This window comes from Zootoca vivipara, chromosome 4, assembly GCF_965207765.1.
Source record: "Zootoca vivipara chromosome 4, rZooViv2.hap1.1, whole genome shotgun sequence".
Taxonomy (NCBI): Eukaryota; Metazoa; Chordata; class Lepidosauria; order Squamata; family Lacertidae; genus Zootoca; species Zootoca vivipara.
The window spans coordinates 95,770,162-95,841,033 of NC_142587.1; the positions used below are offsets into that span (position 1 = coordinate 95,770,162).

At 47.2% G+C, this 70,872-nt stretch overlaps 2 protein-coding genes across 9 annotated transcripts in view; one reads left to right on the top strand and one right to left on the bottom strand.

Annotated features, from left to right (window-relative positions):
- Window positions 1-21,231: 21,231 nt before the first annotated feature.
- On the bottom strand, window positions 21,232-59,910 carry EMSY (EMSY transcriptional repressor, BRCA2 interacting). 8 transcript variants are annotated; one of them, XM_088668452.1, is made up of 24 exons: window positions 59,779-59,886; window positions 57,225-57,330; window positions 53,116-53,224; window positions 52,333-52,432; window positions 50,533-50,607; window positions 48,708-48,889; window positions 47,702-47,854; window positions 46,926-47,185; window positions 45,611-45,905; window positions 44,019-44,318; window positions 43,327-43,476; window positions 40,078-40,251; window positions 38,848-38,883; window positions 37,792-37,928; window positions 37,255-37,428; window positions 36,318-36,516; window positions 35,119-35,283; window positions 34,178-34,333; window positions 32,015-32,074; window positions 30,539-30,685; window positions 29,690-29,844; window positions 28,012-28,599; window positions 24,837-25,322; window positions 21,375-23,030 (listed from the first exon to the last, which is right to left on the bottom strand). In XM_088668452.1, the coding sequence occupies exons 3-24, from the start codon at window positions 53,183-53,185 to the stop codon at window positions 22,839-22,841; spliced, it is 4,254 nt and encodes a 1,417-aa protein (XP_088524578.1). In that variant the 5' UTR covers window positions 53,186-53,224; window positions 57,225-57,330; window positions 59,779-59,886; the 3' UTR covers window positions 21,375-22,838. The 8 variants fall into 8 exon arrangements, 7 of the variants coding, with proteins under 7 accessions (XP_060129907.2, XP_088524578.1, XP_034971103.3 ...); XR_015949738.1 differs by lacking the exon at window positions 57,225-57,330 and adding an exon at window positions 25,831-25,928 and having other exon boundaries at window positions 21,418-23,030; window positions 59,779-59,910; XM_035115212.3 differs by lacking the exon at window positions 57,225-57,330 and having other exon boundaries at window positions 48,714-48,889; window positions 59,779-59,910.
- A 9,829-nt stretch (window positions 59,911-69,739) lies between these two features.
- Window positions 69,740-70,872, top strand: part of THAP12 (THAP domain containing 12) — an 18,170-nt gene continuing 17,037 nt past the window's right edge. Inside the window, exon 1 of the mRNA XM_035116238.3 lies at window positions 69,740-69,942. Within this exon, the coding sequence (XP_034972129.2) occupies window positions 69,854-69,942 (89 nt within the window). The 5' untranslated portion in view covers window positions 69,740-69,853. The remainder of the gene's footprint in view (window positions 69,943-70,872) is intronic.

Below are 70,872 nucleotides of genomic sequence, written 5' to 3' on the forward strand. Positions count from 1 at the left end.
ACAAATTTTCGGTTTACGAACACCTGGTTGATTCTGTTTCAGTGTATCTGAAGAAGTGTGCATACACACGAAAGCTCATACCAAAATAAAAACTTAGTTGGTCTTTAAGGTGCTACTGAAGGATTTTTTTTATTTTGCTTCGACTCAGACCAACACGGCTACCTACCTGTAACTTCCAAATGGCGTAACTCTGGCAAAATAAATGAAGCCACTTTTTAACTGGAGAGCTTGCCAGGACCTCCCAGCAGGAATTATCTCTACAGGTCGGTGTTCCAGCTCTTCTCCATCAGAACCACCTCTAGGTCACCTGCGATGTTGTGTGCTGGGGGGCGGGGAAGGGAAGAACGGCTAGACGAACCCACTAGAAAAAGGAGGAGCTGTTTGCAACACAAACAGAGAGAGAGAGTCCTATCTATCTCTGGTTATCTGAAGAGGAGCGATAAAGCTGTTTAAAGCTGGACATGGCTGCTGTGGTTTCGTAAGATGGAGAGTGTTTAACCAATCGGGGCCGTGTCTGATTCACTATCGCCCCGAAAGGAAAAAAGAGAAAATGAGGAAAGTGTGAGTCGCACGTGGACCTTGCGTGCGTGTGATGTGATTCTTTGGTCTTAACGTTATGTTAATCACAAATTCCGCAAAGTTTTATAAGGCTGTGAATCATGGCAAAATATCCCAAGCAGAGAAGTTCTCCACCCCCACCCCCACCCCTCAGAGAGTTATAACTCTCCAGATTCCTGGGGATTAAGATGCTCAGCTACAGAAAAATAACAGGATCCAGGCCTCTGTGGTGTTCACAAGTTTCGGACAGGGAGGCTGGGGATGAAGGCGTTTTTGGAAACCGGAATGCTCTGCTGTGTTTCCCTATGCAGAAGATTAGCCCAGTGGGGAGAAAGCTAGGCTGAATTTTCCATGACTTGCTACCTTTCTGTGCGCAGGGAGTTTTTGATATTATTATTATTTACAATTATATCCCACCTTTCCTCCAAGGAGCTCAAGGTGGTGCAGTACTTATTTCTTTTCCTCCTCCTCCTCCTCCTCCTCACAACTTTGGACCTGGTTGTACAGTTTGAGATCAGTGGTTGGCATCCATCTGTCTCGGGAGACAATGGAGGATGGGCCAGTCAAACAGTTTGCAGTGGCTGTAAGGACCGATACGGGAGAGACATGTTTTGTTGCAGCCGGGGCAGATGAAGGCGTCTGGTTGTGCTGTTGTAGGTACACCAGGCTGGGTTTTTTCCTCCTCCCAGCGGTCATCCCTCCTCTGATCACTGCTATGGACACAGAACTTGACTGCCCGTCTCTGCAGTTGTCTGCAAGGGATTATCACATGGCAGGGATAATGCTACCGGTGTTCAAATCATGCCTGAGATAAAGAAGTACATATGAGCAAGCTGAATGAATTTAAGAATTAATTAATTAAAGAATTAAGATTAATTCTGTGTCCAGGGCAGCTGTCTACCAGCTCCATCTGGTATGCAAGCTGAGACTCTACCTGCCTGCAGACTGTCTCCCCAGAGTGGTGCATGCTCTGGTTATCTCCTGCTTGGACTACTGCAATGCGCTCTACGTGGGGCCTCTGAAGGTGACCCGGAAACTACAACTAATCCAGAATGCGGCAGCTAGACTGGTGACTGGGAGCAGCTGCCGAGACCATATAACACCGGTCTTGAAAGACCTACATTGGCTCCCAGTACATTTCTGAGTACAATTCAAAGTGTTGGTGCTGACCTTTAAAGCCCTAAATGGCCTCGGTCCAGTATACCTGAAGGAGCGTCTCCACCCCCATCATCCAGCCCAGACACTGAGGTCTAGCTCCGAGGGCCTTCTGGCGGTTCCCTCACTGCGAGAAGCCAAGTTACAGGGAACCTTCTCAGTAGTGGTGCCTGCCCTGTGGAATGCCCTGCCCTCAGATGTCAAGGAAATAAACAACTATCTAACTTTTAGAAGACATCTGAAGGCAGCCCTGTTTAGGGAAGTTTTTAATGTTTGATGTTTTATCGTGTTTTTAATCATAGAATCATAGAGTTGGAAGAGACCACAAGGGCCATCCAGTCCAACTCCCTGCCAAGCAGGAAACACCATCAAAGCATTCTTGACATATGCCTGTCAAGCCTCCGCTTAAAGACCTCCAAAGGAGGAGACTCCACCACACTCCTTGGCAGCAAATTCCACTGTTGAACAGCTCTTACTGTCAGGAAGTCCTTCCTATTGTTTAGGTGGAATCTTATTTCTTGTAGCTGGAATCCATTGCTCCGTGTCTACTTCTCTGGAGCAGCAGAAAACAACCTTTCACCCTCCTCTATATGACATCCTTTTATATATTTGAACATGGCTATCATATCACCCCTTAACCTTCTCTTCTCTAGGCTAAACATACCCAGCTCCCTAAGCCGCTCCTCATAAGGCATCGTTTCCAGGCCTTTGACCATTTTGGTTGCCCTCTTCTGGACACGTTCCAGCTTGTCAGTATCCTTCTTGAACTGTGGTGCCCAGAACTGGACACAGTACTCCAAGTGAGGTCTGACCAGAGCGGATTACAGTGGTACTATTACTTCCCTTGATCTAGATGCTATATTAATATTCATATTAATGATTATTAAGATGCTATAGCATATTAATAATATGATATATTAATATTCTGTTGGGAGCTGCCCAGAGCGGCTGGGGAAACCGAGCCATATGGGTGGGGTATAAATGTTGTTGTTGTTGTTGTTGTTGTTGTTGTTGTTGTTGTTGTTGTTGTTGTTGTTGTTTTAAGAAGAACCTCCTGCTGGATCAAACCAGAGGCCCATCTGTTCCTGCATCCTGTTCTCACAGTTGTCAACCAGATTTTCATTTTGGGAAACCCTCAAACAGCATCTGACCCAGATGTCTCCCCATTTGGGATCCCCCAGCAATTGGCACTCAGAAGCATACTGAGTTAGAGGATAGCCTTCGTGGCTAATAACATTCTACAGCCTTGGATTTGTCTAATCCTTTTTTAGAGCAATCCAATATGGTGGCCTTCACCACTTCTTTTGGCAGTGAGTTCCACAGTCGAACTAGCTGCTGCGTTAAGAACTACTCACTTCCTCCTGTCCTCAATCTTCCAAGATTCGCCTTCATTGGGTCCTGGAATGATAAGAGAGGGAGCAAAAGCTTCGCTTTTCTCCACACCGGGTGTAACAATGGACACTTATCCCCAACATGTCTTATTTGTCAGCTATTGAGTCAGGAACAGAAAGGCAGACCTTTCGTTTGGCGCAGAAAGTTAGTCATTGTGGTCCAATCACAGTTGAACCGGCTTAACAGAGGGCACGGATCTGATTTATGAGACTAATAAATCTCATGAAAAGTATTGTCTCGCTGGCTGCACTTCTCAAAGAAACACACCGTTCGGAGAGCGAGATCTTTATCTGGTTTCGGAATTCTAGAAACTTATCCCTTTATCTTCTTTCCATTCTCCTTTTAATAACAGGGCTATTTAAAAGCTAAGTGAAGCAATCAGCTAGACCAGTTAATCATTGAGCGTCCGAAAGCAGCTTCACGGCACCAGGGAACTGTGGAAGAGGTGGCGGCGAGGAGGGCAAGGGGGGCTCTTGAAGCCAAACCCACTCCTTCAGACAGGACGGGTCTGCGAAACCATCCACTCGAGTTCCAATGTTCAGAGGGGAGCGACATCTCTAAAAGTATCCAAAACAGCAATTCCCACACCCAAAAGGGAAGGTTTGCCAGCAGGGCTTGGGGGAACCCTGAAGTTTGCAAAAGTGCACATGATCGAGTAGGTGGGGGAGCTTAAGTGGGAGAGACAAAAGAGCACACAAACACCAAAAACCACAGCTGGGGGAACCAGAAACCTCAGTGGGAGGGAGAATGGAATGGAGTATTCGGAGGAAGGGCATATCTGGCTGGCTGGCTAGAACGCTGGACAGAAGCAAGGCAAATTCCTTCCTTCCTTCCTCCCTCCCTTCCTCCCTTCCTTCTTTTTTTTCTTTTTCTTTCTTTCTTGAATTTTATTGAACTCTCCCCTTAATAAAAAAATATTACAGCTGTCTAAGATACAAAACAAGATAAAGAAAAGGAAAAGGGACAATAGAGATAAAGAGAGAGAAGAGAGAAAAGGAGAAGGGGAGGGGGACCGGGACCAAGAAAGCAGAAACAGAGAAACATTAGAAAAAACTACAAAAGATAGGCTTCTGAATTTCCATCAGCTGGTCACGTATCAGAAGAAACTATCATTATTTAAAACCATCGGTCAATACAAACAACTATCTATTCTGTTTTCTGTTAAACAACATTTCCTCTAAGTTGCAGGGTCTCATAGTCATATAGACATGGGCAGTCCCACCACACTCGCAGGAACACTTGGTGGGGACACATGACGGGGCCTTCTTGGTGGTGGCTGCTCCAGGGAAACTTTGGAACTCCCTCCCAGGAGAAGCCAGACTGGCTCCCTCCTTGCTGTTCTTCTGCCGGCAGGTGAAGACTTTCTTGTCCCAAGAGGCTTGTGGGAACTGGTTGCTTTTAATGGAAGGGCTGTTGCCCTGCTGTTTTTATTGTAGTGGTGTGTAATTTTTTTCTGGGGAGACGCAGGGGTATGCATACCCCCAAACATTTTGTGAATCTAAGTTTGGCCTCATTGAGGGGCAGTATTTCAATATGAGTAGGAAAATGAGGGTACCCCTAGACATTTTTAAAGAAAAAAAGCACTGTGTGTATGTTTTAAACACTACTCTCTCTCTCTCCACACACACACACACACACACACACACACACACATTTTATATACACATTATATATATATATATAAAAAATTCTATGAACATTTAATTGTTTTTAGTGATTGTTTTTTCTATAGTTCTGGCAATTCTTCTTTTATCTGTATGCCGCCTTGAGTCCCTCAAGAGGAAAAGGCAGGGCATAAAATCAATATACAACAGCTTAGCTAAAGGTAAAGGGACCCCTGACTGTTAAGTCCAGTCGCGAACAACTCTGGGGTTGCAGCATTCATCTCGCTTTACTGGCCAAGGGAGCTGGCGTTTGTCCGCAGACAGCTTCCGGGTCATGTGGCCAGCATGACTAAGCTGCTTCTGGTGAACCAGAGCAGCGCACGGAAACACCATTTACCTTCCCGCCAGAGTAGTACCTATTTATCTACTTGCACTGGCATACTTTCGAACTGCTAGGTTGGCAGGAGCTGGGACAGAGCAACGGGAGCTCACCCAAAGTATTGGAGCCTCAGCTTCAGGATCTGTCCTTCCAGTGAGCACTCAGGGCTGATTTCCTTCAGAGTACAGGTTTTGCCACTCTTTTGTTGACTATGAGGGCCACTCAATTTCTTCTACGGGATTCTTGCCCACAGTAGTAGATATGATAGTCATCCAAACCAGAGGTACTACTGTTTTTTTAAACTGCCCAGAGTGGCTGGGGAAACCCAGCCAGATGGGTGGGGTACAGTGGTACCTCGGTTTATGAACACAATTGGTTCCGGAAGTCTGTTCATAAACTGAAGCAAACTTTCCCATTGAAAGTAATGGAAAGTGGATTAATCTGTTCCAGACGGTCCACGGAGTACTTAAACGGAAGCATTCATAAACTGAAGTGAACTTTCCCATTGAAAGTAATGGAAAGTGGATTAATCCGTTTCAGACGGGTCCGCGGAGTACTCAACCTGAAGCATACTTAACCCGAAGCATGGGTGTAATTGGTTCCGGAAGTCTGTTCATAAACTGAAGTGTTCATAAACTGAAGCAAACTTTCCCATTGAAAGTTACAGGTAGGTAGCCGTGTTGGTCTGAGTCGAAGCAAAATAAAAAAAATTCATTCAGTAGCACCTTAAAGACCAACTAAGTTTTTATTTTGGTATGAGCTTTCGTGTGCATGCTTTCGTTTGCACACTTCTTCAGAAGTATCTGAAGAAGTGTGCATGCACACGAAAGCTCTTACCAAAATAAAAACTTAGTTGGTCTTTAAGGTGCTACTGAAGGAATTTTTTTTATTTCCCATTGAAAGTAATGGAAAGTGAATTAATCCGTTCCAGATGGGTCCGCGGCATTCGTAAACCAAAAATTCGTAAACCGAGGTGTTCATAAACCGAGGTTCCACTGTATAAGTAATAAAGTTGTTGTTGTTGTTGTTGTTGTTGTTGTTGTTGTTGTTGTTGTCCCTGAACCACCTTACCCTATCATCTAATGAAAAAGAACTGCCACCCCCTCAGACAGGATGTCGAGTAATATAGACCACACAAGTCTGTCCCGGTCCATTTGTGGAGAAGGAATCAGTTTCACAAGAAAAATAATAATGAGCCATCTCTCCATGAACTTATGAATTGCGAGTCATTCCAGTTTTGGGAAATTACGTGAAGTAGAGATCTGAGGCCTCTCTCATTATACCAGCAGGCTGGCGTTGTGGTTTCGGTGCTCTGTGTACATGCAATGGGGCCTGTGGCCGGTTGAGGGCAAGTACTCATGTCATTGGGGGGGGGGGGTGTTCAGTGATCCAAAAACAATGACAAATTGGTCCTTAGTGAGATGCTGTGGGTGCACAGCAAACCAGGACATCAGTTTGCAGGGAAATTTATGAGGGCTGTTGGTTAGCCGGGCCGCGTCTTTCGTTGCTCTGTGTCTCTGACACACAAGAGAAAGTGGTTTGAACTCGGAGACCTTTCTTGAAGAAGGAATTCCCTCTCCTCGTTGCGTCTGTCAGCTTCATCCTTTTGACCACTTCCCATATTGCACCTACTCAATCTTCCAATATGGGTGCTTCCCAATTACCGCTAATTGCCATAAGAGCTGCCGTGAATAAATGGATCATCGTGTCTCTATCCCCCGAGGAGACGTGGGTGGCGCTGTGGGTTAAACCACAGAGCCTAGGGTTTGCCGATCAGAAGGTCGGCAGTTTGAATCCCCGCGACGGGGTGAGCTCCCATTGCTCGGTCCCAGCTCCTGCCAACCTAGCAGTCCGAAAGCACGTCAAAGTGCAAGTAGATAAATAGGTACCGCTCCGGCGGGAAGGTAAACAGCGTTTCCGTGTGCTGCTCTGGTTTCGCCAGAAGCAGCTTTCTACTCATGTAAAAACACCAGGCAGGCCCCACAAATAACCCAGAGATGCATTTTAAATAAAAGCAGACATTCTACTCATGTAAAAACACGCTGATTCCCGGACCATCCGCGGGCTGGATTTAGAAGGCGATTGGGCTGGATCCGCCCCCCGAGCCTTAGTTTGCATACCCATGCTCCTAATCTCAAGGTTGTGGGTTCGAGTCCTGAGTTGGGCAAAAGATTCCAGCATTGCAGAGGGCTGGATTAGATGACCCTCGTGGTCCCTTCCAACTCTACAATTCTGGGACCTTGATGTGGCACAAGAGGTTAACTAGCAGGTAGAACAGCACAACAAATCCTGTAATACTCAGTTTTATCTGTTAGCGTGCTCCAAAAGATAAAAAGCCGGCCTTATCTTTCCCAAAAGCGATTAGCGCGGAGCCACGATTTTTCCAATTGCTGCTTATGTTTTTTTCTTGGAAGGAGAAACCCTGCTTTGCTTACAGGAATGCAAAAGCGAGTCCGAGGGATGATTTACAGGGTGCTTGAGAAGTGACCAGTGGTCTAACCCCTGAGCATTTTCCTTCTCGCCTTTAAGCCGGTCAGAATTCAAGGAATTCCAGCAGACACTCAGCTCCAAAGGTGTTGCTTGGAAAAATGAACAAGAGATTTATTGTCAGTTGCATCAAATCAAATCAACGCACCTCTCTGGGATACATTGGTATGTAATCGCAGGATTTTAAAAGCTGCAGTCCCGAACATCCATAACAGGATAACCAGGAAGATACCTCGGATGTCTGCTTTCCATGGAGTTTGATCATTATTCCACTTAGACCCATGCTACCTACACTGTTTAGCAGCGGCAGAAGTTCTCCCGTGTTTCAGAAAGGAGACATTACCAGCTTTTCCTAGTCCACAACTGAACCAAGGACCTTCCGGAGGCAAAGCAGATGCTAATGAAAATCATAGAATCATAGAGTTGGAAGAGACCACAAGGGTCATCCAGTCCAACTCCCTGCCAAGCAGGAAACACCATCAAAGCATTCCTGACATATGCCTGTCAAGCCTCTGCTTAAAGACCTCCAAAGAAGGAGACTCCACCACACTCCTTGGTAGCAAATTCCACTGCCGAACAGCTCTCACTGTCAGGAAGTTCTTCGTAATGTTTAGGTGGAATCTTCTTTCTTGAAGTTTGAATCCATTGCTCCGTGTCCGCTTCTCTGGAGCAGCAGAAAACAATCTTTCTCCCTCTTCCATATGACATCCTTTCATATATTTGAACATGGCTATCATATCACCCCTTAACCTTCTCTTCTCCAGGCTAAACATACCCAGCTCCCTAAGCTGTTCCTCATAAGGCATCGTTTCCAGGCCTTTGACCATTTTGGTTGCCCTCCTCTGGACACGTTCCAGTTTGTCAGTATCCTTCTTGAACTGTGGTGCCCAGAACTGGACACAGTACTCCAGGTGAGGTCTGACCAGAGCAGAATACAGTGGTACTATTACTTCCCTTGATCTAGATGCTATACTCCTATTGATGCAGCCCAGAATTGCATTGGCTTTTTTAGCTGCTGCATCACACTGCTGACTCATGTCAAGTTTGTGGTCTACTAAGACTCCTAGATCCTTTTCACATGTACTGCTCTCAAGCCAGGTGTCACCCATCCTGTATTTGTGCCTTTCATTTTTTCTGCCCAAGTGTAGTACCTTACATTTCTCCTTGTTAAAATACATCTTGTTTGCTTTGGCCCAGTTGTCTAATCTGTTAGACAACTGTCGACTCAGTGTGTGGAAGGCGAACTCCATGCGAGGGAAAATTGGAAAAACGGATTGAAAATAAAACTGCCAATATCTATAATGTAAATATACTGTATTTTCCCGTGTATAAGACGAGCTTTTTTGACCCAAAAATGAGGTTCAGAATTTAGGGTTGTCTTATACACGGGAAGTGCTGAGTGGGGGCGGGCGAATGGTTTTTTGGTGCGAGCCCGAGATTGTAAGCGGCAATTGTAAGCGACGCAAGAGGTTGTGTGCTGCGTTCTGGCGGGTGAGCGATTTTTGGCACTCCCCCCAAATAATCCCCCCCAAAGCTCAATCCTCCCTATTTTCTAAATTTTGAGCCCCCCTCAAAAAAAAATAGGGGTCGCCTTATAGATGGGGATGTCCTATAGACGGAAAAGTACGGCAAATCTATGGTGCGACCACACTTGGAATAAATTGTAGGGTTGTGATCACAGCACCTCAAAAGACACCGGGCCAGCCCACTCAATGAGACAAGGGGAGTCAGCTGCCTTGGGTAGCAGGATTTCCTGGAGCAGCAGATTCCAATGTTGAACTTCCTTCCCCCTCGTTCCTGGAGGGGAGTAGCTGCCATTTGGGAGATCACAGAACCATAGAGTTGGAAGGGACCCCTAGAGTCATCGGTCCAGTGTACCTGAAAGAGCGTCTCCACCCCCATCGTTCTGCCCAGACACTGAGGTCCAGCGCCAAGGGCCTTCTGGCGGTTCCCTCACTGCGAGAAGCAAAGCTACAGGGAACTAGTCAGAGGGCCTTCTCGGTAGTGGCACCCGCCCTGTGGAACACCCTCCCATCAGAGGTCAGAGAGATAAACAACTACCTGACATTTAGAAAATACCTAAAGGCAGCCCTGTTTAGGGAAGTTTTTAATCTGTGATATTTGATGTATTTTAATGTTTGTTGGAAGCCGCCCAGAGTGGCAGGGGAAGCCCAGCCAGATGGGCGGGGTATAAATAAATTATTATTATTACTTTTATTATTACTTAGTCCAACCCCCTGCAATGGAGGAATCTCAGCTAAAGTTGAAATTTCAGGAGGGGAGAATTGTGTTGCGCTCAGGTCCTGCTTGCAGGGTTCCTACAAGCACTGGGTTGGCTACTGTGAGAACAGGATGCTGGACTAGATGGGCCATTGGCCGGATCCTGCAGGCTCTTAAAGGGGTCACGACATCATCTAAGTCCCGTGAGTCTAACGGCATGAACCGGGCCTCCGTCCCAATGCAATGGCTGAGAACAGTTTAGTCCAGGCATAGGCAAACTCGGCCCTCCAGATGTTCCGGGACTATAACTCCCATCATCCCTAGCTAACAGGACCAGTGGATGATGGGAATTGTAGTCTCAAAACACATGGAGGGCAGAGTTTGCCTATGCCTGGTTTAGTCTACTGTTTGAGCTCGCTGGGGAGGTCAGTAACCAGGATCTGTGCAAGGCTTATGAAAGGCCAGGGGCCCAGGAAAAAGGATAAATGGATATTACGAAACCTTGCCAAAGAGAGAGCAGACTCTTGAAATGTTTTCCCAAGGCGGGCAAGTGAGCTTGTAGGAAACAAGCGCTAAGATCTCAGACGGCATCCCCACCTCATCGGAAAGGGAGACGTTGTTAAAGCAAACCACCGTTCGGCACAGATCCTTTCACTTTACAGAAAAGGCAGACCCCCCAGGGTGGGGAAGAGGCACTTCTCGACTGACAAAACTCGTTAGCGAGCAAGAAAGAGAGAGAGAGATGGAGCTCACATCCTGTGGGGGGCACATCTGGTTCTAGTAATGGAAAAAGATGGCACTCGGGAGCAGGACGCATGAGTCAGCAGACGACTCAGCGAGAAAGCAGGGGCAGGGAAAGGCTGCGGAGGGCTCAGAGAAAACGCAGTCACTCCAGCCAAAATGCGACTAAGAGGCAACATGATACAAGCTCATAAAACTCCTCCTCCTCTCTTGACGCTAGAACTCGTTGACCCTCTCATAAAGCTGAATGTTGCAAGATTCAGGTCAGATAAAGGAAAGTAATCCTTCACACAGAGCGCCGTTCATCTACGGAACTCACCGCCACAGGAGGCAGCGCCGGCCACCAACCTAGATGGCTTTGGAAGAATATGAGACAAATGCATGGAGGAGATAAGTGCGGGGGGGGGGGGGAGAGACGTTTATCTCTCCACTTTCTCCATGCCATGCAGAATTTTATAAACTTTTATCATGCCACAAAAACGTCCTGAACGCTGCAACCTTTCCTCATTGGGGAGTCGCTCCATCCTCTTCAACCAAACGTTGGTGGAGATGGGCCTTTAAAATTAGGTGAGATTCCAGCATCGCAGAGGGTTAAACTAGATGACCCTTGGGGGTCCCTTCCAACTCTACGATTCTAGATGCATCTTTGAGAATGTCATGTGAACAAAGATTTAAAACCACGGACTGCACAGTAAATAGGAGTGTGAACACAGCAGCAGTTAGTTAAAATGGAGAGGGCAGTGCAAGAACCAGGAGTTGTCTTTTTTTTTTAGTCTTCCTTCATGCATGAAGCCCATGAAATGAATCATTAGAACCGAAAAATGAAATTAACATCCCAGGCATGGAAGCCCAACAGGCTTGCATGTGCGTTAAGAGAAAAGTAAACACACACAGCCCTTTTGGAATTGCAAGATCTGAGAACAGCAAATGTCTCTCAAAATAAACACAGTCAGCCTGGGAAATGGGACATCAAAACAGGAATTCGGCTTCCCATCGCAATGCTTGTCGTCTGCTTTGAAGACAAGAAGCAAAGTTTATTTATTGGCTGTGGATAGGCTATTTCTGCAACCCTATTTTGGACATAATCCTTGAAGCAGGGGGCGGGGGGGCGGGGAGAAAAGCGGTTCAGTCTGCATTTAACAGAGAACCTGCTTCATTTGCACTCCCCAGAACGAGACACAAATTGAAACACAGCCACCCCTTGGAAATTGCACTCCTCTGAATTTTGCACAGCTAGTCATGTGTTCTGATATGCACAGGCTAGCTAGGGAAAGGCATGCAGCGAAACACACCTAAACCAGCAAAAATCATGTGCAAAAATTGTGCTAGGGAAACTTGCACACAAAAATGTATTTAAACAGGAGACATTCTCAATCCGGAGAAATGAACGCAAAAATGGGAAAATGCAAAACAGAGAGGAACCGAAATCGACAGATTCACCTGATCCTTAGCTTCAAGCCAAATGAGAAGCATGGCAGGAAGTTCTAGATAAGCAAGGCTCATTTTCAGGTGTCACAAGAAACCATGGTTTGCTGTAAAAAGAAGAATGTTTGATATTGAAAATAATGAATTTACCAGAGCCTAGGAAGGTGTCTAATGGATCAGACAACTGGTTCATTAAGCTCAGTACTGTCTACACTGATGGGCAGCAGCTTTCCATAGTTTCAGGCAGGGGGCACTGACAGGCCTAACTGGAGATGCAGGAATTGAACCTGCAACCTTCTGCATGCAAAGCAGGGGCTCTGCCACTGAGCTACAGCCCGCGAAAATGGCAAGAAAGTACTATGTGCTGGTACAGCGCCCCAAATTTAGTCACTTTACTGCTGCACGAAAACCGATTGCTTGCAAACTTATTATTTCTGGAACCAATTAACACGAAAATAGACCACAAACTTGACATGAGTCAACAGTGTGATGCAGCAGCTAAAAAAGCCAATGCAATTTTGGGCTGCATCAATAGGAGTATAGCATCTAGATCAAGTAATAGTACCACTGTATTCCGCTCTGGTCAGACCTCACCTGGAGTACTGTGTCCAGTTCTGGGCACCACAGTTCAAGAAGGATACTGACAAACTGGAACGTGTCCAGAAGAGGGCAACCAAAATGGTCAAAGGCCTGGAAATTATGCCTTTTGAGGAATGGGTTAGGGAGCTGGGTATGTTTAGCCTGGAGAAGAGAAGGTTAAGGGGTGATATGATAGCCATGTTCAAATATATAAAAGGATGGCATATAGAAGAGGGTGAAAGGTTGTTTTCTGCTGCTCCAGAGAAGCGGACACGGAGCAATGGATTCAAACTACAAGAAAGAAGATTCCACCTAAACATTAGGAAGAACTTCCTGACAGTAAGAGCTGTTCGGCAGTGGAATTTGCTACCAAGGAGTGTGGTGGAGTCTCCTTCTTTGGAGGTCTTTAAGCAGAGGCTTGACAGCCATATGTCAAGAATGCTTTGATCGTGGTTTCCTGCTTGGCAGGGGGTTGGACTGGATGGCCCTTGTGGTCTCTTCCAACTCTATGATTCTATGAAAATGAGCTCAAACAAAATATGGAAATTAACCATCAGGGAAATGGAATAAACTGTCGTGGGAATGAAGCCACAGTACATCCTACAAGCCTGAAATCTGCTTGCCCCTGGTCTACAGTGCACTGAATGACAGCAGCTCTCTGGGGCCTTTCCCAGTGCAGGACTGGGAACTCGGAGAAGGCAGGACTGGAACTCAGGACCCTCTGCATGCAAAGCAGATGTCTGCCTCTGGGCTAAAGTGGGGATGTAGACACATAAAAGTGTAGAATCATCACCAGTGGCAAGCCTACGCGCTTGTTGATAACCACACTCCTTCCTTTAGTTTGTTGTTGCCATGAGGTTAATTGGGTTGTCTTCGCTTTTAAAATCTCATCCAAGCCTTCGAGCTGCAGAGCCCATAAAAACAACCAAGCCTAAAAGATTGTTTAGACTCCATATAAATGCAAACCATTTGTTCCAGGCATGTGATTCTCCTGTTTGTTAACCAGGGTGAAGCAATTCCCCCCCCCCCCCCGCTCCATTCCTAATCTCTGTGTGCGCTGCAAGACCCGCAGTCTTTGCAAAAAAAGATGCGATTTTTAGCTAAGCTAATGGACATTAGTATACCTGCTAAGGTTTCTCCAAGAGCCCCCTATTAAGCGGACCAAAAAGCTTCCATTTCCCCAGAGATGGTTATTTTAAGGCTCTTTAAAAAAGAAGAAACATGGCTTAACATCACTTTTTCCAAACGGAACAGCCAATGCAAAAGTTCTCCCAGATGTGCAATTTTCACAAATAAGAAACGAAGTGCTGTTTTGACAACACTCTCCCCAAAGTGTTACAATCAACTTCAATATATATTCAAAATGCATGGGGAGGGGGGGGGAAGGAGTTTTCCAGGTATAAATGGGTATGTTTAGCCTGGAGAAGAGAAGGTTAAAGGGTGATATGATAGCCATGTTCAAATATATAAAAGGATGTCATATAGAGGAGGGAGAAAGGTTGTTTTCTGCTGCTCCAGAGAAGCGGACACGGAGCAATGGATTCAAGCTACAAGAAAGAAGATTCCACCTAAACATTAGGAAGAGCTTCCTGATAGTAAGAGCTGTTCGGCAGTGGAATTTGCTACCAAGGAGTGTGGTGGAGTCTCCTTCTTTGGAGGTCTTTAAGCAGAGGCTTGACAGGCATACGTCAAGAATGCTTTGATGGTGTTTCCTGCTTGGCAGGGGGTTGGACTGGATGGCCCTTGTGGTCTCTTCCAACTCTACGATTCTATGATTCTATGAAATGGATCAAAGTTACAAACATGAGAATGGGTTGCATGTTGTTGGCATCTGTCCGTCTTGAGAGACAATGGAGTGTGTCTCCAGGGGTGAAGTCAAACCATAGCATTGAAGCGACCTCCCCGGGGTGCAAGTCTGGATGTCATGGGTCTAACATGAGATTTGGAATGGGTGAACCTCTCAACTTCGGTTTCTCAGTTTCTCAACCATAAAGTTCAGTTCTCCACATTTCCACATCATTTTGTGTGCTTTTTAAAAATTTATGTCAAACCCCTCGCAGAAGTCCATCAGCGTTTAAGTGTGAATTTTTCCTAACATGTACATTTTTTGCAAACCATTTTTCCTAATGTATTTTCCACGTTACTTTCACCAACATATGCCTTTTAAAAAAGCACACCTCGTCCTAGAATATGCCGGTTCGTACATATCACCGGGTTGCAGAACCGGACTGCAAAATTTGAAGGATGCCTGTATTCTGTGTTCTACCCAAGTTTGCTTCAATTTTTGCAAGCCTCCTTGAGTTCAGATTCTGGGGAGAAGGCAGGGTATAAATAAACCAGGGTCGCCATACATTTCCAGGATTTCAAAGGCGGAACTGATGTCTGGGAGGGAATTTCCGAAAGGTGGCGCTGTGTCCTGGATCTTAGGCAGGTCAATCTAAAAAATAAAATAAAAATTCTGCCATTTTTGTAAAAAACAACAACAACTCAACAGCTCTCAAGTTTTCCTTTTTTAAAAAAACCTCAACCATTTTGGGGGGTTCCTTTAAAGAGCACAACAATTTCGGGGTCTTCCTAAAAAAAAAAAAAGTAAAAGAACTTTTGGGCTGTCCTGGCTTTTATTTTTTGAAATATGGAAAAATAGGAAGAGGAGGAGGAAGATCTCAAGTTCTGTATCATTTGGGGAAATGTGAATGAGGCAGGCTCACTTCTAAACCAGGGCCTTCTCAACACTGGCCCCGACCTGGTGGAACACTGTCTCCTGAGACCAGGGCCCTGTGGGACCCGATTTCTTTCCGCAGGGCCTGTAAGACAAGACAAGAGTTGTTCCGCCTGGCATTTGCCCTGGAGCCAACCTGATTCCCTCCCCCATTTTCCCATTCTTTTCCCCTTTTGTACGAGGCTGCATTTTTTAATTTTTAATTTTAATGTATTTAAGTCTTGTTGTTGAATTGTATTTTAACTAGTTGTTTTATATTTGGTGTTAGCCGCTCTGAGCCTGGGCCTTGGCTGGGGAGGGCGGGATATAAATAAAATAATAATAATAATTATTATTATTATTATTATTATTATTATTATTATTATTATTATTATGTATTGGTTTAATTTGTGTACATGTGTTTCTCTGCTAGTCCTGTAACTACCTTTCACGCTCCTGGGCGATTCAAATGGGTGCGGGGACAGTTGCTATTGGTTAACTTGTTAGCACAATTTGGATCCTCACTCTGATAGGTTCCCGCCAAAATCTAAATGTATCCTTTCCCCAACCCCTGCTCCTGAGAGTATAAAAGGAGCTCACCCTTTCCCTCCAGTTCAGTCAAGATTCCTACTGCAATAAAGAAGACTGTTCTTGTTATACTTGACTCCTAGCAGTTCCTTGCTAGTATGCTGAATCACTATTCTGAGCTGACTTCACGAAGAGCTGAAATCACACTCACGACATAACAATTATTATTATTATTATTAACGTTAAGCAAACAGAATCCCCCACCCTGGGTGTGTGAAAAGATGTCCAACCTGTGACAGTCCCGCTGCACAGTCAAGAGGGTGAGAGGAAGAGCAGAAATGAAAGCCAGGCAAGCTTATGAAGAAGAAGTGGAAGAAGAGTTTGGATTTGATATCCCGCTTTATCACTACCCGAAGGAGTCTCAAAGCGGCTAACATTCTCCTTTCCCTTCCTCCCCCACAACAAACACTCTGTGAGGTGAGTGGGGCTGAGAGACTTCAGAGAAGTGTGACTAGCCCAAGGTCACCCAGCAGCTGCATGTGGAGGAGCGGAGACGCGAACCCGGTTCCCCAGATTACGAGTCTACCGCTCTTAACCACTACACCACACTGGCTTATGGGGCTACTTCAGTCGAGGCGAGGTATTCAAGGAAGCCCTGGAGAAAGTGGAAGCGGCCCATGGTGTCAGCCAGACATAGACCCCTAAAGTGTCACAACGTCATAAGACCCAGGGAGGAAATCACAGCAGCTGCTATACTTAGACACTGCAGAGGGGATGCAGTTTCTCGAACTAGCAACCACACAACTGAAAGCTCTCCGTGGCAGGGGAAATAATGTTGGATTTCCCCCCAAAGCGACCGATGGTTCCCTTTGGCAGAAATTTCCCTGCAGTTAAGGGTTTGCCACCTTTCCTGCTGGCCCTGTAACAGCGGCCTGACAGCCAGAAATGTAACACGAAGCTTTTCCTTCCTCGCCATAGGGGGGAAACACCGCCAGTTCGATTTCTTTGCAGGAATCTGGTGGGGTTGTTCTAGGGCAAAACAAACCAACAGAGAAGGGGCTCTGCAAATATAAGTAAGGCGACACCAAGTTTTCAGGAACCTAAGCAACAATGAAATGATATAGACTAGGATGGTTATTTAAACACGAGCATCTAAGTGCATGTGCACAGAACTGCAAAACGCAAATGACAAACTACATTTGCTCCAAACCACAGCCACAATGTGGAGAAGGACTATCGATCAGTGGTAAATGATTTGCATGCAGAAGGTTTCAGGTTCAATCCCTAGCAACCCTTGGGAATGCCCAAAATCCTGGACAGTTGTTGCCAATTGGTGTAGACAATACTAAGGTAATAAATAATAATAATAATAATAATAATAATAATAATAATAATAATAATAATAATAAATTTTATTTACAGTCATACCTCGGTTTAAGTACGCCTCGGTTTGAGTATTTTCAGTTTAAGTACTCTGCGGACCCGTCTGGAACGGAGTAATCCACTTTCCATTACTTTCAATTGGAAAGTTCGCTTCAGGTTAAGTACGCTTCAGGTTAAGTACGGACTTCCGGAACCAATTGTGTTTGTAAACCGAGGTACCACTGTATACCCCGCCCTCCCCAGCCAAGACCGGGCTCAGGGCGGCTAACACCGGATATGAAACAATTGATTAAAATACAACTTAAAAACAAGATTAAATACAACATTGAAATGCAGCCTCATTTCAATTGAAACTACAGGCCCTGTGGAAAGAAATCAGATCAGACCATGGATCATTGGTCTGCCTGGGCTTCCTATGTTTCTATGGCCACATTCACACCACACCTTTAAAGCCACTTCAAACAGCCATAGCTCTCTGCCCCGCTACCCAGAATTATGCGAACTATAGCTCATAGGGACCCAGGTGGTGCTGTGGTTAAACCACAGAGCCTAGGGCTTGCCGATCAGAAGGTCGGCAGTTCGAATCCCTGCGACGGGGTGAGCTCCCGTTGCTTGGTCCCAGCTCCTGCCAACCTAGCAGTTCGAAAGCCCGTCAAAATGCAAGTAGATAAATAGGAACCGCTACAGCAGGAAGGTAAACGGCGTTTCCGTGTGCTGCTCTGGTTTGCCAGAAGCGGCTTTGTCATGCTGGCCACATGACCTGGAAGCTATACGCCGGCTCCCTCGGCCAATAATGCGAGATGAGCGCGCAACCCCAGAGTCGGTCACGACTGGACCTAATGGTCAGGGGTCCCTTTACCTTTAATAACTCATTAAGGATGCTGAGAGTTGTGAGGAGGGTTCCTATTCTCCTCAAAGAGCTACAATTCCCAGAGTGGTTCAACCACGCTAGGTGCATGCAGCCAGAGTCAATGGCAGGCAGAGAAAACTAAATCTAGCTTTGCCCCCCCTGCAGAGTTCTGCAAGGGGAATGCTGAGAGCTCACCCAGACTTGCCCTTGCTCCGCTGCTTCCCCCCAGAGAAAACTGATCTTTACTGCTGAATCGGAGCAAACTTCAATAGGGCTTTCTCCAGGTTGACATTTGCTCATATTTATCATTAGAGAGCGGGTTTTCCTGGGCACAGAGAACAAACTGCTCAGACCCGAGCCTAGAAAGCGTGGGGAAAGCAAAGAACCGCTCAGACCCGTGCTTTCCAGGTATGAGACAAGCAGAGGCGCATACCCGTCAACTGCCCGGAAAAGTTGGGGCATCCCATTTTTTCCCTGCGAGAGAACGGTGACTATTCTTGGGAGCCTTGCTCTAGCACGATTTCGGGGCGACATCTCGTCCTGAAATAAGCGTGGTTATTTCCGGGTCCATCATCTTGAACAGGTCACGTGACTTGCGTGGCATTTCAGACCGGAAGACAGCTTCCCAGATTTGGGCCATGTCAAGTCAGAGGGTATGGAAGTGTGGATGGCCAGCGCTACCCCCTAGATTGGTTGAAAGTAAGAAGGCAGGGCAAGTAGGCACTAGCTAAGAGAGAATTTGGCATGGCTGTGCCACACTATGGGCCAGACTCCACTGCCTCTTTGTGCGGCGGGGAAGGTTGTGATAGTCACCGGTTCCTCTTCTGCAAAACGGTTATTTTGTGGTGCCCACGACAGTTTTAAATTTCCAAACGTGCCACAGCTCCCAGGCCTGAGGTTGGAGAATCCTGCAAACCTATTGAACACTCAGCAGCACAAAACAATTACAGCTTATGGAGCTGCGTCCACACAGGGCGCAAATGAACTTCTCATAGCGCTGCATGCGAGGCGAAATGCTAAGTGATTTCAGAGCCGGCCTTTTAAAAATAAAACAGGCACTGTTTTGCAGCCAGCAGATAAGGCGGCTGTTCTTCCTTAAGAAAACGCCTCTTCTTTCCAAGCCTGCCTACACAACTTGGGTTCAGCCACTGCAAGAGCGGAGGGGTTTTTGTTTTGCTTTTGGCTATGCTTATTCCCGTTTCCTGAGAAAGGCTGCAACCGGGGGAGAGACAGAAGACAAAAGTCCACCCAACCCACTCACCGCGAGGGGCCCTGCGGTGAACAGCGTGAGTGGTGTTGAGAGAAGACACTGGTTTGAACGGGGGTAGGAAAACTGGAGCCGAGTGTCTTTGGCACACCCGGTAGGACAATGAAAGAAGTTCAGTCTCAGCTAAAAGTACCTGCGCCAGCATGTCAAGACATGACCGTGTTATTTCAGGATAAGGTGGCCACAACAAACACAGCGCCATAATAATGATGATGACGACGACGACGATGTATTAGCAGAATAAAGAATACAGAAAATCTGCTATCGGGGGACTGGCTAGGCACTGAGGAGTAATGGCTGGATACTGAGGAGAAAGGGGGTTGGAGACCGACTTGGAAGGGACCAGGAGGAGATGCAAGCATCAACAGTGGATTCCACCAAGACAGGTCCTGCATTGCGGAAGCAACTGATCTACACTTTAGACTGAACTAGCCTCCTGCTATTTGAAAAGGCCCATCGCATCTCTCCGTTTCCTTTCGCCAAGAACCTTTCCCTGCCCGTACATTTCGCAAAGCTTTCACTTTGTTCTCATCTCACCCCTTCCTCTCCCTCTCCAGCCTGATCTGTCCTCTAGTTCTTTACATTGGGTCACCATCCTTTTTAGGTTTACGGGACGATTTGGGGTTTCAGAGTCCGTCCGTCCCCAACCCTGCCTGATCGGCCACCCTCCCCCAAGAGACCATGCCGGGTAGATGCACGGGCTTCGCTTTTCCGAGGGATCTCCGCAGAACAGTGGTTCCCAACAGGTGGTCCGCGGACCCCCAGGGGTCCGCGAGCTATGCCAGAGGGGTCCGCAAGATGCTATTAGAATAAAAAATATATTAAATATATTTTGTATGATAACAGATTTTTTGTTTTGGCCGCTTCCTGCATGAGCAGAGTCTAGCGCAAAACTAGAATTAGATAGAGGCAGTAGTTCTGCTGTATGCCGTTAGGTGGCGCTTTACAAACACTACTGTTTTGCAAAGAGGCAGCGCGCGCATTCTACTAACGCTCACCTCCCCAAGATGCTTTGCGCGCGTCGGCTTCATTTGTGCGCTACTGCACAGGTACCCTGTCTTCTCCATTCCCCTCCCTCCTCCCTGGCGCGCGCTGCCTCTTTGCAAAACAGTAGTGTTTGTAAACAAAGCGTTGTTTTTCGCGGAAGCTACAGTTCGCGTAGTTAAAAATGGACCCTTGGTTAAAAAGTGGTTCATCTCATTAAGAACTGAAAATTAAAACTAACTGTATACTGATGGAGTACTCTGCTGTAACTGTAAAAAAACGTATAAATATAAAATATAAAAAGACTCTTAATTTGGCTCTCACTTTTTAATTTTAGGATTAGGAATTAATGGGGGTCCTTGTCACAATAGCGGCTCGATGAGGGGTCCTCGAGAAAATTTTGTTGGGAACCCCTGCCGCAGAAGTTGAATCCGGCAAAACCGATATGGGGCCTTGAAAAGTGCCTAGAGCTGAAAGAGGAAGTGGGAAGGAGGGCCACAACTCTTCCAACTTCCTCTTTCCTCTCTATGTACTTTCAGGGGGAGAACAAAGGTAGCTGCTCTCATGACCAAGGGGGCAGTGAGCGTATGTGCATGTGTGGGTGTTCAGAGCCTTCGTGGGTTCTAGGGGAGGCCTCAACAGCATCTGAAGGAGAAGCTGCGGTTTCTTATTGAAAGAAGCACACCCAGACTCATGAGCAGCACTGGGCAATCTCTCTTTCATAAGAAGACCCCTGCAGGATCAGGGCCCATCTGGTCCAGCATCCTGTTCTCACAGCGGCCAACCAGATGACTTGGGGGGGGGGGGAGTCGCAAGCATGGTTCGAGCACAAGAGCCCTCTCCTCCCCTCCTGTGGTTTCCAGCGGATGTGGGTGCAGAACGCAGCCACCATGCCTGGTAGACATCAACAGCCCTCTCCCTCTGTGTTCTTCACCTGTCCTAGAGCAATAAGGAGGATTATCGCAACAGGGGAAGAGCGTGCGTGGTCGACTTTGTATAGAGATGTTAACAAGGAATGGTCAACAGTGCCACCTGGCGGGGAGAGCCAAGCAATACACACAGATACAAGATGCTTAAATGGACAACAGAGCGTTTTCGGTCATCATACTTCACTTCCCGGAGTGTTCTCTCAAGTGGCCATTTAATTACAAAACACTAAAATCACCATTTAGAAAATATTTGACACAAGTTGTATTAGAGCCTTCAGAGGATATCTACTTGAAGTAGTATTTCAGCACCAAAAAAACAAAAACAAAACAGGGCAGTTCAATTGATATGTATATACAGGATACATCAAAAATGCTTATTTATAATGAAATCTATACAAAAAAAAATCCACGTTAAAAAACCAGTTCCTATATACAGTTCTTTCTTTTCTTTTTCTTAAAAAAAGCAACGTCTTCATTACTAAGTTGTACAGACTGTTTCTTACTTTTTACTACGGTTGATTCAGTCGACGCAACACACACACTTTTTAAAAATTGTATTATTCGTTGTGCAAACAAAAATGGTAAGGCTTGGAAAAGGATCGTCTCAGAAACAACAGAAGGTCAGTAATTTTAAGGTATTTTTTTTCTTTGTAAAGTCTCTTAACAGTCATAATTAAATTTCCTCTTTTTAAAAAAGAAAAAAAAAGCACATAAGAATAAAAGAAATGTCTGAATGTCACAACCCACAACACAGTTCCTCTCTCGGATTATCAATGCCCTTTGTTCTGTTTTTGAGACGTATTTCTCCCACCCTGCAGCTTAAAGATCAAACCGTTTTGCTTTACAAAAAAAAAAAAAAAAAGTATTGAGGTTGCTGGGCCTGTTTAACAGGACCAAGGAGCGTCAAGCTGGAATTCTCTCTTCAGGTTTTCCTATTTTGAATAAATAAAAATAACTTTAAATGTGGGACGATTTCATCTTTGCCCGGAAGAAATATGATTTCTTGGGTGTCTGATCCAGTAAGAGGATCCCCTCGCAGCATGTTTTCCCTGTGATCCTGAGTGTTCCTGGACAATACTGCTTTGTGTTTAGAAGCGGCCAATCTTCTTCAGCTTATTTGAAAATAAAATGGCACATCAGTGCAGGGAAGCCACAACGCACACCAGACAAAATTTCTTAAGTGCTTTCCCAGCACCAAAGGACCTAGGCATGCTAAGTTTTTTAAAAATAAAATAAAATAAAACTACAAACATCTTGTGATGGGAGTTTCAAAGAGAGAGTGCTGCTGCTGTTTTCAACCAAGAATGTTTTTAGCAGCTGGTCCAGAATGCCGTGGCAACAAAAACTTCGGTGACACCTTTAAGAAATAAAAACCGCCACACGTTTGTCTTCTTTGCTTGGAAAAAAAAAAATACATTCCCCACTGTCGTGCGGCTAAACCGGCGCAGCAACACCATCTCCCTCCAAAATCATTTCGCGGCCACTGCTGTCCCCTGCCAGCACGCCGATGCTTGGCGAGCCCCCCCCCCAAATGCCTCCGAAGGGCAAAGTGCTTATGGAGAATGCTACAAGGGAGTCTTCAACACCAGCAGCCGAGTCTTTGCTTCGCCTTTCTGCGACCTCCAACCTTTTAAAGTGCACGCCGGCATCCCAGGCACGCTACGAGTGTTCGGAGCTCTGCATCGGGATGGGCTCGGCGCCGTCCTCGTTGCCGCTGTCAAGGTCCTGCTCCATGGCGGTCTCCTCCTCGTCGAGGCGCTGGCTGGTGAAGTTGTTGAGCTCGAGGAGGCCACTGGGCTCCACAACCACGTTGGAGGTGGAATGGCAGGCCACAGAATACTGAGGGATCGTCTGGAAAAGAAGGTGGAAGAACACGGTGCGTTAAGCATAGCAAAGCTAAAGGAAAGCAAGGGAGAGAGAGAGCGTAAAGGCACTTTTTGAGCCAGGTTTTTCTATTTTCTTTTAATTTTTTATTTATACTTCTCAGATCTATACATTTCACTGATTTTACAATCACCTTAAAACGTGACTTCCTTCCCCCTCTTTCGGCGGTTCCCTAAATTTATCTTTAATCTTCCACACATCCAAATTAACTTAGCTTACTCATTTATTTATCTTCTTTAAATATATGCTCTTATGTAGGTAAAGGTAAAGGGGACCCCTGACCATTAGGTCCAGTCGTGACCGACTCTGGGGTTGCGCGCTCATCTCGCATTATTGGCCGAGGGAGCCGGCGTATAGCTTCCAGGTCATGTGGCCAGCATGACAAAGCCGCTTCGGGCAAACGAGAGCAGCACATGGAAACACCGTTTACCTTCCCGCTGTAGCGGTTCCTATTTATCTACTTGCATTTTGTCGTGCTTTCGAACTGCTAGGTTGGCAGGAGCTGGGACCAAGCAACGGGAGCTCACCCCGTCACAGGGATTCGAACCGCTGACCTTCTGATCAGCAAGCCCTAGGCTCAGTGGTTTAACCACAGCGCCACCTGGGTCCCTATGGTCTTATGTAGCTGCAGGTTATTACAATAATCCTGCCGGTGTTCTTATCTGGAACGCCCTCCCACCAGATGTCAAAAAGAAAAATAACTACCAGACTTTTAGAGGACATCTGAAGGCAGCCCTGTTTATGGAGGCCTTTAATGTTTAATCGATTATTTTATTTTATTTTGTTTTTCTGTTGGAAGCCGCCCAGAGTGGCTGGGGAAACCCAGCCAGATGGGTGGGGTATAAATATATTATTATTATTATTATTATTATTATTATTATTATTATTATCTGCAAATATTCAATAAACCATTTCCATTCTTTTATAGAGAGTTTGCTATCTTGGGCCTGGAACCAGCTGCTGCAGCGTGGAACGCTCAGCAGCGGCGGGCAAAGCAAGGAAGCAGAGCGCGGAGATACGGATTAGCTGTAGCGCGGAAATCAGCTGTTCCTGGCTCAGCTGTAGCGCGCGCCTACCGGTAGCTAAGTCAGCCGTGAGGAGGGGAAATGGCGTTGAAAAATGCCGTTTGAAGTGATTTCAGCCTGCCACCCCGCCGCCCGGAACCGGCTGCTGCAGCGCAGAGCACTCAGCAGCGCCCGGGTGGAGCGCCCAACAGCGCAGACGGGAGCGCCCACCGGCGCGGACGGAGTGCTCAGCAGCGGCGGGGTGGCAGGCCTCCTTGGCAGGGCCAGGAAGAGACGAGGCTGCTGGCTAGAGCGCTCCTGACCCCAGCCGCTTCCACGCGGCAGCAGCAAAAGAGCCGTGCGGCCACATGGAGAGGCGAGCGCCCGAGCGGGAGACGCGTGCTCTGCAAAGCTCTGCACTCACTTCATCTGCCCGCCGGGAAAGCGAAGTAGGGAAGAGAAAAAGAGAAAAAACTGAAGCGGCTCTTTTTCTCTTCCCCACTTTGCTTGGAGAGGCGAGCGCCCGAGCAGGAGACGCGCACTCTGCAAAGCTCTGCACTCACTTCATCTGCCCGATGAATTGGAACCGCCGACCTTCTGATCGGCAAGCCCAAGAGGCTCAGTGGTTTAGACCACAGCGCCACCCGCATCCCAGCTGGGCAGGAAGGGGGTGGGGAGACTAAGAAGAGGAACCAATGGCAAGTGTAAGTTTCTGCTGACCAGCAACACTTTTTATGGCCCCCCTCTCAGGGTGTCTCCCACAGTTTACCTGGATCAAGATCTCCGCAGGAATCTCCTCCACTTTCTTTGGGGCGATGTTCTGGATGCGAATGAAGTGGTTGCCGGCAGCCGGGGTGCCCTGCTTCCTCTCTGGCAAGGGCAGCTGGACGGCAGGGGGGCTCGAGGCAGAGTCCAGGCGCTTGGGCTGCTGGAGGACCGACGCTGCCATCCCGACCGTGGCCACTCTCAGCACCGAGGCGGGCACAGATTCCACTTCGCCGGTGCTGTTTGGTGGGTCCGCCGCCGCCGCCGCGCGGTCCACGCTCGTGTCGATCTGGGCTTCCATCATGGACATTTTCAGAATGTCCGCCACCGCCGTCTTTGCAGACACCTGGGCAGGAAAGAGGTTGGGAAGGGGCGTTGCCAGCTTGGGCACCGCGCCGATGCTGGTCACCTTGGAGACGGTGGGCGGCTGGTGGCCTTCAAAGGTTATCTTTGTAACAGAGGATCCTTGGGTTATGATGGGCTGGTGCACCTGGAAATTAAAAGGGGGGTTCTGCACGTTACGGGCAGGTTGGCTGGACGGGTGGGATTATTTAAACCTAAATGGCAGTAATAAACACCAGCAACGGGGGCGTGATTTTGAAAGTCAAAGTGTTGTGAGACAGAATAATCCATAGCAACATAAGGGGGAAAATAAGTTAAGAGGCAGGAGAGGCTTTCAGAATTGCTTAGGGATCTACAACCAGCAGTCCCGTATTCCTTTGGGATTTACACCCCCCAAAGCATTGCCCTGTTCAATTCCACCCCTGCCCCCACCTCAAAAGGCTCAGAGAGCCAGTTTTAAAAAGAGAGGAGTGACTTTTTTGCCCCTAAGTGTCTATCTATAGTGATCGATACATGTTTTTGTCTGCTAATTAACTTTTCCTTGGTTCCCCTTTGCGGTTTTGCGCCCTTCCCCGAGGAAAATGAGGTTTGCTCTTCTCAGAGAAAGCAGTTTTTACTAAGCTGAGGGTGATGTAAAACGACAAAGGAAGACGTACAATGGAGGTCCTTAGAGTGCCGCCGGGCCTTCGTCTTTACGTTCCACAGAAATTAACAAAAAAAGGTATTACGGGGACAGAAATCAATAACTTTATACCTAAAAAGAAGAACAAAACAAAAGTGAAAAATGAAATAAAATCAGGAAATCAGTCCGTGCAATGGCAGTTGCAAAAGATCTGTTATTTAGAAAGCGTCTGAAGCTAACAGGAAATCACAAGCCTGACGGGGCTTCTTTTCCTAGCACAGAGAGGGGTCGCTCCAAAAAATACACTCCTGGTACAGCATAGCTTAAATGTGAGCTTAATCACCGTGAAACTATGAAGCTAAAAGGGTGACCTTGAAGCCAGACACTCCCTCAGCCTAAGGGTCACAGCTCAGATCAGCTTGCCTTGCATGCAGGAGCTCCCAATTTCATACCCCAGCAGCATTGCTAGGTAGGGCTGAGAGAGACCTCTGAAACCACGGAGAGCCTTTGTCAGTCAGGGTAGATAATGCTGAGCTAGGGAGACCCACAGTCTGACTGCATGTAATTCTATGTTCTTCCTATCCTACCTCACGGGGCTGTAGCGAGGATAAAATGGGGACAAGGAGAACCAAGAATGGGGACAAGGAGAACCAAGAACACTATATTGTGCTCTTTGGAGGAGAGAAGTTCTCATACATACAGAACGATCACAGCTTATGTGCATTTAACCTGCATAATTTCTACCACTGAAGGCGGGCTGGTTGAAACCGTGCAACTTAAATCCAGGATTTAAAAGTTCTTTTGGTTCCGGGTCCACTTGGGCTTCCCTGGCACAGAAACAGATGCGAAGCTCTCCGGCTTGCTATTGGGGTGGAGGGAGGGCAAAACCCTCTTGGAGCGCTGCTTGTGGGAGGCTCTCAATGTCCCGTAAAGCTATCCAAGACCCTGCAAGATCTCACATGACCATCCCTAGCATTCCAGAATGGGCACACTGAGCAGGCCTTGCCCCTCCCCCAAGCATAGAATCGTAGACTTGGAAGGTAACCCGAGGGTCATCTAGTCCAGCCCCTAGCAATGCAGGAATCTCAGCTAAAGCATCTACGACGGATGGCCATCCAACCTTTGCTTAAAAACCTCCAAGGAAGGAGATTCCACAACCTCACAAGAGAGACTGTTCCACTGTCTAATAGCTCTAACTGTCAGAAAGTTCTTTCTGATGTTTTGTCAGAATCTCCTTTATTGTAACATGAAGCCATTGGTTTGAGTCCCACCGTCCAGGGCAGGAGGGGAAAAAAAATTGGCTCCCTCTTCCATGTAACAGCCCTTGAGCTACTTGAAAATGGTGGATATTTGAAGCAAGGTGGAGAGCTTAAAAGCTCTTTTTGCCCTGGGTTTGCAAGGCACAAAAAGAGCTTTTAGCCTCTCTGCTTTGCTTTGTTCTTTTGGGGGTGACCTGCTTGAAAGGCATGGGCTCTGGCCCCACCCCCCACTTGCCAGACATGAGACGGCTCCAAGGGTCTGAGTTCAGGCAGTTTTGGGGTTTTTGGAACCCTTGGACCCAGCCCCCTGCAAAAGATGCGATTGTGTTGTAATAAAAATTGTGAGAGCAGAGGGAAGGGCACTTGGGAACAGGAGCACAAGCACGGAAAGCCTCAAAGCCCTATACAGTGGTACCTCTACTTACGAATAACTCTACTTACGAATGTTTCTACTTACGAATGGAGCTCCGTCCGCCATCTTGGATGTGGTTTAGATAGGATTTTTTCTACTTACGAATTTTTAGATAGGGTTGCTTACGAAATTTTTCTCCCAATGCATTCCTATGGGATTCGACTTACAATTTTTTTCAACTTACAAATGTGCGTTCGGAACGCATTAAATTCGTAAGCAGAGGTACCACTGTATATTTGCCACTGATTCTCTGCCCCCTTAGCTCTGTCCTCGCCATAGCTGCCAAGTTTTCCCTTTTCTCGCGAGGAAGCCTATTCAGCATAAGGGAATTTCCTTTAAAAAAAGGGAGAACTTGGCAGCTATGGTCCTTGCCAAAGCCTCAACCTCCTCACAGGCAAATCACACGAGGGCTACGAAGTGGCTGCCATCGACAGGAGGAGACGGTGGCTGCTCTGTTCAACATGGCAGCTTCCATGGGGCCCTCAAAGCAAGGGGAATTCCCCCCCAACTCCTCACAGCACCCCCAGTGCCCCGAGTCCTTTACCTGGCTCGCCGGCTGCTTCTCGGGAGGGGCGGGGAGCTGCATCTGTCCCTGGGGTGGCTGGGGCTGGACGTAGATCTTTTGGGCAGTGGGCGCCTGCTGCAGTTTAGGCAGCTGCTGGGTGGTCTTGACAGCCAGGACCTGGACCACCGTCTGCTGGGGCTGGGCCACCAAGGTGGGCAGCTGCCTCTCACGGGCTATGGGGTGGTGGGGAGGAGGAGGAGGAGGAGGCACCGCCGCCTGCGGGGCGTCCGGCTTGGGCTGGGCCAGCTCCTGTGGCAGCGGGGCGAGCTTCTGGTGCCGGATGGAGAGCTGGGGCATCTGGGGCAGCTTGTGGGGCAGCTGCTGCTCTCCCTGGAGGTGGATGGTCTGCTTCTGCTTGGCCTGGAAGCACTGGAGGGTCTTGACCTGCAGCTGCGTCTGCTCCAGCTGGGGCGGCTGGCTCAGCTTCTGCTGCTTCTGCGCCTGCACCAGCGCCGAGCGGTAGAAGAGGCCCGTCTGGGGGTCCAAGGTGTCCATCTCCTCGACCTCCCCTTCCTCTGTCCCCAGCTGCTCGCTGTGCTTGGTGAAGGCCGTGTGGCTGCTCAGGGCCTTGATGCACACAGAGGAGAGGGAGCAAAAAGACATTAGCGTTCAGTGCATTCATATGGGATACCACTCCCCATATGAACAAGCCTGGAACCTGCAATCATCATCTGAGTGTTGGAATTCTTCTTCTTCTTCTTCTTCTTCTTCTTCTTCTTCTTCTTCTTCTTCTTCTTCTTCTTCTTCTTCTTCTTCTTCTTCTTCTTCTTCTTCTTCTTCACGTGCCTCCTCCATGAGAGGGTGGCAACACGAGAATGGATCTTTTCTGAGCTGGCTCCCCGTTTGTGGAATGCTCTCCCCAGGGATGCCTGCCTGGTGCCATCCTTACATATCACATATCCCTAGGTGCCAGGCAAAAACATTCCTTTTGTCCTAAAGTTTTAGCTGATTGAACAATGTGTGGTCTTTTAAATATGTACCAGTATGTACGGGGTATTATTATTACTATTATTACAGTGGTACCTTGGTTCTCAAACTTAATCCGTTCCGGAAGTCCATTCCAAAACCAAAGCGTTCCAAAACCAAGGTGCGCTTTCCCATAGAAAGTAATGCAAAATAATCTGTTGCAGACTTTAAAAAACAACCCCTAAAACAGCAATTTAACATGAATTTTACTATCTACTGAGACCATTGATCCATCAAATGAAAGCAATAAACAATGTACTGCAGTCACACAATCAATCAATCAGTAGCTGAACTGAGTTCCACACAGTCACAAAAACAAAACAAAAAGAGCCACAAATAACACAAAATAAATAGCAAAACCAGACAGACCTCAGCGTAACACTCAAAACAGATGCGTGGCACTCAAATCAACCTCAGCGTAACACTCAAAACGGAGCACGTTCGGCTTCCAAAAAAGAGTTTGCAAACCGGTACACTTACTTCCAGGTTTGCAGTGTTTGGATTCCAAGTTGTTTGAGGACCAAGGTGTTTGAGAACCAAGGTACCACTGTCTTAGCTTCTCCGGGGAGGGAGTTTCCAAATCTCTAGCATCACCACCTCAAGAGGGGAAAACATAGCTAGACACCGGAGGCCCAATCTCCAGAACCTCCCTGGAGCGCAAAAAGGCTGCGTTGGAGAGACGGTTACCGACCTGCTGCATGATGTGGGTGATGGCGCCTGTGGAGGAGGCTGGGATGGATTTCACCACAACTGATGTCTGCGTTGCTGTCTGGGACTGGGCCACATGCTGCAGCAGAGTCCGCTGGGGCTGGGAGGACGGCTGGTGAGGCTGGGACCGGTGGCTAACTGGAAGTGAGAAAGGGAATCAAGGACAGGAAGGAAGGAAGAAAGAAAGAGGTCAATAGTAACCTCTCAGGGTGCGTCACAAAGCTGCCTGCTCCACCGGAATTCTCATGAAGCCATGGGAAAATTGGCGAGATTTAAAATGTGTGTTCAGACAGCGGTGCTAGTCTTACATTCTGGGGTCAAAGGGGGTGTGGATCAGCCTTTGCCTCTAAGTGCTTTGAACTACAACTCCCCACAGCCCCAGGACTGGTGAAGGCGGATGTACAGCCACAGGCAGGTGGGGAATGTCACCTAAAGTGACAGCGTAGATCTGGGAGGGGCGGGAAGGAACAGAGAGCACCGCTTCTAAGCAGCCGCCACGTTCCAAAACTTGCTCAATAATGCCAAAGTGTACGGCACGGAGTGGGGTTGTACACTGCAAGGATCCCAGCCTGCACCTTTCTCCACAGACACACACACACACACACACATGGGATCTCCGTCAGCAAGTTTCAGGGGGAAAGAGCAGAGGTCAACCTTGATGCAGTGTTGACCCCACCTGCGGAGCTTTAACTTCACCCGCTATAAATGGAGAAGAGGGTTGTCGTCAGCTACTAGCCATGACGGCCATTGCTCTAACTCCACGGTTGGGAGGCAGCGATGCTTCTGAATGCCAGTTGCTGGAAACCACAGAAGGGGAGAGGGGGGCACTTGCGTTTGAATCCTGCTTGTGCATTTCCCATAACGAGCATCTGGTTGGCCACTGTAAGAGCAGGGTGCGGCACTACTTGGGCCATTGGCCTGATCCAGCAGGCTCTTCTTGTGTTCTTATGGCCAATTGTTCTTGGCCATTTGTTCATTCCTACGGAGAAAAGCAAAGGGTGGGTGGAATGGGGCCAAATCTGCTCCCTACCCTGGGGTTCCCAAGTCTCCTCCTGCTGAGTCTTTTGAGTCACAGGGGAGCTTGACAGAAATGTTGCAAGCTGGTTTTCCACAACTACCTCTGAAACAGGTGGAGGCTTTTGAAGGCTCAGGGAAACCAAGTCCCCATCGGAATGTCTTGTTTTCCTGTCCTTTGCGGTTCAAGTGAACATACAAGGTGTCTTTCAAAAGCCTACGCGCTAGTAAGGGTTAGGAACGAAACCACATTCTTAACACCCTGTGCAAATACACGCAAGTGGATAACACAATGTTAAGAAGAGCTTGGCAGCTGGGTCAGGCCAAAGGTCCAACTAGCTGAGCATCCTGTTCTCATAGTGGCCAACCAGATGCCTACCAGGAAACCTGTGGACTTGTCCCGGTTAAAGGTGCCGTGTTTTGCGTCTTTTCTATCATCTTCTGTATCACAGCAATGGCACAAGTGAAACTCCCTCTTGAGTAATTGCTTCAAATAACTCTGCCCTTGCAGAGAATTCTGTACACCAAGAAACTCAAAGGAATCCTGGTTAATCATTGTGAGTAAGCAAAAGCCCAGCAATGTTATGCTTTTAAAAAACAACAACCAACGATTAATTTGTTGGCACACTCCAGTGAGAGAGAAAGAAAAAAAATGCAGGCAGTCCTAAATCTTCAAGGGAAGTGTGGGAAATCAACAGGCTCATTAAAATCCAGCAAGTTACCTAGGAATTTGCCTAGGCTAAGAGCCAAACAATCTCCACGCCTCTTCCCCAGTTACATAGTTTACATAGGTGCCATGTGAACAAGCCTCTATGTGTCCAGAAGCCTCCATATGACTATTGAAGCTATCAATTCTGACAACTGCTACAGTCACCCACAGAAAGCCTTCTTCCAGACCTTAGAGCCATCAGTCACATGCTTGCCCGCTCCCTGCCAGGCTTTTCTTTGCTTCTTGCAATGGTGCAGAGGAACAAGTAGTCAAGGCAACGTTCTAGTTCTCTGCTACCACAGAAAGCTAAAACAGAAAGTGCTCATGGTTGACAGTAGCAGCTGTCAGAAGCAACAGCCAATACAATCAACTGGAGTCTTCAAACTGCTAATCTAAAAGCACTTGAGAAAAGCTTTCCAATGTAAAAAATAAAATAAATTGGAAACTTAATGTACTGATCCAAATAAAGTAATGGATCCCAATGCTGGTGCACATCAGCACTTCCATGCTCTATCAGATCACCCCAAGGGCCTCAAGAACAGTCTATAAATTTTTTAAATGCCTTTTAGAAATAAAACATCTAACCTATGTGGCTTTGGAGGTATTCTTCCGAATGTGAAGGAATACAGTGCTGTCTTCCTGAGTCTGCAGATAGACAAAAATGTTAGAGATACGAGAAGAGGCAATTTGCTCTGCTCATCTCCAGCCAGCGCTTGCTCTAAAGCAAAACCAACTATTTATCATGATCTGTCCAGGACAGGTGTTTTTCCCAGCCCTACCTGTAGACGGTGGGGCTTGAACCCGGGACCTTCTGCATGCAGAGCAAGTGCTCCAACCAGTGTGTTGCAAAATGTTCCTCAAATGCAACCAGAGCGCCGGCTAGATCAGAATGAAGACTAACCTACATCTAATCTAACATCCAATGCCAGCTTCAGCGCACATTCAGCAGGAGTCAAGTCATGAAGTAGAAGAAGAGTTTGGATTTGACTTGATCACTACCCGAAGGAGTCTCAAAGCGGCTAACGTTCTCCTTTCCCTTCCTCCCCCACAACAAACACTCTGTGAGGTGAGTGGGGCTGAGAGACTTCAGAGAAGTGTGACTAGCCCAGGGTCACCCAGCAGCTGCATGTGGAGGAACGGAGACGCGAACCCGGTTCACCAGATTACGAGTCTACCGCTCTTAACCACTACACCACGCTGGTGTAGTGCTAGTGTAGAGAGGAAGGGTAGGCTATACAGCCACAGCGTGCGATTTGGCAGGCACACCAAGGAAATTTTTGAGCATCAGGAAGGCAGACATCAACTGCTCTGTACTGAAGGGGGTTGGGATCAATGACCCTTTGGCTCCCACCCAACAATTCTATGGTTCTGTTTGACAAGAGTCTGCGGCAAACTATTCCATAGGCTCCATTATTTGGGCATGGGCATGGGTGTGTGTGAGAGGGAGAGTGGGCGACAGGGAAGAGATACAGCAGCTGAGAAAAGCAGCCACCTACAATCTTCCCAGATACACACCTTGGAGACTGCCTCCTTCCCAAATACAATCCAAAAGGCCAGGCAAAAACAGGGCCTGCTAGGCATGAAGAAGGGATGGGAAATGGAGAGGCCTTCACGGTACTGTACTTCCAAATTCTGGAGCATAGCTGCCAAGTTATCCCTTTTTAAAAGGGATTTTCCCTTATGCTGAATAGGCTTCCTCGCGAGAAAAGGGAAAACTTGGCAGCTATGCTCTGGAGCTGGGAGTTTGTTGTCCCCCTTTTTCTTGGAGGGGACCAAGTGTAGGTAGTGAGAGAGGCACTCTGCATTTACTCAGAAGCTCCACTAATTCCTGAACATGGTTCAGCTGGAGGCTCCAAGATGGAGCCGTAGTACAAATTACACCCCAACTATTCTCTCTAGCCACTCCCCAGAGTTGGCACTTTCTTCTTCCCAAGATCTGTCTGTGCTCAAAAGTAAGAATTTAACAGCAGCCCTGCTCATAGCTGCCAAGTTCTCCCTTTTTTTAAGGGAAATTCCCTTATGCTGAATAGGCTTCCTCGCGAGAAAAGGGAAAACTTGGCAGCTATGGCCCTGCTGATCAGACCACAAGGCCTAGGAAGACTTTCATACTCTGCCCCAAAGTGGATAACCAGCCCACAAGCAGGGCATTAAAGCAACAGTCCTCTTTCCACTGTTTGTCTCCAGGTAGGTTGCCTCTAAACATGGAAGTTCCATTTAGCTATCATGGCTACTAGCAATTGATGCAACTTCTCTTCCTCCAAGGATTTCTCTAATCCCCCCTCCAAAGACCTCCAAACCAACTGCCACGACCACAAGTTCCATGCTAATCATGTACTCTTCAGTGACAAGGCACCCCCAAACTCGGCCCTCCAGACATTTTCGGACTACAACTCCCATCATCCCTAGCTAACAGGACCAGTGGTCAGGGATGATGGGAATTGTAGTCCAAAAAAATCTGGAGGGTGGAGTTTGGGGGTGCCTGATCTACTCTCTCTGCCCTGTTCATTCATTCAGAGCTCTACTGCATCAAACCCGCTTCCCCAAGAGATTGGTTTTTTTGCGGTAAGGAAAGTGATGGGAATGCAAATCAAGGAATAGCACATCTTCTAAATCAGGATGGGTGCTCAATAAACTGGTCGTTGGGAGGTCCCAAAAGTCTGTGAAGTTTTCCGCATCCTGCTTGCAATATATTGAAGTCTCACCAGCACCTTCTCCCCCTCCCCCTCGTAGGTCTCCTACGTGACTCACCAGTGGTGATGTATTCTGCAACCAGTTCTGACTCCACCACGGCAATAGAGGGGCTTTCTGGAGAATGCCGCTTCTCTTGGGTCATCTGGATGGGAACTGCCATTTGGCTCAGATCAATCGTTGGCTGCCTTGGCTTGGATTCCAATTTCTCCTTCACTGCTCCGGCATAAAGGAGGGGGGGAGGGGAAAGAACAGAGAACACTGTTTTTGTTTTTTGTTTCGAACTCAAGACTAAGTTAAGCACATAAGCCCCCAATGACACATGCCAAAAAAATTATTCATTTATTGATTGCATTTCTTTGCCACTTCGTAATTCAAGGAGATGTACAGGCAACTCCCCATTTTCATGTGCAACTGCACACACATGCACCGCTGCAAAGTGGCACGAAAGGGGCGAAACGGGCCTAAAAGAGCACAAAAAGGGCACAAATTGTGCGAAAACGGTGTCTAGCAATCCCATAAGCCTTTGCAAAGGCAATCCTAGGGGCCTTTGCACCGACCCTTGAGGCCTGCGGAGAGTTGGAGCTTGAGCAAGGAGGTTTGGAGGGAGCGAATGTGTTGCTTGCAGGCTTTTTCAACAGTGTATATATGCAATTTCACTTAACCATGTGGTGCCTCAGAACATAACCGCCGGGTAAATGGGGAGTTGCCTGTACACGGTTCTCGCTCTCCTCATTTAATCCCCACAACAACCCTGTGGGGTAGTTTAGGTTGAGAGGAAGCGACTGGCCCAAGGTCACTGCATGGCCGAGTGGGGATTTGAACCCTGGTCCCTCAGAATCTAGTCAGACAATCTAACCACCACGACACACCGGCTCTCTAGGGAAAGGGGGTGAGCGGCCACACATAGACAGGACCGAGACCTTTTCTGCCACTGAAATAAAAACACAGGTTAGTTGACGCAAGGGAGCCACAGGCGCTCCGGGATCAAGAGTGCCCACCTGTTGTTTGCTGGAGCTCCAACAGCGCCTTAATTGTCGAAGTGGCCGACTGAGATTCACTGGAGACATCCTGGTAGATTATGGTAGGGCTGGAGTCCACAGCAATCTCGTGTTCTGACCAATCCTGGCTTCGGGAGGCAATGACGTGAACCACAGGCTGGGAATCTGAGACACAAAGAAACGCAAGATCATAGGGAGAGCCTGCTCTATAAGTCCAGCATCCGGTTCTCACAATGGCCAAGCAGATGCCTGTGGGAAACCTGCAAGCAGGATTCGAGCATAAGTGCATCCTCCTCTTTTAAAGCCATCAAAGGTGGTGGCTATCACTGTGTGTTCTATTATTTTATCTGCCCTGCATCTTCCAACGTTCAGCATCATTGAATGAAAAACTTATCTCCATCCACTTAAGAGAAGGGGGGCATCTCTAAATTAATTGCTCTTGATCTTTCCCCTAGCTAAGCCGCAGGCCCTTGGGAGCTTGTTGGATGCCAACTCTTCAAAACGAATTTCATATAACTTCAGGGATGTCAAAGCTGCTGTTCCTCCCACCTCCTCCAATTTGCACTTTGCTGCTCCCTGTTGACCATCGATCTAGGAGGCCATGTTTTCTTATGAAAATGATCACAGACAGACAGAAATAGGAGGAAACCAGTACCACTGCATTAGCAGGTGAGCGGGCTCTGTCGTGGGTGTGCATGGAGCTGCATGTCCTTTTAAGGCCACTGTGCTTGCATGCTAAGATTAAGGAAATGTGGTAACTGGGACTAAGGGGCTGGCCACCAATGGGAACCGTCCAAGCCATAGAATTTCATGATTCTCACTCCACGGCCAGATGCACACTAACGACATGATCAAAGGACATCTTATGAGCATGCAGAACAGCCAGGGGTGCAGAGAAGCTCAGAAGCCGAGCTCACGAGGCCAGCCAAGGTCAATCTGCTCCCAAAGTCCGAACCACAGAATCGTTTTGAGTTGCAAAGGAACCACTAGGATCATCTAGTCCAACCCCTTGCCATGCAGGAATATTTTGCCCAACGTGGGGCTTGACCCCACGACCCTGAGATTAAGAGTCTCGTGCTTTAATCAACTGAACTATCCCCAGCTTCGTCTCAGCTCCCCCAAACCATCATGCAACCTCCGGAAAAATATAAAAACCAACCCAAGCCACATTATGCTAGGAGATCTATTGCAGGTTTAACCTTGGGAACCCTGCGAGGATTCTGTTGAAGAGGAGCTGCTGTCTGTGTACGCCTGGGGCTCCTCTTTCACCTCTGGCAGCAAAGCATTCCCCGCCTCCACCACCCGGGAGGCCTGCTGAAGTGTTTCAGTGACCAGTTGCCTTGTCTGCTCACTCACAACCGTCGCCTGGAAGGTCACTGGCTTTGGCTTGATAAGGACCTGAAAAGAAGCGGGGGGGGGGACCAGTTTACCACAGGGGTGGACATTTGTTCACACCAGGGGCCACATTACCCCCCATGCAAAGTTCTTGGGGCCCACATTCCGGCACCAGGTGGGGCAAAGCCCAGATCCAGTTCTTCCCACAGAAACAGAGGCATATGTTTAATTCCACTAACGTTTCCCTTTCATATTTTCAGACTTCTCTTTAAAAAGGCTTTTTTGTGGGAGGTGGAAGTGCTCTCCATCACCCCGACTGTGCACTCGGCAATCGAAGTGGAAGAATATTGATACAGTCAATGCACAGCTGAGCTACAGTCCCAGACCCACAGTCAAGTCAAAGCTCAAAATGCAATTGGGTCCTGGAAAACCGGAGGTTGCAAAATGCATGGACTACTTGTTGCACACAATATGATTTCAAAGATACGCAGTTGAAGGATGCTGGTCGATATCCTGCAAGCAAGGCAGAGAGCTTGAAAGTTCTTTTTGCACCAGGAAAACTGGGCAAAAAAGAGATGTTTAGCTCTCCACCTTACTGGGGAAGCAAGACTCTCTCCATACGCTGGCTCCAGAAGCCCAGGGATGCTCTCACGAGATCTAGTGGCCACACCCCAGACCCAGTGCGCAGAGAAGGCCTTGCTCGCCAAAGCGAGGCAGAGAGCTACAAAGCTATTTTTATGCTGGGGGTGAAACACGTTTGCCCCCTCCCTCCCTCCCCTTGCCCAAAGTTCTTAAGCATACCTGCGTTTTACCCTGCTGCCCATAAACAATTTTGGTCGGGATGATTTTGGTAGCTGGCTGGACGGCAGACCCGATCCCTTTTGGCTGCGTGACGATCATTTTGGTAATGGGCCTGGTGGCAGTGATGATGGCTGGCTTCGCTCCAGCTGGCACCGCTTGGATCGTTTTCTCTCCCTGAGGACAAAACTTGCAGGTTTACCTCGGTGGGGCTGGGCCAGAAAATCACATGCATCACGTGACTTAACTCACTTGCTCTCCTCTCATACTCCATCTGCATAGGACCAAGCAATTTCCCCCCATGCAATGCAAAGGGTTAAAAGCTCTGTACAGTAACTGGATTCTTAGTGGAGAGCAAACTATACACAAAACTTAAGCTGGACCATCTGAGTAATACATTTGGCACCAGCTTGGTTGTAGGAGTTGCCAGAAGGAGGGTCTACTCCTTAGCCTTTTCTTCTCCCAAAGATGACTCCTACAAAGGCAGCGGGTATTGATGACGATGACGAAATAGCGGTAATCACATTTCCTCTCTCTTACCCCCGCATTTAGCAATGTCGTGACCACGTTTTTGCCCGGAAGCCCTTGGATGGTGGTTCCTTTCCCCGTCGTCTTCTGCACTACTATCACGTTGGGCTTGGACGTCACGGGGATGGTTGTGATTTTGGTCGTAGTTCCTTGGTTGCCCAAGTAGGAGGGGAAATAGAAATGAGGTTCGGTTAGAAGCAGCAATGCTTGCCCCATTACTGCTGTGGTTCCCCCACGCCATTACAATTTAAAATGGCCTCATCCAAGCACGATTTAGGGGGCACCAAGTATTTAGGTGGCACTGTGGGTTAAACCAGAGCCTAGGGCTTGCCGATCAGAAGATCGGCGGTTCAAATCCCCGCGATGGGGTGAGCTCCCGTTGCTCGGTCCCTGCTCCTGCCAACCTAGCAGTTCGAAAGCACGTCAAAGTTTAAGTAGATAAATAGGTACCACTCCGGCAGGAAAGTAAACGGTGTTTCCGTGCACCGCTCTGGTTCGCCAGAAGCAGCTTAGTCATGCTGGCCACATGACCCGGAAGCTGTACGCCGGCTCCCTTGGCCAGTAAAGCAAGATGAGCACTGCAACCCCAGAGTCGTCTGCGACTGGACCCAATGGTCAAGGGTCCCTTTACCTTTACAAGAAAACACCGATGGTGCCCACCCCCTCTCTATTTCAAGTAGGGGACCCATAACCACTTCCCCATTCAATGCAATGGAGGAAGCCAAGCTGGTCAGCAGTCACTGGGGAGCTGTAGCTACAGCTCTCAGAGCATGCACCAGGGGGCATAGGGACCCTGAGAAGGGGACAGTTTGCTAGGCCAGGAGCACAACCTCATATCAGGTCAGGTCCAACTGGAAAAACTGACCGGCGAAGCAGTTTTTTTACCTGCCAGAGCAGATCTCAGTTTAAAACAGGAGACCATGTTGTCTCAAGTAGCTTTGCAGCTTGTCGTCGGTAAAACACCAGCAAAGTCACAGGGCGAGGGGTGCTGTGACACCTCGTGGAGGGGGCTGGGGTGGGGGTGGGGAATCATGCAAAGGTTTCTAGAGCGTTGCAAGTTTTCGATACCTTTTTGTTGGAAATAGGTCTTCATCAAGGAGTTACCTTTCAAAAAAAGCAAAAATACAACAGCTTGGTCTACACGCAGTGGTATTTGCTCGGAACATTGCCAGCTTCCAGGGGGAGGGGTGTGTGTTTGAATTAAAATACAAACAGACTAAAAATATGCCACTGTTACAGATCGGCATTCATTTGTCTTTTCGACTATGAAGAAAAATGAAATTTTCTTATGTGCGCCAGCAACTGCCGTTACTGCGAAGACTTATTGCTGCATTGCACAGGAAGCAGGGAAAGGCTTCCTCCTTTTTTAAAATAAATATTTCCTTTTGCAACAAAAACAAGACAGTGTATATCATCATAAATGTATGAGTAACATATAGTCAAGAGCATTGGTTAAGTCTCTGTCGTACTGCAATACATTTGCTCTTCTTTACGTATGACCGGAATTCTCCTTCTTTGTAAACAAAGATGACACTGTAAACAATCGTATTTCAGAGCAGGTCACTTTCTGGCAGTACTGGGCAGTTGCATTCCTTTTGTGCTATGTATTTAATAAACGTGGCTTGCAGCTTTTCTTTGTCATTCTTAAACTGTTCCTTGTACTTCACCTGTTGCATCAGTTTCCCCCTCAATGCAATGTTCAAGTTTGCTGGTACTATTCAGACAGCAAGTTGTCTCCTAAATCTTTCCACCTTCTAGCTATTGTCAAGCGTGCTGGTGGTAAAAATTTTAATATCCTTATTTGTAACATTGTGACTTCCCTCATCAAATTTGAGTAACAACAACCCCATTCTAGGATCTAAGTCTAGTTTCTGACCAGTGACAAGTCCCATTTTCTAACAGATACTTTCTCTGAAATTCCTCTATCTTTCCACCCTGGGACCTCTCTCTCTCTCTCTATATATATATCTAAAATAAAATAATTTTTACACTGTTTTTATGTGTTGGGGTGTGTGTGGTTTATTCAGCTGTTTCTGTTTATATTTTGATTTATGTATTTTATGTTTTTATATTGTAATTTTACCTTGTGAACTGCCCTGAGACCTGCGGGCATAGGGCATCATATAAATATAATTCATCGATAATTATAATTATGATTCCTTCTTGCAGCCTACGACTGGATCCCACGTCGCACCCTTCAAACATACAGCAGCAACACACAGACAACCCGGCCGAAGCTCCACTGACTCCAACTGACCCATCTGGTCACTGCGTTTTTTGAGACACAGGCCTACCTACCGGAAACGATATTGCTGCTGATGATCTTGCCTCCCAGCGTGGCAAGCGATTTGGGGACGACCGTGATGATGCTGCCGCTGGTGGTTTTGACGTAAGTGGCGGCGCCCGGCGTGCCAGTCATGCGTGTCCCAATGGACTGGCTGACCGTCGGACGAGTGTAAGTTGCCTGAGTCCCTGGTTCAAAGGGGGGTGGGGTGGGGAGGAAGGGAAGACAGGACAGGCATCAGCGCGAGGAACCGACACTGCGAGCGGAGAAGCAGAGCTCAGCCATTGTATGAGCCACTGTTCAGAAAGTGGTGCCTGAGTTTCGATTCTTCAAATCCCGCCCTGTCCCTTTCCCCTTGTGTGTTGTGCTTTTTATTTTTTTTTGAACATAATTTTTATTGATTTTACAAATTACAAAAGGCGGTACATACATGAACACCTTTTCCACCTTCTTCCCACCCCCCTCCATGGGTCCTCCCCTGCCACAGAAGTATCCCACGTAGGTGAACAGTCAGAAATGGTCCATTTTATGATTGGATTTCTGTCCTCCTCCCCCTCCCCTGCCCCCAAAGCCCCCCCTGCCACCAGGGAGCTCCAGTAAACCAGGGCAGTACGCGGGAGGTCATCCATCCAACCATCTATTGTCATACCAAAAAAAGAATAAAAAAAGAGAAAAGAGAAAAAAGAGAAGAAAAAAAGTGACAAAAAATGAAAAAAGACAATACAAAGCAAAACAAAAAAAAACAAAAAAAAAACTTTCTTCCATTCATAATTGTTAAACCATATTTTGTGGGCTTCCCCACCCTCCCCCCTTCCCCGGTTTTCCTCCCTTTTTTATCATCTTCAACAGTTTCTTATTTTATAAAATACACCTTTATACCTTATACTACTTTTAAATTAGCTATTATCATTTTCACCTAATGTCCAATCACTGAAAAATCAAACTCCCATTTTTTCTTCCCGTGCCTAATTTTTACCCCCTCTATAAGCCTCCATATTTTCACCTTTTTCCAAAATCAATTCACTTTTAAAACTATAACTATTCCCAATCTAACCTTACATCCCCGATTACCGGCTCCACCCCCCCAATCCAGCAAGTTCCGTAGTCAGCAGTCCAGTTATAATCCTGTTAATCCATCCTTATAATCACAACTTCACTTTCCCTTCACCCCACCCCCTGTTTACAGACTTTTGCCATCCAGGCCTCCATACAAGACCCCTGAGCTTCTTCTCTTCTCTGCTTATTTTTCCCCTCTTCCCTGTGGGCATTCTGGAGTTCCAGTAAATCCAATCGTGCCCCCCTCGAAGGGGAGGCACTCCATCCGACTTTTTGTAGAGTAAAATCATCATTTTTTTCCTGGTGGGCTTCATTTTGTGTTATATTATCACAGTCCTCATCTTCATCTTTTCCTTCCAAATCACAGTCCCCATCATTGTCGTTCTCACACTCGTCTTCTTCAGTTTCAATAGCTTCATCCTCTAAGAAGTCATATTCTGCCATCACCATCTGGAATTGTTGCTGTAACTCTTGCTGTTGTGTCTCCTCTTGACATAGTTCTATTCTTACTTCCCACATTAAGGTCAAAACAGTCCGCTGGAACTCAGGCGAATACCTTTTTGTTGACATAGTTCAATCCTGTCAAGGTCAAAACTTGTCACATGGGGTGGAATATGGTCACAGTTTATTTTCTCGACTCCATTTTAACAAGCTGGCTGCATTCTTCAAGTCTTATTAAAAATAAAATTCGAACTCGCATTTCAAAAGCATATAAACCAAAAAGGAATTTCCAAAAAGTCCAGAAATAAAGATAGAAATAAAATTCGACTTATAAATCCTGATCAGCTCACTGGGTTGTCTGGGCTGCCGGCTCCCGAGGAAAAGAAAGGTCTTTCTTAGTCTTAACCTCTTTCTGCAGGGCACTCACAACCACAGTCTCTCTCCCCTTTTACCCTGCATTTAGGGGAGATTCTCTTTGATGTCTTTGAGGGATCCTTTTAAGTTGAGATCTTCTATTTACGGCTTCGGGTTTCTATTTACTGTCTCTTATGTTGCCGTGGGGGGGGGTGGCTTCCTCTTTTCCCCCCTCTCTCCCAGGTCCAAATTGTTTTATAATCCAAATCGTGAGGTTACTTACAGTCTTATTTCCAATCGTTTTATTTTCAGAAGAATCCAGCGCTCTCCGCCTTCGGCTTGAAGCTTCTCACCGCTAGGATAACGTTACCGCTCAAAATGGCCCCCGCGACTTCTACCCTCCTCGCTCCGGAGCTCTTATTAGAGCTTGCCGGAGAGTTGGGGAGTCCGGATTGGGGCTCTGCCGAGCAAAATTCGCCCCCGGGACGCCCTTCCCGAGGTTCTAAGGGGCGCAGCGTCGCTCTCGCTGCCCCCCCCACTCCTAGCAGAGACGGGCCGTCTCGGAGACGAGACGGGACCCCGCCGATCGGCGCTGGCGCTGAACCGGAAGCCGTGTGTTGTGCTTTTTAGACTGCAAGCCTGTGGGGAGCGACGGCTTTGTTTTGATTGTATCCAAGCCGCTCCGGGAGCCTTTTAGGCTGAAGAGCACGGGTACAAATGTTCTAAATGAATAGACACCAATGGGAGGTGAACACTGCCAAAACTGTGCGCATGCACATAAGCACACACAAACCCTGGACAGGTGGCAAGCCCAGGGTCTTGGCGAGGCAGACATGGGATCGCAGCACTTCAATGTCCCTCTGTGCAAATGCAAAATCCCTGCACAAAGAAAATCAGCATGTCAGGGAGAAGGCTAAAACTGTGCACATTGCATGCTCACATTTATTCTGTGAACCACCCTGAGACCTGTGGGTATAGGGCAGAATATAAATTCAAATTATCATCATCATCATCATCATCATCACCCCTTGTAAATTCTGCAAATGTGGAGAGGTGTCTTGGCTGTTCCACTTTAACAGGACTGAATGCTCCTCAACACAAAGACACAAGTCTTTGAAAATTGAAAATCAGCTGGTCAGGGAGAAGACTAGGTAGGAATCCTTGTCTCTTGACATGTTAATCTGGCAGTGTGGACCCCACCTCCTAAGAAAGAGGAGGATGGAGGAATCTTTTTTTTTTAAGTGCACAAACTTGTATCCTCATGTAAGTAGGCTAAAAATGATTCAAATACGTCAAACAATCTGTATTGTATGATCGTCTCCACTGTGCCCTAGGTACATCACCATTTCACCTTATTTCCCAAGTTTAAATTGCTTCCCACCCTCTACGGAGCATAGGAAAGAATCACTCACCAGCAGGGGCTGTGACCAGTTTGGTTGTCATGATGGTCCCATTACTGCTCACCACCATAATAGGGGAATTGCTACTGCTGGGTAAAGTTGCTGTGACTGGCTTGGGGAGGATTTTGCTGGGCTGCACTTGCTGGGTGATTATTTTGACCCCTAGGAAAGAAAACAGCCATCGCGAGTGGGAGGTGGACATGAGAAGCAAACATTACAAAGGAAGGCAAAATAGCTACAGAGAGACAGAACAAATCATCCCCCCCCCCCAATGCAGTGGAGTCGCATCACAAGAGCATTTAACTTGTGCAAACTCAACAATATATGCTTGGCTGAAGCTCCATTCCAGATTAATTCTAGTCTTTTTCTTCTGCCTGCACCTCTACCTTCTGTGTTTGTCTCTCCTCCTCTGTCACCCGGGAGGCCACTGCTAGAACTGATCACCCCACTGCTGCTTCCTTGCCCCTCGGCCCTTCACTTGCCTGACTTGCCTCTTCCTCCTCTTCTTCCATCCTGTGCTCCACCCTCCAGCTCTGAGGCTTCGCTTGCCTCTTATCCTTGCCTCCTGGTCTCCACAAACCACTGCCCCGCTCTCCCGAGTCAGACTCCAGCCCCCCTTCCCCCAGTGAACACTCATCGGCATCCTGCCAAACCCTGACAGGGCGGCAATGAGTTAACACCCGGAGCAACACATTTATCGGTACCTGATTCCTGCTTGATCTGGATGGTGGGCTTGATGCCTGGCGGAAGGGGAGACTGCTGGGGGTGAAGGGCTGGCTGCTGCTGCTGGGAGGGTTGTTGCTGTTGCTGCTGCTGTGCGGCCACGGGGGAAGCCTGGGTTAGCTGCTGCTGCGGCTGGGCTTGCTGAAGCTGCTGCTTGGGAGATGGCTGCTGCTGCTGCTGCTGTTTAGAAAACGGTGTCAGGATCTGGGTCGGCGCCCCCACCAGGGTCTTGGGCGAAGGCAACCGGGCCGCTGCGACTTTAATGGCCGACGTGCAGACTCCTGGAAGAGAGGAGGCAGGCAGGCATTTGGTGCTTTGTCCTTTGTTTTGGACCATTACCAATCTCTGACTCACAGCCAATGCCCACTCCCACACTGAGTTCACGTTATCCAAGTAGTAGTAGTAGTAGTAGTAGTAGTAGTTGTTAATACCACCCAGCCACTCTGGGCAGCTCCCAATAGAATATTAAAAACACGATAAAACATCAAACATTAAAAACTTCCCTAAACAGGGCTGCCTGCTCCAGGTGGATCACGTTTAGTCAAAACTCTCCACTATGACCTGTCCGTCTTGGGTGGCCCTGCACGGCATAGCTCATAGCTTCTCTGAGTTATTCAAGCCCCTTCACCACGACAAAACAGTGATCCATGAAGGAGGGCTGCCTTCAGATGTCTTCTAAAAGTCAGAAAGTTTTTTATTTCCTTGACACCCGATGGGAGGGCGTTCCACAGGGCAGGTGCCACCACCAAGAAGGCCCTCTGTCTAGTTCCCTGCAACCTCACTTCTCGCAGGGAGGGAACCGCCAGAAGGCCCTCGGAGCTGGACCTCAGTGTCTGGGCCGAACGATGGAGGTGGAGACACTCCTTCGGGTATAGTGGGCCGAGGCTACACAAAATGCAGCCATTGAGTTTCACTTGCGTGGCCCGTGGCGTGCCTGTGGGTTTGTGGCTGAAGACGTCCCATCTGTTGCATCCAGCACCCATCCTGGATTTATATAGGCAACCCCCAATTTGCATGGGGATTGCATTCCAGGTCGCAGCATGCGGCGGTAGAACATGCATAAGCCCATTTCTCCCCCTTTCCCGCCACTTCCAGGTTGCAGCGATGCACGTGGAGGCGGCCGCATGTCGACTAGACGTATGTAAATCTGCCGTCGCCTATAGTTGCGTTTTCACCACTTCCTCTATTTCTCATGTTGTTTTTGTTTTTAATGTATTGCAGATTAGAATATGGAAGAAATAAAAGAAGTAATAAAAATGCAACTGGAAAGAAAACAGCATCTAGCATGGCACTTGACCATTGCTGCAACAGCTGGAAGTTATGGGACATGTGCAGAGTGGAAAATGAAGCAGTGTGCTGCCCCAGGACTTTTGCAGCACTGAAAGTGGGGCTGTCTCTAACTGCCCCATTACCAATATTAATAAGCACAACTCATCATAAGTGCAGCACACAAAGGAAGCCTGGAAGACCCTAATGAGATGTAGCATGCAGTTTTCAACTGCACCTGTCTTTTCACCCGAGGCAGTGGGTGTCGCAATCTCAGAACCTTCCCCATGCAAAGCCAACGTCTCACCCTGTGCAACTGTGGACATAACCACGGAGGGCGTCGAGGAGACCACGGTGGTCACAGCGACCGTGCTGGGAGCGGAGGAAAGGGTGGAGCAGCCCCCGGTGAAGGCGCTGGCAGAGGTGCTGGTGGAGCTGCTAACCAAAGAGGACTGGGAAGCGGTGATGACCACCGGCTGCTTCTGGGTGGTCGAGGCAATGACAGACGTCGGGACGAGCTTGGTGACGGCCGCGTAGTTGTGAGACTTGGAGAGGATGTTGGGGACAAAAGTGGAGCTGGGAGATGTGGTGACTATGATCACCTGGAAAAGAGAGCACACAAAAAGGTTTTGATCATCACCCCTTGTGCCGACAGCCCCTCGCCGTTGTTTTAAGGGGTCTGCTCCAAAAAGGAGCATTTGACCATTCTGAGTAAGGGTAATGCTGCAACCACTGCCATCACTCTCAATGGGCTTTGTGACAATAAATCATGTAGCCCAAACTGACTGGTTATTATTGCATTCGCTTTCAATATGCGATTGAATGACAACCTCCAAATTGATGCCGCAGCAGCCAAACGTGGATTTATAGCCTGCCATTTCTCTTGGGAGCAGCTCTTGAGGTTGCACCCGCAGACAGGGCTATATCATTCCCCTGCACCCTATGAGACCCTATGAGACAGGCTGTTAGGGGAGTTGGCTGCCTGTTCCTCTGCCCTGTTTCTGGTCTACCGGCAGAATTATCTTTTGAAATGTGGTGGATGCAGTTTTACTGAAGGGACAAGACATCAGCACATAACAGAGGAACTCAGGGAGAAAAAAAGGAATAGACAATTAAACAGAACTGATGTTGCAGGGTGGGGTCATAAACAGTTTCCAGTCTGTAGACTGGGACTGGGCTGAGCCTCTACCCCGGTTTTGGGGTGAAACAGCCTCCCCACATTTGTGGGCGTACCGCAACGCGAGTGGCAAACTTACTGCAGCTTCTCACACTTCTGATTGGCTGGCCCCCACTATTCTTTCCAAGACTGGGAAAGCCAAAATGGCGACAGCAGGTAGCTCTGAAGGGTCACCTGCCAGAAATACATGCTCCTCAATTTCACAGTGGCAGGGATTGCACAGGGACTGTAGTCCAGCCTGACTGTAGTCCAGGCACCCCCAAACTCAGCCCCTCCAGACGTTTTGAGACTACAATTCCCATCACCCCTTACCACTGGTCCTGTTAGCTAGGGATGATGGGAGTTGTAGTCCCAAAAACATCTGGAGGGCCGAGTTTGGGGATGCCTGCTCTAAACTAAAGAAACCTCTCGTTCTCAGCCACACATACTAAACATCCCTACCCACCTTCTGGGTTGTCGTGTTGGTCGTCTGTGTCGACGGCTTCGTGAAGGTGATCTTCACAGGGGACATGTGGGGCGGCAAGGAGTTGGCAATGCTCTGCATGATGCTGCTCATCTTGGGGCTGCCGCTGACAGGCACCGTGATGGTCTTGGTGACCGGCGTGGCGGCCTTAGGGACCTCCTTCAGGAGGACTGGGGAGGAGCTCGAGGAGTTGGTGCGGCGCCGTTTGCGGGGCTTCTCGTCGTCATCTGAGCAGCTCACGCCTGCCAACGAGAGAGGCGCCTCAGTCCGGTAGCCTCCCGTACTCTGATGCACCCACCAAGAGCGCTGCTCAAACCTCCCCAGCCCAAGCTGGCCCACATACCAAGACACAACTGCTGCTCTCTAGGTGGCCATTGGGGAAGGCCGCACCCCCCCCCCCCCGAGCTGCGGGGCCCTAGACTTTGGCTCCGAGGTCCAGTGCTAGCTGCACCACTGACCAGGAGACTGACCAGTGCTTACCAATCAGCCTCTCTGAATTTACCCGTGAGAAGGAAATGATGCAAACTCCTTTCTACCAGCTTGCTCAAACTGCTGGCGGTTTCAAACACATTATTACATTCATCCATTCACTTCTGCCAAGCCCAAAGGGTGGCTACCAAGGTTTGCAGCACACTGTGAGCAATGGTGGGGGAAGGGCCTGGCGTATGGCATTCAAAATCAAAGAACCCTCAGGCCATGCTCAAAACCTTGGCTGCCTCTGGAGGAGCCTGGCCCTCCTTTTCCTTGATGTCACTTACTCTTGACGTAAACGGCGCTCCCACTTGGCAAGACGACGACGTTGGAAGCTGGGCTGGCGGGTCGGGGGGATTTCACGGTCGCGACGCTGCCGCTCGGGACTGGGGTGGACGTCGGGGTTGAGGTGGTGCTTGTGTAGGAATAGCAAACCACCACTGAAGAGAGTGAGAGAAGAAGAAAAGGATGATGTGTAAACCAAAGCGTTTTCATCTGTTTACTTCATTCCTCTCCAGCCTACACTCCAAAGGGCTAGAGGTGGCGTACGCACTCTGCTTCCACAATAACCCCGTGAGGTATGTTAGGGTGAGTGGCAGTGACTAGCTCAAGGATACGGCCACCCGTCAGACGACTTGTGGAGGAAGCACACAATAAAGGGCCTGAGATGATGATCGTAGGGTCTAGGTTGGATCATATGGGGAGAGGCAGTCCTGGGCCGTTTAAGGCAATACAGGTCAAAACTACCACTTCAAATTGGGCCCAGAAACTAATTGACAGCCAGTGCAGTTGGGTCAAGGCTGGGGCCTTCTATACAAGGGGTAAGAGGGGCCCTGATATAGGTGGCAAAGGTTTAAGGATCGAGAGTCCAGGTCCCATCAGCCCCACAGGAGGCAGTGATGGTTACGAAGTTGGATGGCTTTAAAAGAGGATTAGACAAATATCTGGAGGAGAGGGCTATTGATGGCTGCTGGCCATGAGGGCTCTGCTCTGCCTCCACAGCTGGAGGCAACAATGCTTCTGAATGCCCAGTTGCTGGAAACTTGTGGATTTTCCCACAGGCATTTGTGAGAACAGGAAGCCGAACGAGATGGGCCATTAGTTTCATCCAGCGGGCTTCTCTTATGTTCTCAGAGGCCATCATCAGGGTTGCTGGGATCTGTATCCCAGCAACAGCTGGAGGAAGAGAGGTTCCCCAACCCCGGTTGAAGGCCTAAGCACGGTGACCCTTTCGAAGCATTAAAAGAGTCCTCCTCCCATTCCCAATATCCGAAAGAGAGGAAGGCCACCTACCCTCACCTTCTTTGCTTCCTGTCTCTGCTGGGGAAGGGAGAGCTGCATTGTGCTGGAGCGCCGCGTTGGCAACAGCGTTTGCCGTGACGGTGAAAGCGGTTTGGGGAACCAGCCGGGGCATCAGTGGGACGAGCCGGCGGCCTTCAATAGACCACTCAGAAGAGCTGTTGGGCCCAGACATGCTAAGGAGAAACACACAGGTCTGTAAACTGTCCGTTCCAAGTCATTCTCCCATTCCTAAATAGGTCTCCCAAACCAGAAAATCTCTCTCCAGACAGGTATCGTGACCTCCCCGAATCCACCGCCAGGTGGGGTGGACTGTAAATTCACCCAGAAATGGAAAACATTTAGCTACTGGGTAGAACACACACTTGTTTGACAGTCCCAGATCCTAGAACCTTCCGCTCAAAAGGGATCTCCATTAGCAAGGCGTCTGATCGAAACCTTGGTGAGGGGTCAAAGTATAATTTACTGGGTGAAAGAGATCGATAGGCTTATTCAGAATATGGTCATTTCATGGGATGGAAAGGGTCCATAGCTCAGCTGCAGGGCACCTGTTTTGCATGTGGAAGGTCCCTCGCTTTTCCAGTTAAAAGGATCAGGTCACAGGTGCAAAGCGCGTTTTTATTTTTAGGATATTCCGAGAGGGAATTCATCAAGTCCAAATGTCCTGGGTCCTAGTCCAAGTACTTCAGCGAATACACCATAGTTTAAAAGTGTACTGTTTAGTGGATTGCAAATGTCAATTACCATGGGGCAAAATGCACTGAAAAGAGACATCTAGAAATGTCCCTTTTATCACTCAATTGAAAGTAGGTTTGAAAGAACCAGAAGCAGTGTTCTTGCAGAAAAACTGGCCCATTGGAGTTAACCAATGGTCAAGCAAGGGTAATACTAATGACAGGTCTCAATCATTTCTCCTCTAAAAAAGTCACCGCCTATCACTCAAACCTCATTCAGGAAGGACATAGCTATATGTATTTAGCTTATGTTCTCACCCCTCCGAAAACCTGCTCCTGAGGTTCAGCTGGCCTTTACCAGGGGCTGAGCCTTTAGTGTGGTAAGCCCTGGGCCTGTGAAACTCCTTGCCAATAGAGGTTCAGCGGGAACCATCCTTGCTCATTTTCAGACACCTTCTAAAAACTGTGTTATTCAGATGGGCCTTTTGAACCTAATATTCCTCATCAACCAGCTCTCACAGGTGTGCCTGTCTCTCTTTTTTTGTAATACTGTTGTAATACCTTGTGATATTTTATATGAAAATGTGGCTTATAAAAACAAACAAATAAAGTAATGGCGTACCAACTCATTCTTTCCATATCATAAATATGCAGTGTTATTTGAGATTACACGTTCATGCACAGCTGTAGGTTTAACTTTTGAAAACCAACGGTGGTATTCTATTTCTTCATTTCAAGCATTTGTACAGGTGAAACTCGGAAAATTAGAATATCGTCAAAAAGTGCATTTATTTCAGTAATGCAACTTAAAAGGTGAAACCAATATATGAGATAGATGCATGTCATGCAAAGCAAGATATGTCAAGCCTTTATTTGTTGTAGTTGTAATTATTTGTCTTTAGGTGGGACAATTATAAATGGAATGTAATTAATGAAATGTAATAGCGATGTTTATTTTTGTATTATTGTAACTATTTGTTTTATTACTGTGGCATTCCCAAAAGAAAGCATTTGTAAAAATTAAAAGAAAAAATAATAAGTTGCACTTTTCGACGATATTCTAATTTTCCGAGTTTCACTTGTATTGTTTGCATTACTTAATTTAAAAAAAACTTAAAGGGATTATAATACGTCCCCCTCCTTACTTGTGAGCAATCGTTGTCAATCGCTCATCATTGACCGCCCTTCGAACTTCAGCTCGATGCCTTTCTGTTGAAATGCTGTTGAAAGACGCCAAAGTGTTAGACACAGGGGTACAGGCCACAAGCAAGACAAGGCTTGGGACTTAAAAATCAAAGTGAAATGGATAGCTGTCAAAAAGCAATGCTATCATGGGACTTAATTAGCCCTGCCAGCAGACACTGGTTCACCTGCCCAGACTTCAATGCGATATATATCGTCTCCCAATGCCCTTGTTTCGTCAGACAAACAAGCTTGTCTCTGCACAAAAATAACGAGCGGAACAAACCTAACATTCAATAGCCCAGGGTGCTCTGTGGCCAACTTGGAAGTCATCATTCTTCAGCAAAAGAGCTTCCCTGAGATTGCTCAACTGGAGTTCTTAAAATACATTTGAGTCTATGCATTTTGTGGACCTTTATCGAGACCAAGTTCTTATTTCCCACCTAGTCTTCTTGAGTACTATGTGGTCCCTTTCTTCTCAAATGGACTTCTGCAAGTTTCCATCGCCATCAACAACCAGCCATTGCCTTTGGGGCGCATTGACAGCCAGACAGTGGATTGTATCCAACATAGTGAAAAATACCGCATTCCGTCAATGTAAAGATTTCTGCTTGGGCAGCAGAAAATCCTGCTCCCCCCCCCCCCAACATGCACCCCCAAATCTGTTCTGGGGTTTCCGCCAACCCTCCGGAGCAGATCTGGAAAGGGCACAGGGTGCATGTGGGGACATGAGAGGGCGAGGAATTATCGCTGCAGAAGCATAAATTCTTCCACTGACAGAACCACTGGATACTGCTGACTGTGTTTGGGAAATAAATAGGCACCATGGTTTGCCAGGGATTCACCATCCTTAACGGACATTGTCTTCCTTTATATTGTAACTGATGGTCATGTCTAATTTTCTCAAGGTCAGCAACAAAGACGGTACCCGCTGGGAGCAGACAGCTGCACTTAACATCATCTAAATGGAACTAGGCAGAGGGCCTTCTCGGTGGTGGCGCCTGCCCTGTGGAACGCCCTCCCAACAGATGTCAAAGAGGAAAACAACTACCAGACATTTAGAAGACATCTGAAGGCAGCCCTGTTCAGGGAGGCTTTTAATGTTTAATAGATTATTGTGTTTTATTTTTCTGTTGGAAGCCGCCCAGAGTGGCTGGGGAGACCTGGCCAGATGGGCAGGGTATAAATAAATTATTATTATTATTATTATTATTATTATTATTATTATTATTACTACTACTACTACTACTACTACTACTAAAAAGCGTTTTGCCCTGAATTGGCTTTGTGCTGCACTGGCTGCTGTTTTTGTTTTTTTCCTGTGGTGTGTTATTTTATGATGTTATTTTAATTGACCATTGTGCCCGCCACGCTATATATTACTTAAAGGGGAGGTTCTAAACTTAATAAAGAGAAGCTTTCATATGTCATCTGGCAAAATCAGGCACTGTATCAATATATAGAAAGGAAAGGAAAGCAGAGCCTTTTTGGTGATGGCGCTTGTTCCGCGGAACTCTCTGCTGCAGGAGGCCCATCAGCCAGCTTCTATTGAAAAGAACAGCAATCCAGTGCAAACTAAGCTATTCTGCCAGTCCCTTGGCTGTTAGATATATGTGCTTATTTTTGGTGCTGTTTGTTGCAGCTTTTAAACTTGCATGAATTAATGGGTTTCAAGCATTTGAGGTTTGCAGTACTTTGCTGTATTGCAAGCCACTCCTTGTGGGGCTGAATGGGCAGGGCACAAATGAGTATGTTCCATCTACCTAAGGACTTTGGAGAGTTCTCCAAGGATGTCTTTCTTTTCCTTCGTGAGATCCCCCTGAGCGCGCAAGGCACTGATGACACCGGCATATGCCTCCAATTCTATAAAAGAAAGGAGAAAGATTAAAAGTGAACAATACATTTTGGGGGGGGGGGCAGAAGAGAGATCAATGAAAAGATCACAGAACCATAGAGTTGTAAGGGATCTCAAAAGCCCTCTAGTCTAACCACATGCGGAAAAATCTGTCTCTGCAACATCAGTGGGGAGCCTATGGCCCTCAAGGTGTTACCAGCCTATGATGCCCGTTGCCTCTAACCACTGGTCATGCTGGCCGGGGATGAAGGAGTCCCCCAACATCTGCAGGGCCATAGGTTCACTACTCGTGATCTCCAGCATCCCTGATAAGTGGCTGTCCAGCTTGTGATTTGAAACCTCTAATGAAGGAAAAATACAGTAGTGGAAAAATTTCCACCACATGCTTACTGCCACTAACACAACACAACCAAAAGAGGGGACAACAACCCTCAAGGCTTTGCTGATTAACATAGTGTCAGCTAGCACAGGGAAAAGTCCCTGATAAGTAATGATACAGAGACTTACTACTTGACATTGATTAAGATGAAACACATTTTTGGGGGTCCTCTAGCATTACCCTGGAAGGTCCTTTCATTCCTACAGTTCATCTTGGGGACCCAGATCTCATTCAGGCATGCATAGCCAGGGTCAGGTCAGTGTAAAGAAGATGACACCCTCCCCCCCCCAGCAAAGAACCCCGTAGGCATACCGAGTTTGCGAAGGATCCTTTTGCATTCATCCCTGCTGAGATCCAGCAGGGTCGGCCACACCACAGGCATTGTTCCCCGGTCGGTTTGCTCCCAAGGAGCTCAGCCTCCCTGTAAAGGGACGCAAATCAAGGGAAGAGAAAATCAGGCTTCCGTTGCAGGCTTCCAAATGCTGACCCACCAAAGCAATACCAGGCACCTGTGCCACTTGGTGGGGGGACCAAAGTTTGGAGAATTTAACAGTGGTTAACAAAGTCCCTGGTGCACAAAGGTAAAGAGTCTCTCTGCCTCGCTTTCTCCAAGGGCATGTTGGGAGAAGGAAGTAGGCTGCAGAAATATGGTCTGTGTAGACTCTTTGGGACTGTGGAACCACCTCAAAAGGGGCATGTTACATAAAAACATGAGTTAGAGAACATAGGAAGTTGGCCTTATACTGGGACAGACCATTGGCCCACCTAGCTCAGTTACCAATACTGTATATGGACAACTGTGGCCAGATTCTCTCTATCCAGGAATGGGCATAGACGTAAAGTAAGTCACTTTCATTATCCCCCAAATTGCAGATAGGGAGACTGAGGAAGAGATGCAGAAAGACAGAGACAGAGAGAAACTGGCTTGACTAAGGCCACCAGGTGAATTTATGACAGAGGCAAGATCTGAACTGGGACTTCCTCATTCATGGCTCAGTCTATGAGCTTCTAGGCTACACCGGGTCACAAGCCAGGAAGGCGAATGGGGCACATGAGAGGAGGAAGAAGAAATCAAGTCAAAAGCTCGGGGCACAAGTGGCTGCTACACTCACAAACCAAAATTGTGATCTGTCCTTTGTACTGAGATTTATGTTTGTGCAGTTTAAATGTTGTGCCTTCAACCTATGTTTATTTTCCCAAGGCAGCTAGGAGAGCAGTAAAAACAAGAAGCGTACTGTTTTAAATAAATAAATACGAAGCATTAAAAATTAATGCAGCAAATTAAAACAAGCTAAACAACAAAAAATGGATTTACCTAGAGCAGGTTTGTCTTTTTACTTTAGAGCTTTTCATTGGGTTGGTTAGATTAATTAGATTAGACTGTAAAGCCAGAATGGCAAACCAGTGGGCCTCAAATTTCCACCAGCCCCAGATCAGGAGGTGGTGGTGATGATGATGATAGCAATTGCAGTCCTGCTTTGTTGTGCAGGGTCACGAGTCCCTAATTTTCTTTCCTTTAATTCCCACACAGACACTTCATGTAGAAAATCTATATACCATTGCTTCTTGTTTGTGTACCATCATCATGCTTATTTCTGCTCAATCGGAGGTGGGTGGTCAGAGGGATCAGATTGGAGCAGGAACAGCCAGTGCATTCGTTTATCAGAAGTGAAAAACTGGGCTGCTCTGAAACACCAAAAGACTCAATTCTAAACCAATTAAGAAATCAAATCCCCAAACAATCAATTATTTACAGCCAACAATGTTAAGCAAATAAAACAGTGGTGCAAATGAGATGCAGGAGATTTAACAGCCCTTGCCTGCCTTTTATCTCAAAACTTGGGGGTGGAGGGGGGGGGAGAGAACTAGGGAGTTATAACATTTCTTAAGAGGAAATTAAAGGCACACAGGGAGAAAATGGAGGTGGTGAGACTATTGCTGTTTTTGAAATGGTGCTCCGGAGTGGCCGGAAAAAGGAGACTGGGCTGGAAAGAACCCAGTTGGGTCAACCTGAAAGCCCTGTTTTACATGGCACCAGACTTGCAAAGGGTTGGGGAAGCAAGGAGACCCATCCCATGTCCGCTCATCTTTCATGGACCCTAGAGACAAAAAAACCCAACAACAACCCCAACCCTCACAAAACTAGCCACTGGAATGCAGGAAGGAAATGCCAGCAATAGGACTGATGCTGAATGGTAAGAGCTGGAAAGGTCATCTGAGGCCATCTAGCCCAAAGGTCATCAACCTTCTGTCTGGTTCAAAACCACAAGTGAAAAAGAGCCCATCGCCTCCTGAAGACCGTTCCACGGCTGAATAGTTCATACCATTAGGAGGTTCCGCCTAATGCTTAGTCAAAATCAGATTACCTGCTATCTTCCACCCATTTGGTCTGGTCTGGAGCAACAAGTTTGCTCCAACCTCTGCATGATGTTCCTCCAGGTAGGACAACTTGACCAAGTCTCCCCTTAAAACTTTTGTTCTCCAGATGAAAACCATGCCCTGCTCTTTCAACCGCTCTCCCTCGGACTTTGGCTTCCAGATACCGCAGCATCCTAGTCTCCTCCTCTGGACACGCTCCCTCCTAACATGACTCTGTCTGCAGGACACATGACGACATCAGGACCGTTGCCCTACAAATCTCTGAGGAAGCCAGTACCAAGTCTCTCATGGCAGGGAAGGATTTGTTCATTAATTTTATTAAGGCAGCAGTCTCGAGGCAGCGCATGAGATATAAAAATAGAATGCATCAGTAGAGGCGAAATACAATACAAAAGAAACACAGCTGAAAATCGGGCAGTGGGGCGAAAGCATGGGGAGTGTGTATGGAGGTCCTGGGCTGCCCAGATGACAGGGCACCCCTCTCAGCCTCGCTGATGTGATCCAAAGGAAAGGCAAGCCATTCGTCTGGCACAGCTTGGCTGCAGGGGTTGCCAGAAAGAGGAGTACTGTATAAGGTACCATCCTAGGGACTCCACTCCCAATTTGTGTAGGGTTTTTACTCCTTGGCCTTTTCTTCTCGCGAAGATATCCCGCAAGACAGAGGAGGTTTAGGATCAGAGTTTTCCTTCCTTCTCCAAGATGGGCTCCCTTCCCAGGAAGACGAGCCCATCTGCCTCTCACTTCCCACTTACAGCAGGGGTTGTCAACCTGGTCCCTACCACCCACTAGTGGCCGTTTCAAGATTCTAGGTGGGCGGTAGGGGGTTCTATGGCACAAGCTGAATCCTCCTTCCATCGAGCACTGGTGGGCGGTAAGGAAATTTTACCATCAAGAAAGATGCAAAAGTGGGCAGTAGGTATAAAAAAAGGTTGGCTACCCCTGCTCTACAGCCCATTCAGAAACTGCCTCCTTGACAACTGGACCCACTATTGGTCTCGTCTGCTCGATCCGCCAGAGCCTGTCTTCTTCACATGCAGGGGAAATCCCCAATGCACTGAGGGTTTGACACCCATCAGCTACCCTCACCTGGTTTAGCTGGTCAGTCAAATCTCTTTCCCATGGTGTGGCCAATGTCACATGCTAACAGCTTCTAAGAGCCACAGGTGGAGGCTGAGTGCAGGGTGGGGACCAAAGGTGGACAAGGTACCCCTGAGAAGCACAACATGTCTCCCACCAGAGATACTTCCCCTCCCCTAAAACCCCACACACCCTACCTTTTGATACTAACATAGTACTGTACAATCACAGTCCTCATTAAGCCACTGCAAACCTGGCTGGGGCCCTCCTCCACAAAGCAATGAATTAATGGTTAGTTCAGCCTTAATAGCCCCCCTGGAGCTATCTAAACAGCATATCCACACCCACACACTGGCAGCAAGGCCCTCAGGTCACGGATATTCTGGATTTGGCAGCGCAAAAACAGTTACCACCAGGAAAGCAGGTGACGCCAAACTGGTTTGTCAACCGATCGAAGGATTTTGATTTTAAAACAGATCAGCTACATCTTAACTAGTTGAGCAATTAAACTTGAATACATTTGCCTGTTGTCAAAACCTTCTTTATGACACATGGAAGGAAGAGATGACTTAATGAACAAGACGCTACTTGTGCAGAGAAGAAAAGGTCAGCTTTCGTATTTGCTGTTTCTTCTTCCCATTTTTTAAAAAGTAATAAACCAGAGCCAAAGTGAGTGTCAAAAATTACCGTATTTTTCCATGTATAAGACGCCCCCTATTTTTAAGGACTCCAATTTAAGAAAATAGGAGGGAGATTGCCCTGTGTATAAGATGACCCAGTTTTTCACATAATTTTTAAGTACAAAAAACCCCTGGTCTTATACATGGGAAAGGAGAGTAATTGTGTGTCCTTAATTCCAAGCCTCACATATTCAAGTTTACCCTCTCTGTAAACCAATTAGTGAACTAACAGTGCAATTCTGTGCATATCAAACATTAAGCCCATCTGAGTTCAACGGGACTTACTCTCTGGTAAGTGTGGTCAGGGTTGCAGCCTAATTAATGCTTTTAATTGAAGGATCTCAGAAGAGTTTGCCACTCTTCCCCATCCCAAATTTATGCACGTTCTGTTCTGGAAACAAAACAAAAAAACTTTGATGAAAAGAGGAAGAGGAACACACAAACTGTACATGCAACCTTAAGGCAAGGACAGGAAATGTGCCATCTGATTGATGTTGCTGGACTACAACTTCCATCAGGCCTGGCCTGGAAGGTCAAGGGTCAGGAAAGATGGAAGCTGCAGGCCAATAACATCTGGAGGACCACAATTTTTCCATCCCTGGCCTGGTGGGTCCATCGTGCTATGTAGGAACTGAAAACTGATGCCTAAGATGGAAAATGAATCACTGATTTTGTGTGTGCACGCTGCTGATTCTTGCGAACCAGAACCTGTTTTACTTAAGAGTCAAATCAACCAAGAGCAACACAACTTCCTCACAAGTAGGCAAACTCAAGGCTGCAGGCTTGGTGAGAAAAAGGGTTCAAAATGTGCTGCCACATTGAGAATGAAGCTGTCAAAGTGGGAAAGACAAGGCTGAAGGGGCATATTTCATTCTCGCCTGCCCTCCCCGCCGGCAACAACAGACTTACTATCCACTACTGTTTGCAATGGTGGACAATGAGGATTAAGGGGAGGAGGAAAGGGGCCAACAAAAGCAGATCCCAGAGAAGGAAGGCCGGAAAAGGGGGCAGGGAAGAGGGGGTGCCACAGAGGAATCTCCGGTGGGAAAGAAAGAAACGGGTCCACTTGGCAAGAACCCCTTGGAGGAAAGGGAAGAGAATCAGAGGCAGAAACAGAAAAGGCAGCTAAGCAAATCAATCAAATGGCGGGCAAGGAGGAGGGAGATGGGACACAGAAACGCTCTTTCTTTCCTGCCCTTAAAAACAACAAAATAAAAACCACAGAGATGAATTGGGAAAGAGGGAGGCAGGCATGCAAAGTAGCCCCAACCAAGGAGGGCTAAACAGGCATAGCTGCCAAGTTTTCCCTTTTCTCGCGAGGAAGCCTATTCAGCATAAGGGAAAATCCCTTTAAAAAGGGATAACTTGGCAGCTATGAACAGGGGGGGGGGGGCTGGGGAGAAAGAAATGCATGTAAAGATCATCAAATGGGGAGGGGGAATGAAAAGGAGAAAGGCAGGGAGAAATGTAACAGTCACAGCCCCAAATTATTCCCCCCTCCCGCTTTTTTTTTTTTTTTTGGTGGGGAAGGAAGAGAAATAAACCAAAATCGAGGAAAGAGGAAAAGGAAGCTGGGAGGAAGAGAGAGCAAAGGTAGCAAGAGCCCAAACACACATAAAAGAGAACCAGGCACCAACCAATCAGCGGTGGAATCAGATAAGAGGCTACGCCAAACTACAATATAGACAAATATTACATGATATGGAAAAGATGGGGGGGGGACTTGAGAAGTGGAGAATACTGTATCAGTCAAATCAAACAGCTGGAAGACAGAGAAAGGTGGGGGGGGGCAGATAGGGGAAATTACAGTTCTCCATCTTTTTTGACTCTCTGAAAGCAGAGGGTGGGAGGCAGGAATGAGGAAATTACAGATACCCACATTTATTCTCTTCTGAACCCCACACCCCAAAAAATTCAAGGGGGAGGGGGAAAGAAATAAAATAATAAAAGCAGCCAATAAATTGGGGGGGGGCAGTGTAGTAGATAGAAGAGATGGAAAGAGGGGTGATGGAGATTGTATCTCTTCTTCCCAAATATTTGAGGGGGTCAGGGTTGAAGAGAGGCAAGTGGAAAAGGAGCAATCCTATACAGGGTGAGTCTTTTAAAAGAGGCCCCGTGGAACATGGGTACTGTACTCTGTATCCACAGGGCCTCTTTTTAAAGGACTCACCCTGTATAATTGAGGGTAATAATGAATCCCTTCGATGTAGGAAGCGGCCCATCCACCTGGAAACAGCGAGAGATGTAGATGCAAAGAGGTGGAAGGAAGGAAGGAAGGAAGGAAGGAAGGAAGGAAGGAAGGAAGGAAGGAAGTCATTATTTGTATACCCCTCACACACAAAAAGAGACGGGGGAGGGAGGGGGATGAAGAGAGGCACGCAGAGGAGCTGCCACAGCCAGTCGTGGAACTGAGGCAAATCAGCTCCCATTCAAACTGAGGATGGAATAGAATCGAAGGAGGAAGGCGACCATTTATTTCACACACAAGAGAGCAGGAGGGAAATCAAATATCGCACTGGGGTTGGAGGGAAGGGAAAGGGCAACGAATTATTATTATTATTATTATTATTATTATTATTATTATTATTATTATTTTGTCTCCCATCACCCCTCCAAAGAATGAAAAGACGAGCTTATCTCCTGAGTTTATGCCAATAAAACTCAGAAACGTGAGGAGAGGCAAGCACGAAAGGAGGGAACTGAGGAACTCCCTGCGACAGGCCTGCCCTTCCCCACTTTCAAAGGAGAGGAAGATGAGGGTCTTGCTCTTCCTCCTCCTCTTCCTCGCTCTCCTCCTCCCCCCCCTCACTTCCCTCCTCCTCCTCCCCGGGAGACCCACCTGCCGATCCTCCCCCGGGGAGACCATGGATCCCGCGCCGCCCGGGCTCGGCGGGCACCTTCGGCTTCTGAGGCGGCGGGATTGTTTGGCGTCGGCGCCAGCTGAAGGGAGCCAAGATGGCGGGCAGAAAAGGGCGCCGCGCGCAGGCGCGGACGACACGCGCAGAAGGGAGGGGGAGGAGGCCGACGCCCGAGGCATTCTGGGGGGTGTAGTTTTTCGCTCGCTCTCGAGCTTTGCTTCTAAACGCCGGCGGATTGAAATCAACGAAGCGCTTCCGGCTCCAGAGCACAGCGCTCTGGCTGAGGGGCGGCCGAGGAGGAGGAGCAGGAGGGGTTGGGCAATCATAAATTCGCGGAGCTGGAAGGGGACCTCCGAGGGGCATCTAGTCCGCATAGCTGCCAAGTTTTCCCTTTTCTTACGAGGAAGCTTATTCAGCATAAGGGAATTTCCCTTAAAAAAAGGGAGAACTTGGCAGCTATGAGTCCGGCCCCGTGTTGTAAGTCATGGGCCCCGGTTTGCTCATTTCTATATATAAGGGTGCCTACATTCTGCATGTGCAAATGGCTTGAGATACCTATTAGGTCCATAAATTACCATGTAGCACATATTCAACGCAAAAAACAGTGACAATTTCTTGTTGACAAAGGGCAGCTGGACATATAAAGGGCCCCATTACCTTCAGTAGCTTAGGGCCTCATCAAACCTAAATCCGGCCCTGGGCATGATGTTAACATCAGACGCATTGCAATGTTTTGTGCTACGTTTATGCTGTTACATGAATCGATGGGGGGGGTGGGGGGTGGAGAAAAAGCTCATATGAATCCGGCAGGGATGAGCAGCTCTTTTGAGGCCATCCGAATGGGTGGCCATCATTGTTCCCTCTTGTGGCGGTGAGTTCCGCAGATCCGCTATGTGCTGCGTGGGGAAGTCCTTTCTTTTTCGTGCCCTCCAGCTGTCAGGACTCTTGCAACGCTCAGATTCGTTGGATGTCCCCGAGCTCCAGCACCTACGAGAGAGAAAAACTCCCTGCCCTTCCAGAAATCTTCATTTCTTTGCTTGATAGACTGTTTACACTGCTTTGTTGTTGTTGTTGTTGTTGCTGCTGCTTAAAAACAACCCTCAAAGCGGTTTACAGCAAGATAAAACAATAAGATGCATTGAAACACGCATACCAGAGCGGGTTAAATTTTACACCAGCATTTCTAAGCATCTGGGTAGGCTTTTCTAAACAATACTGTAATGTGTTTTGGGGCAGAGGATGGTGCCTGCTTGATATCAATAGGCAGGGAGTTCCAAAGTGTAAGTGCTGCCATGAAAAACGATCAAGCTCTTCCCAATATGTAGCGGGTACAGTATTTATTATGTGGCTCCTGCGGCAGTGCCAATTTCTTTTTTTTAAAAAAATATTTTTATTAATTTTCCAATTAAAACCAATTATATCACATTCAATATTTCAAATTATACACATATATATATCAATCAAACCGAATGTTATGCCAAATCATCTAAATAATTTATTTTTGGGTTCCCATGCTTCAAGAAATTGGGAATTCCTCGCAACTGTCCACTGCCGTCTTATTTCTAAAGTTCAAATCGTCCTCCAAGCTCATAATATTCCAAATCTTCCCCTTACAGTCACCTAGATGTTTTCCACTTTCATCCAATTGTTCCAGCTGCTGAGATAAATGTCAAACGAAGTTTCACAGATGTTCTTTCTCCTGTGTGAGTTAATCAGTCCAGCCTCCCCATAAATCTTCTTAGTGGAGCTCCCTGTTGCGACGGAGTAGCAGCGCCATCTTAAAAGGCTCAAATCACTTTCATTTTCTCTCATAGCCATGAAGATTTACGATTTATTTATCTTTATAGAGTTTACAGCTTTTTCAGGCAGGAGACCCAAACATCCAACCATGAACTCTTGGTAAATTAATGGATCTCCTTGCCCTATAGCTGAACTTAGCTTCAGGTCGCTGCTCCAATTTAAAGTGCGTCACAGCTCATAAATCCTCCGAACGCGTCCAGAACTCCTTCCGTCTGACTAGGGGGGGGCTTTTCTCATCGGCAACTTCACATCTTTAAGAAATATGCTCAGTAACAACAGCTATAAAGTTCAACTCACACAGTCTTTTGCTTCTCTTTCACTCCAAACAAGCCAGGACATCGCGTCCGGGAAGATACGAGGCAACAATATGAAGAAAAAATAAAAACTTGCTTCCCTTATCGCTCCGTCCCCATCAATCCTTCTTCCAGATGCCGTACATTCTTTGACTCCTCTCGCTCAGCAGCATAAAATTCTCAGCAGTAAACAGCGCTTCTTCCCCTCCTTCTGAAGTATGTCCATAGATTTAAGCCTAATTATCTTCTTTAACCATGGAAATCCCCGCCATGCAGATTAGCGTCCGGGAGTCCTGGCCGTCGTAAGTGCTCAGCCCAAGCTCCCCCCACTCCAAAAACAGTCGGAGTGGGTCTGGGGGCATCGCGGGCCAGCGGCCCCTCTCCGTAACCCCCGGAGAGGGTAGGGGGTTGCCATTTACTCCCCTAGCAACCGCCAAATTCCTTACGAAGGTCAGAGAGATGGAAAACAGGTCCGCCATTCCTGCAGGCGGAAACCGGAACCCCGCGGCAGTGCCAATTTCACCAAGTCTGGTTTTGTTCTGTTTTACATATTTTATATTTCGGAGTGGCTAAGCAAACAAATAATACTTGCTATGCACGCCCCCTTGCGCGGTTTAGCGAATGGTGGTGGGCTTGCTGTTTCTGCAAATATATAATGTATTATAGCCGAATGATTTCGACCAGCGTGAGCGTGCCTGCTATAACCGCTTTTGAATAAATTCAACTGAGGAAACATAAACGCCTGCTGAAGCAGGCAGGCACTCAACACGTGCAGCTCGCTCGAATGAATCGGGGCTCACCTGTTGAATGCCTGCCTGTCACTAAACCTAAGGCACGAGCTTCGGGAGGCGGAGAGTGTGGTTATTCCAACACAACTCCAAGAAAAAGCAGCTGCCACCAATCCCTGTCTTGTTCTATTTTTTATTTTTTTCATTCCCTCCCATTCCCTATGGACGTCCACCGTCCTCCCTCCACACAGAGCGCTGCAAATGGGAGCCGCACATCTTTGTTGATGGAACCACTTCGGCTGCGTCCCCTCGGACCAGGGACGTGAAGGGAGTACGGGCAGCGACGTTGGACATTAGGCTTCTTTTGGCGAATCGTGCTCTCTAGGCAATCGTGGCAAAGGGACTGGGCTGTTTTTATGCAATAAATGGGCATCGTGCATTTAGAGCAGCGTTTCCCAGCCTTGGGGCGCTGGCTGTTTTCTGGACTACAATTCCCATCATCTCTGACCACTGGGTTTGCTAGGTAGGGATGGTGGGAGTTGTAGTCCAAAAACTTCCAGAGATCCAAGGCTGGGAAACACTCATTTAGAGGGTTTTTAGAGTTATAAAGTGATAACCAATGCAAGTCCTACTCAAGAGTACCGGTAAGCTCATTTTCTTTTTAAAAAAGCCTTTAGGCTCATTTACCTTTTTTTACGTTTAGGTTCATTGGAATCGATGGGTGTCCCTAACTTGACTCCATTCATTTCAACGCATTTTCTCTTACTTCCATACCAACTTTTTTCTCTCTCTTTTAATGAATCCTTGGGATTCAATTTACTCCCTTTAAACCCCCCCTCCCCATATTTCAGTTCCCCAAGTCCAAATTTGCATATCATGCAAGCCATTGGCTGATTATTATGCCAATCGCTTGGTGTGGTTGGGAAAAGGTTAAGGCGAAGCAACCTCCCCCTTCTCCCCCACTGCCAACAAGTTTCCCCAGCCCCCCCCCCCCCCAATCACTTATTGCAAGGTTGTTCCTTTAGGACAGGCACGTCCAGCAGGTAGATCGTGGTAGATCACTGGTAGATCACTGGCTCCCCCCAAAGAAACTCAACAACGTTGCCCCCCCTAAAAAAGCTCAGCATTTTTGCCCTGCACCCTTTAAAATGGGCTTTCCTCCTCCCTAAGAAAAACTCAGCAACTTGAACCCCCCAAAAGGGGGTAGATCACTAGCAGTTTTTAACTCTGTGAATAGATCGCAGTGTCTTGGGAGTTGGCCACCCCTGCTTTAGGAAATAAATCCTTGGGGGGGGGGGGCCGTTTCTTGCAGACATTGGCATGGGATATAAATCCACAAGTATGTATGGTAAAAAGTAGGGGTTTGCACCAAACACCTTCCCTACTGGGGAATCAAAAATAATTAACATTATTATTATTGTTATTTATTTCATTGCATTTATATCTCATTTGTTCTCCAAGGAACTCAAGGTGCTGTAAGTGGGTATCTAGCAAGTTGGTTTTTTAAAAACATTCATTTTCAAGCTCTTTATCACACTTTCCCACAAGGATAGCCTTGAGTACAGTATTTCTACTGCCCAGCTTCAGCAGTTTTTTTAAAAAATAAAGTAAAATAAAAAACTCTCCTTTTGTCTGTTATGGCTATGCAGTGGGAGTTGGACCTAAGACATTGCAGGGCATCAGAATGGGGAAGGTAAGAATTGAATTTAAGAGTAAGAAACCCACTATGATTAATATTGGGAAACTATGAAAACCAGGAAGAAGGGATCTGAGGAAGTCACTAAAATAATGTTTAACAAAGTAAGAGATTGGAAAATGAGATGCTTGTTTGTTTTTCCTTTTTGTGTTTTTTTTCCTTCCTCTTCATTTTTTTTAGAATTTAATGGGATTATATATAAATAGTTGGGGGAACTCCAACCCGTATCTCTCCTTGTCATCCTAGGGCCTCTTGGTGGCAGGGGGAGGCTCTGGGGGAAGGGAGGGGGGGTGAGGACAAACCCATCTATAAAATGGACTACATTCGACTCTCATCGTCCACGGGATTCCCTTGTGGCAGAAGGTGTCTGGTGGAGGGAGGGAGAGAATGTGGATGGATATGTTCTGTATGTTTTTGTTTTTTGTGTTATTATATAAAACCAATGAAAATTATATATATATATATATATATATATATATATATATATATATATATATATATAAATAAACAGAATGGGGAAGGCTATTTTTTCTCTGTCCACACTGGGTGAAGCCGGGTGTTCCTTCCGGACAATGCTATGATTCCGCCCCGCCCCCCGCCCCCCGCATGATTATGTTCCAGATGTGCTCCTCTCTCCCTCTCCCAATCCAAAATGCTGACATCAGGCACAACGGACCAGACATTAGCCATGGAAGCCACAGATTAGAGAGCAATGCGCAATGCTCATTTAAAGCAGAGGGGGGGAAGCCCACCTCGCTGACAGCTTCTCGGTGCTGGGCTTGACTCAGGCCAATTCTTTTTCCAGGGAAATTACCAGATTGGGGTTCCCTGCATATGCTGCAGGGACCTCGGCACTAATGGAGCCTGGAGGAAAAAGCAATAAAATAAGGAAGCGCCTGTCAGAATCCTGGAGCTCAGCGACTTCTCATTCCTGCCACGGGGCGAGTCTTTGGTTCACGACTGTCATCAAGCCATCAGGCAAACCTGTTTTCCTTTCTTAGAAAAAACAGTGAAGGATCCGTTCCCCCCCCCCCCCCATCACCCTGGTTTTTCTCTGTATGCATCGCTTCCAACAGCATGTTGGAATTATCTGCAATTTTCCAATTGGATTGCGTGAACAGGGAAGAAAAGAAAACTTATAACTTAGCTACAATGTAGGGAGGGGATGCTGTTCTTCTTCCCTGGTTTAAATTCTCTCCTCGTTTAGGTTTGGGTTTAGCCTCTTAATCATTGGCAGGCAAAATAAGGCCCAGGGGCCAGATCTGGCACAATCGCCTTCTAAATCTGGCCTGTGGACGGTCCGGGAATCAGCGTGTTTTTACATGAGTAGAATGTGTCCTTTTATTTAAAATGCATCTCTGGGTTATTTGTGGGGCATGGGAATTCGTTCATTTCCCCCCCCCCCCAAAAAAAATAGTCCGCCCCCCCCATGGTCTGAGGGATGGTGGACCGGCCCACGGCTGAAAAAGGTTGCTGACCCCTGATTAAGATGCAGGGGTCAACAAACGTTTTCAGCAGAGGGCCGATCCATTGTCCCTCAGACCTTGGGGGGGGGCAGACTATGGTTTTTTTGGAGGGGGGGGAATGAACGAATTCCTATGCCCCACAAATAACCCAGAGATGCATTTTAAATAAAAGGACACATTCTACTCATGTAAAAACACGCTGATTCCTGGACCATCTGCAGGCCGGATTGAGAAGGCGATTGGGCCGGATCCGGCCCCCGGGCCTTAGTTTGCCTACCCTGGTCTTAACGGTAAGACCACCAGTGTTGCAATACGTACCAGCTTTTTGTAATGTGTGCTCCGGTTGATTGTTGGGAAGTTGTGCTTCTGTGGGTGAATGCAGACCCTGTAAGTGTCCCTAATTTCTAAGGACAGTCCTGGATTTACAGAAGCTTTCCCAGTTTCTGATTTGACCCTGGAATGTCCCCCTTTTCCCTATTTTCATTGGAGAAATGTTGGAGGGTATGGAGTTTTGTGACTCCCCAAGCCAAGGAGATACAATCTTTAGAAGACATCTGTTTGCAAAACAGAGAGAGGAAGGACAGGTTTACCAATTTATTCTTTCCCCCCGCCAAAAAATAATTGGGTGAACTTGACAAAAAAAAAAAACCACCACTCAACCTTGAGCTGAAAACAGGATGCAGCTGTTAAACGATGAGTTTGAAGCACCTTATTTCCCCCAAAGATTCCTGGGAACTGTGGCTTGTTAAGTGTGCTGGGAATTGTAGCTCAGTTAGGGGTAAACTACAGTTCCCAGGATCCTTTGTTGGAAAAGAAGGTGCTTTAAATGTATGGCATATGCTCTCTTGCATAGGTTTAGCGGCCCTCTGTGGCTACTGGTTCAGGTACTGAATAGTCATATATTGCTTGTGAATGGGTGTGTGTGTGTGTGTGTGTCAGAGAGAGAAAATGAACGGAGAGAAATTAAGTTATACAAATTTACGCAGTTCTTATTTCTTTATGTCTGCAGGAGAAATTCAGGAATGAAAATTATCTACTTGTGGCCACCGATCTATCACTATATCACCTGTATGTGGCTCACCTGTATGCTAGGCACTGCACAACAATTTTAAAATTACAGTATATTCCTGCGTATAAGACTACTTTTTAACCCAGGAAAATCTTCTCAGAAGTCAGGGGTCGTCTTATACGCCGGGTCGTATTTCTTATACAGTGAGTATATCCCAAACTCTGTATTTTAACTGGAAAAGTTGGGGGTCATCTTATACGCCCAGTCGTCTTATACACCGGAATATACGGTAATCGACACAACATGCAGAATTCCTACTCGCCTGCCCCGGAGAAAAGATAGAAACCAATAATGTTCCTTGGACTGTGCCACGATGCAGCTTTGAGCCTCCCAACACACTAAAAACATAAAATTAAATGTGAGTGTACATCTGGAAAGCTCTTTAGAAAAACATACGGCTAATGCATATTTGAATGCTGATGCGGTTTCAAAGACAGAGACATACTAATATTAACAGTATGCACGTAGAGGGATTTTTTGAAATGTAAAGGGGGATTCTCTCAGTTAATATAAAGCACGCATATACTTAAAAACTCATTACCAAACAGGAAAAAGTCTTTTTAATGGATCAGCTCTGGATATTTTATTATACAAGAGCCATTTCCAGGACACTTGGGGTGAGTGTGAATGTCTGGAAGCTTTATCACAAAGGAGTTTGTTGGTTTTTTAAGTTGGGTTTTGCCTTGGTCTCTTTGCTAAAACAATGGGTTGGAGGCTGCAATGGAACAAATCCTTAAAAAAATAAATCAGGGCTGCCTGGGTGTAATGGGAATAAATAAATATGGGGCAATGAACTCCAAAGCAGATTTCTAAAGGAGTTCAGCTCACCACACTCTCAGTAATCAAACCTAAATTTCAAACTGCATTCCTCAGAGGAATCACATACCCTGTGGGATTTTTTCAAAGGAAGGAACCTTCCTTGCAACCCAGGGCAGTGAATGAAGCCTCCAAGCCTTCTTCAGCACACACAAATGGCTGCAGGTTTACAAGCATAAGTCTCCTTTGAAGACAATAGGGCTTGCTTTTGAGTGAACATGGTTAGGAGGATGTCAAAAAAAAAATCATACTGCCTTCCATCAGGAAAAGCAGGACTGCTATGACTTTCCTCAAATTAGCCTAAGAATTATTGTTCAGTGGATTGTTATTATAATACATTTATAAGATCATAAGCAATCCCCTTTCTTGCCATCCTCTAAAAAAATATATCAATAAAATCAATAATTCTTTATTGAATTTGTATACCATCCTATTATACCCACAGGTCCTCAGGGCAGTTACAACATAAAATCAGAATATAAAAAACAAATTATCAAAATGAAAACACAAAATCAATATCCCTTCCTCTCTCACTTCCCAGTGTAGATGTTGGTGTGCTCAGCCCCCTAAGTGTCCAGAATGAGCTTGCTGCGTCCCAAACTTTTTCTTCTTAATTAAATTTCTATATTGCCTTTAATCCAAGGACCACAAGGCAGTTTACAAAATAAAAATATTGGTGAGAGCCTGTTGGGCTTTTGCACATTTTACTGCTCCTCTGCAATGTGGTAGTAGGACTGTACAAAGCAAGGCACTGCAAAAGTCCATCACCTTTCTGCTGTCTTCGACCTCTTCTTACTTTCGTGTTATTCCCCCTGCTCCGATCACCCATTTGTTTTGTTTACTCTTAAAAATAACGTTATTTTCCAGCTCTCCCCCTTTTTATCCGAACCCTCTCCTTGCGCATGTGCACAACCTTCCCGCTTCTGGCTCCTCCAAGGCGCAGGCGCATTTGAACGTCCCGCGAAAGAAGAGAGGGGTGGGACTCCGTCTATTTGCATAGAAGAAAGCGCGCAGGCGCAGGAGCTCTGCATCCGGGTATCCCGCGGGAGACCTGAGTCCTCACAGTTAGAGAGACAGACGATACGCTTCACAGGCAAAGGGCACCAGGGGTTATGGGAATCGTGAGGTAATTCCGGTTGCCAGTAAACAGCGCAGTGCTTGCTTTCCTCTTCCCGCCCCGTTCGCTTTTCCTTTTATGCGGCGTTTCTTAGGTTCCTTCACATCCTGTCTCCTTTAAGAATAAAATACATGTCTGCTTATTTATTTCATTAAACCATTTTTGTCTAGGCTCATAGGATCATAGAGTTAGAAGGGAGTCGTCGTCCAACCACCTACAATGCAGGAATCTCAACTAGTATCAGGCATTATTATTATTATTTTATCTAATAAATAAGATAATAAATAATAACAGTGCCAATTCCACCTACCGAAGTGGTCGAGCGGGCGATATCGCAGGTAAACTGCCCCCAGGTTGCTAAGAATAATTACATATTTTCGTATACCACGCCTTTCCTTCCACCCTGCGCTTTGACAGGGAATCGAGGTGGCTTGCAGGTAAAAGATAAGAGCACAGAGTTGGGCGGGGGAGGGGGAGACAACAAAATCCATTTTAAATAAACATTTTTATTAACTTTTTTATTTAACCTTTATCGTCCAAGGGGCTCCACCGCCCATTTCATCTCCACAACGACCCTGTGAGTTAGGCTAGGCTGAGAGGTAGTGTGACTGGACCAAGCTCATTCAGCGAGCACACAAAATCCATTTAAAACAACCACCGCCACCACCCATCAAACACCGGCGGAATTAAAACCATACGCGTTATATATTTATTCGTAATATTATTATTATTCTGCGCCCCGCACATGGCGGCGCTCCGAAAGGAATCCGGAAGTCTGGTTCGCGTTAACCTCTCTAAAGGGCGACGTCGTGCGGGGCAGGGGAGGCGCGGCTTGCGCGGGGAAAGGCTGAGTTCTTTCAGAGTTTGGCCTTCGCTGTGCGCACGCACGCGCGCGCGCCTCTCCGCGCCTGCGCGGCCGCCTGATGGTGGTTGGTTCTCCTGAGGGGCGGCGCGGTGCATGGTGGGAAGGAGGCGGGCTGGCGGGCGGTGTCGGCGGCAGGGCTCCTTCGCTCTCTTCAGTCAGCGCCGAGGGCCGCGCTCGCGGGGCGTCCGGAGGAGCCGCCGCCGAGGATGCCGAATTTCTGCGCCGCCCCGAACTGCACCCGCAAGAGCACCCAGAGCGACCTGGCCTTCTTTCGCTTCCCGCGGGACCCCGCCCGGTCAGTTTCCTTTTGGGGGGGCAGGAGGATGGAGATCATATTGGGGGGGGGGTGTCCCACGGCGAAGTAGAGGAGAGAAACCGCGGGTCTGAGCCTGGGTTGGCGGGGGAGCGCGTTCACACGTTACGCAGCGGCGGACACGTGTTCGTCGTCGAACACGTGCGTGCGAGAACAGTAAATCCCAGTCCCTGGATGAGCCGCGCGCATTCTAGCCGTATGCGTGTGTTTTCCGCGAACCTTGAAGTGGGGATGCGTTTAGGCATCAGAGGTGGGTTCACACGTTACGCAGCGGCAGACCCGTGTTTGTCGTGGAACACGTTCGTGCGAGAAGGGGGAATCCCAGTCCCTGGATGAGCCCCGCACATTCTTTTTTTAAAAAAAAAATTCCTTTATTGTAAAACAATTTACATAAAGAACATAAAAAACACAAACGAACCAGTACAGTACAAACATATCAAGTAGACCCTAACTAACAACACATCATTTAACATCAGACACACTTTTGACTTCTGATTCACCTCATTGTGCTTTTTACACATTACCCTATTGGTCTATATACACACTTCCCTTTTTTTTAAATCTTTTACCTATCAAGAGATATTTTTACTTTTGTAATTTCCTTAATATTCAAGAATCAATCTAGACCTGTCAGGAGATTTGCATTATCACAGTACCTTTGTTAAATATTGTCCAATCTTTGCTCACTTTCTGTTTTGAGTTTCCTCTTATTCTCCCAGTCGTTTTCGCAAGTTCCAAATATTCTATCATCTTCACCTGCCAGTCAATTTTTCTGGGGATTAAGTCACCTTTCCAGTTTTTTGCTATTAAAATTCTAGCCGCCCTGGTTGCATACATAAAAAAGGTTCTAAAATGTTTTTGAATTTCTAGCCGTATGCGTGTGTTTGCCGCAAACCTGAAGGAGGGGGTGCA

What these genes read in the sequence shown, in the direction of transcription:
- EMSY (XM_035115211.3), bottom strand. Translation starts at nt 53,185, where the DNA reads ATGCCTGTGGTGTGGCCGACCCTGCTGGATCTCAGCAGGGATGAATGC. An exon ending in CCAACACGACAACCCAGAAG is followed by an intron (nt 45,906 to 46,925) that starts GTGGGTAGGGAT and finishes TCTCTTTTCCAG; the next exon opens with GTGATCATAGTCACCACATC. An exon ending in ATACCTCCAAAGCCACATAG is followed by an intron (nt 30,686 to 32,014) that starts GTTAGATGTTTT and finishes TTTTCTCCGTAG; the next exon opens with GAATGAACAAATGGCCAAGA.